Source organism: Adiantum capillus-veneris, chromosome 25 (genome assembly GCF_014529385.1).
Source record: "Adiantum capillus-veneris isolate H3 chromosome 25, ASM1452938v2, whole genome shotgun sequence".
Taxonomy (NCBI): Eukaryota; Viridiplantae; Streptophyta; class Polypodiopsida; order Polypodiales; family Pteridaceae; genus Adiantum; species Adiantum capillus-veneris.
The window spans coordinates 53,064,599-53,136,687 of record NC_140955.1 but is presented as its reverse complement, the minus strand read 5'-3'; the positions used below and the strand labels follow the sequence as shown (position 1 = coordinate 53,136,687).

General features: G+C 45.3%; 1 protein-coding gene across 1 annotated transcript; it reads left to right on the top strand.

Annotated features, from left to right (window-relative positions):
• The first annotated feature begins 22,149 nt into the window (after positions 1-22,149).
• LOC147424890 (uncharacterized) lies at positions 22,150-68,815 on the top strand. The gene is made up of 4 exons (XM_086500573.1): positions 22,150-22,691; positions 65,077-65,422; positions 67,166-67,485; positions 67,660-68,815. Exons 1-4 carry the CDS (start codon positions 22,456-22,458, stop codon positions 68,363-68,365), a joined length of 1,608 nt encoding a protein of 535 aa, XP_086356699.1. The 5' UTR covers positions 22,150-22,455; the 3' UTR covers positions 68,366-68,815.
• The last annotated feature ends 3,274 nt before the right edge of the window (positions 68,816-72,089 follow it).

Below are 72,089 nucleotides of genomic sequence, written 5' to 3'. Positions count from 1 at the left end.
TTGGCATGCACGTTTTGGTCATCTGAATTTTGCCAGTTTGCTGCGTTTGCAGAAATCTGATATGGTTGCTTCTTTGCCGCCTCTTGAAGCACCTATCAAACATGTTTGTGAAGGCTGTATTCTGGGTAAAATGCAGCGTTCTAAGTTTCCAAAGGATGGTTCAGTTAGGGCCACATGCAGGTTGCAGCTTGTGCATAGTGATGTTTGTGGGCCCATGCAAACTCCGTCCTTGGGCAATTACCTGTACTTCGTGACTTTCATTGATGATTACTCCAGGCATGCGTGGGTATTTCCGCTTAAAGCGAAGTCCGAAGTTTTTATGTGCTTCAAACAATTTTTGGCTATGGCTGAAAATGTCTCAAAATGTACTATGGGCACCCTCCGTTCCGATCGAGGGGGGGAGTATATGTCTCATGAATTTAATGCATTTCTGGCTAGTCGTGGGATAAAACACCAATGTACAGTGCCTTATACACCTCAGCAAAATGGTGTTGCTGAGAGGAAAAACAGGTCACTAACGGAAATGGCACGATGTATGGTCAAAAGTCAAGCTTTGCCGCATTCTTTTTGGCTTGAGGCCATCATGTGTGCCACTTATGTACTTAACAGGTGTCCTACGAAAGCTTTGCAGTCTATTACTCCATATGAAGCATGGCATGATAGAAAACCTTCTATTGAGCACATGCGTGTTTTTGGCTGTTTGGCATATGCTTTGGTGCCACAAGTGCAGCGCAGAAAATTGGATGATAAGGCTGTCAAATGTATTTTTGTTGGTTATAGTGCTGAAAGCAAAGGTTACAGGTTGTATCATCCGCAAACAAAACGTATTTTGGTTTCACGGGATGTAGTGTTTGTGGAAGATTCTGTTCAACCCTTGCTGTCATGTACTAGAGACAGTAATGTAAGCTCACAGGACATTTATGACACTTTGTTGCCTCTTTTCAGTGGTGGAAATACGAATGTAAGTTCCAATGAGGCAAATGTACAGCCTATGGGGGTTTCTGAAAATGTTTTAGAACAGCCTATTACTGATGCAGATGTACATGATGTACTTGATGAGGAAAGGGCTGAAAATGAGCAGGCTAGAGGTATGCCAAAATGGCTGGTGCACACTTTGCGTGACAGTAAATTGGATGCACCTTTATCTAGTCGTACTCGTTCAGGCTCTCGCCATGCATCTTATGCATCAGATTGTTATGCTTTGGCTGTGTCTAGTTTACATGATGTTGAGGAGCCTCTGTCTTTTGATGAAGCACAGAATTCAGAAAATTGGATTGCTGCCATGAAATCAGAATATGATGCACTTATAGAGAATGACACATGGACTTTATGTGATTTGCCTCCTGGCAAAAAGGCCATTGGTACGAAGTGGGTTTACAAGTTGAAACGCAAGCCGGATGGTGAGATCGATCGCCATAAGGCTCGACTTGTTGCAAAGGGTTATGCACAACAAAAAGGCATAGATTATGAAGAGACTTTTGCTCCCACTTGTCGTATGACTACTGTGCGTTTTCTATGTGCATTGGCAGCTCATTTTGGTTGGGATGTACATCAATCAGACATTGTTACTGCTTTCTTGAATGGTGACATATTTGAGGAAGTTTATGTAACGCAGCCTCGCGGTTTTGTCATAAAAGGACAAGAGGACAAAGTGTGCAAATGTAAGAAGGCTTTGTATGGGTTGAAGCAATCTCCTCGTGCTTGGTATGAGAAAGCTGACACTCATTTGGTTAAACGAGGCTTTCGTAACAGTCCAACAGAAAGCACATTGTATGTAAAGCGTGAGGATGATGTATTTCTCATTGTGGTTCTTTATGTTGATGATTTGCTGATCACTGGACCAAATGAGAGACATATTGCTGAATTTAAGGCTGATTTGAATGCTACTTTCAAGATGAAAGATTTGGGGCTGTTGCATCATTACTTGGGTATACAGTTTAAGCAGTGTGATGGTGGTATTGCCTTGTGTCAGAAAAGTTACATAGAGACATTGCTATGTAAGTTTGGACTTGAGGATTGCAAACCTATTGCCACTCCCATGGAAACAGGTTTGAAGTTGAGTCTACATGATGCTGGCGATCCTGCTGATGTCACTCTTTACCAAACTGCTGTTGGCTGCCTCATTTATGTATGCAACACGAGGCCAGATATTCAGTTTGCAGTCTCGCAGGTCAGCAGATTTATGCATAGCCCAGGGTCTAAGCATTGGCAGGCTGTCAAGAGGATTTTCCGCTACCTTAGTGGCACTTTACATCTTGGCTTGTTTTATCCCAAGGGGGGATCATTGCCGCCAGACTTACATGCTTTTTCGGACTCAGATTGGGCTGGTTGTTTTGACACGCGAGTGTCCACAAGTGGTTTTTGTTTCATGCTTGGCAGTTCATGTATATCATGGTTGAGCAAGAAGCAACCTACTGTGGCCACTTCGAGTTGTGAGGCTGAGTACAGGGCAGTCTTCACAGCTACGGTTGAGTGTGTATGGCTCAGACGCCTTATGGCTGACTTGGGTGTTGGACAGGACACTGCCAACACTATCTACACTGACAGTCAGAGCGCATTGGCAGTTGCGAGGAACCCAGTTTTTCATGCTCGCACAAAGCACATTGAGGTGCATTACCACTATGTCAGGGAGAGGCTCTCAGCAGGAGAGATCAGCTTGGCTTATGTGCCAACACAGGACAACTTTGCAGATCTTTTCACAAAGGCATTGTCTCGTGAGAAGCTTGAAGCTTTCCGCAAAGCTTTGGGCTTACTCCCCTTTGTGGACTGATCCTGTCCTCAGGGCATGGCACTTCCCTTTACTCATGTGCCAGCTCTCGTTCACCGCATCACTCCAGGGGGGATTTGTTACCATATACATGTGGTAGTGATGTGTGTGAACACACTAGGACCGCCGGGGCATTTTTTCCCTCTTTAGGAGGTTTTTTCCCCCGTGCATTGTATATACGCCCATCACTCTAGGGCTATCTATCTTTCCATTGCACACTAAGGAATACACTCTCTATTGTGTGCCTTGAGCTTCCTTCGTCTTCTCCAAGCTGTGTGTGTTTCTCTGCAACCCTAATTCCAACAGCAACTGCCCTACAGATTTTCTGCTCATCAATGTCATCATCCTCTCGTGCTCATGCCATCCTTTTTTGCATGTTTCTTTGTTCCCTCTTCTTTGCAAACCATTACTCTCGTAGACTCGGCAGAAGATCCCTTGGGATATGCTGTGTAGAATATAATGGAGGAAGGTAAAGGGGGTTTGTACTGCCACTATGAGTATTATGTGATTCCATGTGGAACGTGCAAGGATGCTAATGACGCGACAATGAAGATAGACATAGTACTCACACACACACACACGCACACACACACACACACACACACACACACACACAGAGGGAGGGAGATGGGCACAAGAGTTGAAGGGACCCATTGAGGCAGTGCTGTAGAGAGCCCAGAGGAGGGCGGCGATAGGGAATTTAAATGTGCAGGCAGTTTGCTACTTTAAGTTTTAGTAATCAAGTGAAATAGAATTTCCAGCCCGCCTAAATTCCAACCTCTCAGCCAAAAAATATTTTATCTTTCCTTTATATAATATGAAAATGAATAACCCACCACCCATTTCATCTCCTCCCAAAGGAGTGTCCAAGCCACTCCTTTTTGGTACCATCTAAACATGCTACGGCTCGGCTATGTCTACCACAAAATTTGAGTATGCTGCAATGTCAGAGGCTAGTAAAGAAGCTATATGGCTTGCTCATGTAGTGAGAGATTTTGGGCATTACAAAGATGAATCCCATTTTGCATCGAGATAGTCAGAGTACTATCCAATTGGCTAGTAATCCAATGTTTCATGCAAAGACAAAGAACATTGATGTGAAATTTCACTTCATTCGTGAGGTGCTTGAGGACAAGAGCATTGAGCTTGTCAAGGTGCACATAGATGACAACCCTACACATCTTCTTATGAAGAGTTTACTACCTCTAAGAAATTTGCACATTATCGTGAGTTAATAGGCATTGGGTCCAGACCGACCTCACATGGCACAGTACTAACATTTTTTAGCCCTATGGATGAACTTTCTCTTAAAGGCACATTGCCTTTAAGGGAGAGGTTGTTGGGGAAAAGGCACTACACCTTGTACTCCTCATACATACATGACCGGCCGCCCATCACTTAGCTAATAACATATACTTATACCTTTATTCTTTGATACTAGTACATAGTGAATAACACCCTAGGTACTTATCTTTTGCACCCTCCAGCCCTTGTGTGCTCCTCTCTCTCTCTCTCTCTCATACTATTACATAGTGAATAACACCCTAGGTACTTATCTTTTGCACCCTCCAACCCTTGTGTGCTCGTCTCTCTCTCTCTCTCTCTCTCTCTCTCTCTCTCTCTCTCTCTCTCATGCCCTTGTGGCCCTTCAAAAAGAACATGGATAAAAATTCCAGCATGATTCCAAGAGAGCATTTCATGAAGGATCTTCTATAAGAAGCAACTCTACGAGAGGCAAAGCAGAAGAAGAAGATCAAGGGAGAGGAAGATATCAACACACATAGAGCTTTGCATCCCTCACATGGCCTAAGATGCAATGAATTTCCCTACACCTATTTGCGCTAAGCTCTTTGCCTCCTTCTCTTTGATGCCCATGTCTTCGCTCTTTCTGTGTCTATTCAACTGCATCTAAACGTAATTGAGGTTGCATGAAAAATCATGAATGTGCAAGGCACGGTATGTGGAGATTGGTTCACTTACGTATATGTGGCCGATGGTATAAATAACACATGGCAAATTGCCACATGGCTCTTTAGTCCCACCAACTCTCGGGGGGGGGGGGGGGGGGGGGGGGGTCATGTTAAGTATGGAGCTTGATTTACCCCTTGTAATTTTTTGTGGTAAAAACACACATTTGTAAGGCCCCCATTATGAGGAGAAGCCATTGTGCGTGAAGGAAAATCATTCGTCGGAAACCAAAATTTTCACGGCCAAAATTCAGGGGTGATTTTAGGGGCCTAGGGGACGGAAGCCCCCGATAATTTTTTTTCCCTTCACTAGAATATTCTTTTTCGCCGGAATATTATGGCCGGATGCGGTCGGAAAGTGGTCGGAAAATGACCGATCGGTTGGCCGGTGGCCGGTAGTCAATGGCCAGTGGCTGAATTCAAAAGCGGACTTGTCTTCTCAAGGGCGGCCACACATGGGTGGATTGGAGGGTCTGATTTGGACTTATCTACACAATGGCGACTACACATGGATGCCTCTCATGAGAGAGGGAAGCCCTTTTGGCCTATAAAAGGAGGCCATTTCTACACACATTATATAGTGTGAAGTTGATGCAACAAGGTGGATGTGAGGTGGTGAGAGTGAAGCAAGGCGGGAGCTCTATTAAGGGCATAATCCCTTTGTAAAATACTTCTTGTTCTGAAGTACTAAAGCCATTGAGTGGATGCTTTCCCATGGACGTAGCCCACATTGGGTGAACCATGTATATCATGTGTACTCTCTCTCTCTCTCTCTCTCTCTCTACACTCTATACTCTCTTGTGTGTGAAATCTATCTCTCTCCATTAAGTAATCTACTCAAATATCTATTTAGCTACATCTTATTTCCTAACAACTGGTATCAGAGCAAGGTTTGCTCGTAGCTAAATTATCTCAAGGAATGGATTCCTTGAATTGAGTGGGAGTTATGGTGGAGGAAGGGAAGCTCAAGATTGAGAAGTTCAACGGCAAAAACTACCAACATTCGAAGATGCAGATTGAAGACTATCTCTACCAGAAGGACCTCTATTTGCCACTAGGCGGTCTTACGAAGAAGCCTGCAACAATGGCAGATGAAGCATGAATTGTCCTTGATCGAAAGGCACTGGGAACAATCCGGTTAAGCTTGTCGTCAACGGTGGCCTTCAATGTTTCGGAGATGAAGACCACGAAGGACTTGATGAAGTCACTTGATGACTTATACGAGAAACCATCGGCATCCAATAAGGTATTTCTTATGAAGCGCTTGTTCAATCTAAAGGTGGAAGAGAATGGTTCAGTTGATTGCAGAACACCTAAATGACTTTAACACAAATATAAGTCAACTTCGATCAGTGAAAATCAATTTCAATGATGAAGTGCGAGCTCTCCTTATACTATCATCTCTATCGAATAGTTGGGACAGCCTTGTGATGGCTGTAAGTAATTCTATTTCTAGCACAAATACTCTTAAGTTTGATGATGTTGTGGGTATTCTCCTAAGCGAGGAAATACAAAGGAGAAGCACAGAAGAATCATCAAGTGCTGCACTATCAGTGGAAACAAGAGGAAGGCCTAAGGAGACGTTCAAAAACCAAAAGGGTCGTGATCGCTCAAGATGGAGCAAGTCACGCACAAAGTCAGTTCTTGAATGTTGGAACTGCGGCAAGAAGGGCCACGCGTCAAGAAGGATTGTTAGTCCAAGAAGAAGAAGGAGACCGAGTCTCAAGACAACAAGCCAACATCGGAGGCCAATGTGGCAGGTAAAGTAGAGCAAGATGCTCTAATTCTCTCATTAGACAATGTGTCTAATTCCTGGATAGTAGATTCTGGGGCTTCATTCCATGCGACACCACACAAGCAACATTTCCAAGATTACACCAAAGGTAATTTTGGGTATGTATACTTGGGAGATGATGAAGCTTGTGAGATTGTCGGTAAAGGTACAATTTCTATCAAAACTGCTAACGAAAATGAATGGAAGCTTAAAGATGTTAGGCATGTTCCTTCTCTTTGGAAAAATTTGATCTCTACAGGACCATTGGACGATGAAGGTCACAACATTGCATTCGGAAACAAACGGTGGAAGATCTCAAAGGGATCTTTGGTGGTTGCCAAGGGAGAAAAGGTCGGTACAATTTACTTGTGTACTGTTAGCACGCAACCTTCAGCTTGTGCAGCAACTACAGAAGTTGATAGTGCGGTGTGGCACTACCGGCTTGGGCATATGAGTGCCAAAGGAATGCAAATCCTTCAAACAAAGAAGCTTCTAGTAGGTTTGAAAGAAGTGGACTTAGAGTTCTATGAAAATTGTGTTTATGGTAAACAAAAGAGAGTAAAATTTCAAAAATCAAGAAATGAAAGAAAAAATAAAAAACTTGAGTTGGTTCATTCTGATGTTTAGGTCCTGCAAGTACACCATCACTTGGTGGCTCATTGTACTATGTAACATTCATAGACGATGCGACTAGAAAAACATGGCTTTATATCATGGAGAATAAGTCCGATGTATTTTCCATATTTCAAAGGTGGAAGGCCTTTGTGAAACAGGTACCAAATGGAGGCAATCAAACATGGGAGTTGGTTGAGCTACCTAAAGGTAAGCGGGCACTTCAAAACAAATGGGTGTACAAGCTGAAGGAAGAAGATTGTGGGAAGAAAAGGTACAAGTCTAGGCTTGTGGTAAAAGGGTTTTCTCAAAAGAAAGGTATTGACTTCAATGAAATATTTTCTCCTGTTGTAAAAATGAACTCAATTAGGCTTGTCTTAAGCCTTGTGGCTACTCATGATCTAAATCTCAAGCAAATGGATGTAAATACAGCATTCCCTCACGGTGACTTAGAGGAGGAAATTTACATGCTTCAACTAAAGGGGTATGAAGTAAAAGGTAAGGAGAAAATGGTTTGCAGATTAAAGAAAAGCTTGTATGGTTTATAGCAAGCATAAAGACAATGGTACTTGAAGTTCGATCGATGGATGTTAGATCATGGATTCAGAAGATGCAACTCAGATCATTGTGTCTTCACAAAGAATTTGGGAGATGGGAAGTTCATCATCCTAATGTTGTATGTTGATGACATGCTGATTGCAAGTGCTAACATGCAGGACATCAAAGACCTAAAATAGGAGCTTCTAAATATTTTTCAATGAAATATTTAGGTGCTGCAAAGAGGATACTTGGTATGAAAATATCAAGGGACAGGACGAAGAATGCAATAAAGCTATCTCAAGAGGATTACATCAAGAAGGTACTAAAAAGGTTTGCAATGCAAAATGCAAAACCAGTTTCTACACCTTTGGCTGATCACTTTAAACTAACCAAGGATATGTGTCCAAAGACACAAGAGGAGATAGACTATATGTCTAAAGTTCCATGTGCTACAGCGGTAGGTTCTCTAATGTATGCTATGGTCTAGATAAGGTTAGATATTGCACATACAGTGGGAGTTGTGAGTAGGTTCATGGACAACCCAGGTAAAGAACACTGGCAAGCTGTGAAGTAGATACTTAGGTATCTAAAAGGGACAACAAAAAATGCTTTGTATTTTGGAGGAACTGATATCTTTCTAGAAGGGTATGATGATGCAGATATGGCAGTGATTGACAAAGATACTCGAAGGAGCACTACCAGCTATGTGTTCACGGTTGGAGGCATAACAGTAAGCTGGGCTTCAAAGCTGCAGAAAGTGGTCTCACTTTCTACCACGGAAGCAGAGTATGTAGCAATGACGGAGGCAAGCAAAGAAATTATGTGGCTTCACAGATTCTTAGAAGAGCTTGGATTCAAACAAGATAATTGTGTCTTGTGCAGTGATAGCCAAAGTGCTATCCATCTTGCGAAGAGCTCAACCTTTCATTCAAGGACAAAGCACATTGAGGTGAGATATCACTTCATACGCACTCTTTTGGAAGAGGGACAGCTAAAGCTAGGAAAGGTGCATACAAGTGAAAATCCTGCAGACATGTTTTCAAAGGTGGTCAACAAGGAGAAGTTGAGCTTTTGCTCATCTTCAATCGGCATTCAAGGATAAGAAGCCAGGATGGAAAGCAGTCACAGGTTTGGTTTGGAGATTAGTCTCCAAGTGGGAGATTGTTAAGAATGGACCTTATTTACGCCTTGTAATTTTCTGTGGTAAAAACGCACATTTGTAAGGCCCCCATTATGAGGAGAAGCCATCGTGCGTGAAGGAAATCACTGGCCGGAAACCAAAATTTTCATGGCCAAAATTCAAGGGCAACTTTAGGGGCCTCGGAGATGGAAGCCCCCGATACTTTTTTTCCCTTCGCTGGAATATTCCTTTTCGTCGGAATATTATGGCCGGGCGGCGATTGGAAAGTGGTCGAAAAACGACCGGTCGATTGACCAGTTGGACGGTGACCGAATTCAAAAGCGGACTTGTCTTCTCAAGGGCGGCACACATGGGTGGATTGAAGGGTCCGATTTGGACTTATCTACACAAGGGCGGCTACACATGGCTGCCTCTCACGAGAGAGGGTAGCCCTTTTGGCCTATAAAAGGAGGCCATTTCTACACACATTATATTTTGTGAAGTTGATGCAACAAGGTGGATGTGAGGTGGTGAGAGTGAAGCAAGGCGGGAGCTCTATTAATGGTATAATCCCTTTGTAAAATACTTCTAGAGAGCTTAATTCTTATTGGTTCTTTTATTAAGTGTTTTTAAATGAATTAAACTATATTTACTCTAGCCTAATTGTCATTGGTCCACCTCCATGGTCATCCAATAGGATTTGAGTGTACCTTGTGGGCATCTGGGCTAGGGAGCTGACATGTGTCCCTCATTCCCTTTGTGTAAAGGAAGCTTGTGAGTGTGTGTGTGTGTGTGTGTGTGTGTGTGTGTTTCTCTCTCATCCCTTACTTCTTGGGCTCGCCCCCTCCTATGTAGGAACCTTGGAAGACTTTTTTGCTCTTTGAAGTACTTTGGTGTCCCTACTTTGAAGTAGGAACCTTTGAAGTACTATGCTAAGTTGGCAAAAAAGTACTATGGCCAATCGGAGAGAGGCCTCTTTTGGGAGTCTCACAAGGAGGATTCCTAGGTACTCTCTCGTCATGGTTGTGAGCTTGGAAAATCCCATGAGCACGAAGCTGCCATTGCACTTCACTTTGGAGGGATGGATTGCCCATGGCTTGTTGAAGCCTAGAAACAAGGTAGTTAAGAAGCATAGGGGCATCATTAGTAGCCTCCTCATTAGCAAGATCCAAGCTATCAACATTAATTTCACTCTCTTTACTATTGTCAGCCATTCTAACAACTTTTAGGTGTAAATTTTTTAAAGTGTACTTTGGCACTTCAAGCCCTAGTTGCTACTCCTCTTTACCCCTTTAGAAAATCACTCAAGCGATTGTACCCATGGCTCGAATACCATTAATTGCAAGGAATAGAAGAGAGGGTCTTTCAACACCAAAACAGCATCGGCTCCTGTCAAGCTTCTAATAGCCCAATAGTGGTTAAGCCATAGGGAAGCCCTGTAGGACTCCACTATTAACACCATAGCTCTCGACGGTGATGCCCCGTTATCTACATGAAGGCAAGCACACAGCAAGGCTGAAAAATCCCTATTCTACTTACTCAATTGCAATTAATAGTACCAACCATTAATAGCTAGCTTGAGGACCTTCTTCTTGAGCAAGAAAAGAGAAACCTTGTGCCCTGATACCAATTTAACATTTAATGGCCTAATAACTTGTGTGTAGCAGAAAATAACATGAACATAGTGAGCATTTCATTAGAGTATGTTCCTAATGAGCATAGCAAGAGTGCTTGGGTGGAGAGAGAAAAAAAAAGCATAACACCTAGTTAGATAGCATGAACAATACTTCAAAAGAGAGAGAATTTAAGCTATTGACAACAGTTGAGGACCGGATTTACATAGAGCCGGTCCCCCCTCCAAAAGGCTTTGTATTATAGGTTTCTCCCATCAAGAGAGACAATTTACAATACAATTGTTTGTGTTCCCTCAATACTAGCTAGTGCAATGAAGATGGAAGCTTCAAGCACTAAGCAAAACACTTATAAAACACAACATCAATTCCCTCACGTCTCAGACCCAAGACCTCACACACCTTCAAAGATGGTGAGAGCTAGCAGGGTATGAGAGTAGATTGAGAGGAAGAAGGAGTACTCTTATGAGAAAGATGTACATCTCCTCACATAATCACTCATATTAGCATAGCATAGCTTAGTAATTAGCATGACAGAGGATATGAGCATGCATTGAAGCTTGGCTCTTTGTTAGATTTGCATCACAAAGCCAAGATTTGTTGGTGTAGGACTCCCTTCTCACAAGCTTGGAGTAGGTGATAAGCTTTCCATTAAAGCATGAGAAGGAAGGAGAGAGTCTTCTTGATTCACACATGAGATTGTGTGAGTGTGTGTGTGATAATGACTTGAGAAATTCAACCCCCTCTCTCTCTTGGTTAGCCCCTCTTGCATTTTACTCATGCTGACACCCCATTGGACCTCTCCCAGCATAGCCAATGAAAATTAAGCAACATAAATGATAGCCTTCTGACATGTGTCTTTTCCCTTTTGTGAGAGCTTTAAGTAATTAATTAATGGAACTAAACTCTCATTGGACCCCTTTTTCTCCTGGCCAATAAGAATCGGGCAAGCCGTTGGGGGCTGCTGAACGCTCATTGGACCCCTTGGGAGACTGTCCAATAGTATTCTAGAGAGCTTAATTCTTATTGGTTCCTTTATTAAGTGTTTTTAAATTAATTAAACTAGCTTTACTCTAGCCTAATTCTCATTGGTCCACCTCCATGGCCATCCAATAGGATTTGAGTGTACCTTGTGGGCATCTGGGCTAGGGAGCTGACTTTGTGTAAAGGAAGCTTGTGAGTGTGTGTGTGTGTGTATGTGTGTGTGTGTGTGTGTGTGTGTGTGTGTGTGTGTGTGTGTGTGTGTGAGTTTCTCTCTCATCCCCTACTTCCAAGGCTCACCCCCTCCTATGTAGGAACCTTTGAAGACTTTTTGTACACAAACAAAGCATCCAATTTAACTAAGCTTTGACCATTGGACACAACCTTTGAATTTTAGAACCTTAGCATTTTGGAAGTCTTAATGGGCTGAACCTTAAGTTCTTTAAAAACCATTGTTGCACATTGCTCTTTTGCAGATTGGCCCCCCTTTGGATCCCTATTTTCCCTCCTTTGGATCCCTACTGTGGCCGGTTTGCCAGCTTAACCAATATTCTAGCTTTTTCTCCCCTGGCACTTTCCCATATTAAATGATTAGTTTAACATGAGAAAATCATTTAGGAGAATTAGATATTAGTTATTATGACACCTAAATTAGCAATAACAACAAAAAATATCAACATGAAAATCTTTATAATGAGCGATTTAGGTTGTAATTTAATCAATTTTACATATTTGTCCTTCCATGCTGCTTTGCCTCCTGAGCCATAGTGCGTGGGAGTTTGTCTAGCCCATGCTTCGCATTGTTGTTTGTAGGATGAGCTCGTTGCAATATGATCACTCTTTTCTTGCATTTTCCACTCCCACTCTCCATTTGCCATGTTGCTATCACGATAGCTCCTATCTGGATCTCTAACTTCATTGGCCGTTGCGTGCCATACATTGGACTGCTTGTTTTTCAAAAATGTTTTTATGTAGCCCTCCAACCAGTGTTGTGAAAAACGTTGATCGGGAGCATTTGCAAATCTAGCATGCAACACGTCCTCAATGTAGCATGCATGGTCGAGAAGCTAGTCTCTAAACTTTAGAAAACAATTTTTATGTATCGAATGTATACGAATCCGAAGATGGCATCCAAACGCCCTGTCTTGTGCTATACCGAAGTCCACCTCCCTGCCATAGTCTACCCTATAGTAGCACCCATCCGTGTCTAGCACAGGTGCATCAATATCCTTGTCCTCTACGTCTGGGGAGTCACACTCTGAAATAGGAGACCCTGTCCCCCCACTACCAAAACAAGTAAAGCCACAAGATCCCCTGCCGCTCCGTCTCTCTTGGCGCTCACTGCCCTGAGACGAGCATCGACACGTGCCGCTAGAAGAAGTGCGTCGGGTGAAGCAAGAGTGGAATGGAGTGGTGTGGGATCCTGCAATGGAAGGGAAGTAGGATGGTAAGAGGGGGACGTAGACTGAGGTGTTGTCGGTGTGAGGCTCCCCCATAGGGTGGACTGCAGAAAAAGACCGTAACTCACAAGCTGATGTGGAGTGTACCGACCAAACAATCCCTCCGTCAAACGGAGGTATTGGCCCCATAAAGAGAGCGCATGTTGTAGGTCTGGATCTACCACCAGTGGAGGAACCTAAGTAGAGTAGGTGTGGGATGGCCATGCCTGCAAATAACAAAGATAAACCTATAACACTCATCATCACAAAAACTAGCCACAAATAATCCTAATTTCTTTGCTTGGTCTCACCGCCTCAAGACTTGAGTCCACTGGAGGCAATGTCCACCCCGAGTGGCAGCCCACTTGGGATGTGAACCAACCAAAAGAAGAACCAGATGGCTGTTCCCCACCACATTATAAAGAGCATTATGAGATTCCTTTCTTCCCCTACTCACTATCTATCTATATGTACACACGTATGTATGCACACAAGCACCTAGATACATATACATACTACTATAGACCTAAGTAGGGCCTAGTAGTGCCAAAGGTCAAGTGGCACCTCTTTAGATATCATCACAGTTTCAACCATGGTAAAACCAAAGGTACGTTGCGGTAATCCATGCATGAGTGGATTAATGATCGCAACTCCACGATTAAAAAAAGGACTATACCCAATAGGAAGCGTCTAACCTTTAGGTGCTATGCTCCTGTACGTAGTGTCTACTTATATGCATAAACAAATATATACATGTATACACACCTCCCTATGATTTAAGTATATACAATTATGTACTCTCTACAATTAAGTATAATTTAAGTATATACAACTATGTAAATGTAGCCATAATTTTGAGTAGAGATAAAGAACTATGGTTGTAAATGTAGCCAATATTTTTTGTTGTGTGCAATGCGAGAGTGCTCCTAACTCTGTAGAGTGCTTTAAAGAAGAGCTTCTTTAGTTTACTTCTTGTGCAACATATCTTCATAGCAGCTCCTTGTTTGAGGGATTACTGTGCACATTACATGCCTGACTCCATTGTGAGGTATTGTGCCTCATTCGTAGAGAGAAAGAGAGGGAGAAAAAGAGAGATAGACAGAAAGAGAGAGAGAGAGAGAGAGAGAGAGAGAGAGAGAGAGAGAGAGAGAGGGAGAGGGAGAGAGAGATAAGGTAGAGAGAAGAGCATAGAAATTCATTTTTGAACTCCATCTTGGGGACGTAAAAATGCTTTTTCAAAGCACTCTACCAAAGCCTCTGCACTCTCGCATGGTACACCCCACAAAACACTGGCTTTGCTTATAATCATTGCTTTCCCTCCCTCTCCCTCTATCTCTATCTCAGTCTTTTCCTCTCTCCCTCTCTCTCTTTCCCCCGCCCTCTCTATCTCTCTCTCTTTCCCTCTCCCTCTCTACCTCTATCTCTTTCCTCTCTCTCTCTCTCTCTCTCTCTCTCTCTCTCTCTCTCCCTTTTCCCTCTCTCTCCCTCTATCTCTATCTCCCTCTCTCCCTCTCATTATATCTCCCTTTCCCTCTCTTTCTCTGTTTGTCTCTCTACCACTACTCTCTCTCTCTCTCTCTCTCTCTCTCTCTCTCTCTCTCTCTCTCTCCTTCCTTTTATCCCTTTCTCTCTCTCTCTTTCCCACTATCCATCTCCCTCTATCTCTATCTCTCTCTCCCTCTCTCTTTCTATCTTCCTCTCCCTCTATCTCCCCTTCTCTCTCTCTCTCTCTCTCTCTCTCTCTCTCTCTCTTTTTATAAACTCTATCTCTTTCTTTGCTCCCCCTCTTTCATTTCTCAAGTTTCTTCTTCTTTTATTTACTTGAACAACCTATTTCTTTTTCTATTCTAATCACAATTCATTTGCAAACAAATCTACTTTTACATCTATTTGCAAACAAAGCTACTCGAGTATCCATTTGCAAACAAAGCAAACAAGTTTACAATGAGACAGGCGAGAAGATTTATCTACTTCACTAAGAAACCTACATCAAAAAATCATTAACGATAATCTTTATTGCACCAATCAGTCAAATGAATGAGGTATGTGCACTTCTTAATCTCCTATTGTTTCTATCTTTATGCATTTAAGTATGTGTGTGTGTGTGTGTGTGTGTGGAGTAGAATACAATATGGAAAGAGAGGGAGGTTATGTGATTACCTTAAGTTGTAGAGATGGTTGACCGTTAGGTTGAGGGTCCTATATAGATCGCGGTAAGCCGCCCTTCTAAGGCTCCTTTGTAAACGATCAAAATATTTGTGTGTGTGCGTGTGTGTGTGAGGGAGAAGGAGGGGAGAGATGGACAAGGGAGAAAGAGGTAGAGGGTGTGGGAGGTCGAGTAGGGAGGGTTGGGTAGAGTAGAGCAAGGTGCAAGTGTGATGGGGGAGAAGAAGAGAGCAGAGTATGACGCAAATAAGCGGCATACTCTACTCTTCTTTCTTTTTAGGCGCCAAAGATTACCGCGGATACTACCGCGTACATCATTTCAAAAGGATACAAACGTATCCGAAGTAGCAGAGAAGGGGGGATACAAACCAGCCCCCTCTACCTTTAGATAGACATGATTTCACATAGCCTTTTGTGTTTTGTTTTATTCTTTTCTCTTTTTAAAAAAATTTTATTGATTATTTTGTACTAACATGTACTTAAAACATTAGTTATATGTTTATTGGACAAACTTTTAGGTGGTTTTTAATGAATTTTTTATTCCTTTTGTACCATTTGCGATTAAAAATTAAGCCATTTAGTATAAGTATTGATTGCACTTTATTTAAAAAATTTGTAGCACTCATTGCACTTTATTCAATCTACATTTTTAGTCATTTCTCTATTTTTATTGAAATATGTAATTGATACTATTTCCTTCAATTAATTGCTTATTTTTTAGGACACATATAGCTAAATTTAATGTTTTGAATTATAATCAGGGTTTTGCACGTGTGCAGGACAATTGGGATGATTGTGGCCCTCTGAACGGCCCTAAACGTGATCAGTGGCTCAAGAAAAGCCTCCTTTGTCCTTGCGGCAAGTGCAAAAGGGCAATCCCTTGCTTGAGGCGCATTGCTTTGGAGCATGTGGAGAACGAAGAGCTTCGGCATCCTCAAAAAAGCACTCAGAGAGATGAGAGCACCACTCACTCCTCGCTTGAGGTGGTGCCCCATTGGTCTATGTTCGATGTGGTGTGCAAAGCGGAACGATAGAGACAAGAGCTATTGAATAAATTAGGCGTGGTGCGTGGTGACCCTCCCACTAGCTCTACTTTGACAACTCCTCCTCTGGCGTCTCAGTAGCACTTTGAGGTAGAGGATGAGCACATGTTCAACATGTGTGATGATTTACTGGGCTCATGAACGTGATGTGTGCGAGGATGATTGTCAACACTCGACGGGCAAGGAAAATAGAGGACAAATTGTTGATGAGTGCCTGAACACCTCTTTACGATGGTGCACAGTACCCAGTGCTCCAGGCATGGTTGGAAGTCCTCAACTTGCAAACAAAATTAGGTTGGAGCAATGCAAGTGTCGATGCACTCCTTGGGTAAGTTTATTATATGGCTTTTTATACATCTCTCTTGCTTCATGGTGCCTCCTTGCAATTGTATTAATATGTTTTTTTGTTGTAGTTTGATGGGCAAAATGTTGCCAAAATTAAGATCACCACATGCCTCCGGATTGCCAATGAGCAAGATTGTATGTCACTGCACTTGGCATGGAGTATGAGTGCATTCACGCGTGCATCGCAATGAGCATGCACATGCTACCTCATGTCTCGTGTGTAAGAAAGCACGCTACAAGACTGGAGTGAGTGAGGTGCACCTACCCCGTAAGGTATTGAGACATTTTCCATTTTTCCCTCGCATTCAACATATATTTAAAAGCAGGTCTATTGTGGAGCTTCTCATGTGGCACGCCAACCACCACTCAAATGATGGAATGATGCGTGTCCCTGCCGATTCACTTGCATGGAGGAACATAAAAACTCAATGGCCAGAGTTTGGGTTAGAGCCTCAACACTTGAGGCTTGGGTTAGCAAGTAATGGTGTCAACCCCTTTGGCACTAAGTCTACTTCATGGAGCACTTGGCTTGTGGTGATCGTCAACTACAATATTCCACCATGGGAGACAACCAAGAAGGGCAATATAATTCTTTTCTTGCTTGTGTCAACGAAGTACAAAGTGTAAAATATTGATGTCTACCTCAAGCCCCTCATCGAGGAGTTGGAGGAGATATGGAGAGGCATCCCTGATGTAGATGTATCACTTGCAAAGGGGGGAGAGAAGCCATTGTGAGGGGAATCCTTACATGGACTATGCACGACTATCCTGGGCTTGAAGAGATTTTTGGTATCTCCCTTTTCCTTCTCTCTCTATTTATCTCCCTTTAGTTTGAAGCTTCTCTCTAATGATATGATATGTATGCATGGTTTTCCACATCAGGCCATAATGCATGTCCTACTTGCGGGCCATCATTGACGACAGAGAGGCCGGATGACTTGCATAAGGTAATCTATCCAAACAACCATCATTTCTTACCCCAAGGTCATAGCAAGCAAAAGGATCCAACAAATGGAAAGATGCCTCTAAAGCTCACAATGATAATGACAAATTGGGAAACTATTTGGGAAGAGCACTACAACAATAATCGGGCTCCGAGTACTCCACCAAAAAGTATGTCAAGGTATTCCATATTTTTAAGGCTTCCATATTGGAAGTAAATAAAAATACAACACCTCTTGGATCCCATGCACATATACAAGAATGTAGCCCACACCGTGTGGGACCACATTATTGGAACCCACTGGTAACCTCAGATTTTCAAAATTTCCACTAGATCACCCTATAGACATCCTACGCGTAGGATGTCTACTGCTGATTTTTTGAGACTGAAGTGTCCCTGATGCTTCCTTATGCTCTCAGCAAGTGCAAGTATGCTTCACAATTGCAAAAACATGCAAAAATCACTCAATTAAGCCTTTGCTGAAATTGTACGTTTTCTGACTCCGCCTTTTGGCTTTTGGTCAACAAAAATAGGGAAAAACACCCAAGTCAATATGTTACTAGGGTAAAACCTACCCTCTGAACCCACTGGTGCAATCAGAATTTTCAAATTTGGTCTCCAGAACCCCCTTGAGACATCCTACGTGTAGGATGTCTATGTTTACAGAATTGCAAGTTTTCTTCACAGAACCCTTGCAAATGCTCTTTTATATGCACAACATCAGTCAGTCATACAAAAATATCCACAAAAGCTTGTTTAATGCATTTTTACCCTCAAAAGCACACTTTTCCGTGATTTCAAATGGAATCAAGCACTTTAGCAAATAATTCAGTGCTGAATAGCTCTAGATTAGAATCGGATCACTTACCTAAAGCTACTCCTACAAATCATATGGGGTTTTGCATCTATGAGTAGAAAAATGCTTCACTGCCACACACAGGCTAGTAAATGCTTTTATCACCTCACAAATCACTCGACCACCACCAACTACTCTAATCCACAAATCCTAGCTAAACCTATCTAGTCGCAGACCCTCGGCAAGACACACGCTTCCTGGCTATCCACTTGATCGCGGAATATCCTCTTCCGGATCCACTTAAGAAAAACGCTTTCTTTAGCCGAAACTAAATCAAGCAACCATCACACGAGTGTTAGTAGGAAACCTACTTAGGTCCTTGTGTCCCCGGCAGTGGCGCCAATGTTGGACGGGAGCGACTCACACACCTATGAAGTGCATGCAAACACTACCTAGATCAACATAATGTCAATCGAGGACACAGATGACTCGATAGGCACACGGAGGAAATCTCTTTAGCTTGTCACGCTGAGATCATCCTACACATACAACACTTAGGAAGGCCAACTAAATCACAATCAAGAACCTCACTGCTCTCAACTACACCACCTAGCCACATACACACATACGGAAGGTAACTCACCTAATCATGTCAGATTCGTACGAAACTTAAGGAACACCATCCCCTCACTAGGATACACCTGTCCCTAAGCTTCTACACTCAAAACCCTCACTCTAAACCCATCTGCGGAAAACGCGTAGGATGACAGAACAGAATTTTGAAAGTGCCCGAAACTGAAATTTATGATTACCTATGCGTAGCTTATGTCGCCACGATTCTATAGACTACTAGCACGCTGAAAACAGACATTGTTTGATACACTTATGGCCACAAATAGCTCGTAGATGCGTCAGCGTGTGCGCTTCGTCTCCCGTGGAATGCTTGGCGTTGTCGCGTAGCTCTCCTCGAGCCTACAGCAATGGTGCATTCGGATCTCCAATGTGTTGAGCGAGTCGGGCGTAGCTAGAGGATAAAGCTCACGCTCTCTCTCTTTCTCTCTCACACACAGTAGACGGCAGCGCTAAAGTTTTGATTATGATTAAAGTCTCCTTTACAAAATGACCTAGGTACCTTATATACTAAGGCTACCTTAGGTTTAACCAAAAATGGGGTTGAAAGGGTCAAATGGCTTTGTATTTACAATCTGGAAGTGCCATTGCACCCCGGCTTCTGAAACTAGAATAACTACTCATTACAAATGACGTTTATAGCCATAATCCGCAGCATTTCATAACTCGCAAATGATAAGACTTTGGTACGAAACTTGAGTTATGTTGTGTTGTTGACCCGACAGTCAACAGCTAATGAAGAAAACAATAACAGATTATTCCATAATATGGCCTAGTGGGTGAGGACCGCGTTCCGCCCCCCGTCCCCCCAGGACTAAAGAACACGGGGTCTTCAATGAAGTCCCCAACATGGGATCATGACGACCAGCTATGCGTGCAAAACACGAGGCAGGCTTAGCCGTCCGATTTTAAACGGACGTGTCTGAGTTTACTTTTTTTTGTCTTAGTTAACTTTTCCACGTAGAAGTTTAGGTGTAATGGAATTGGCCTAATAACTTGTAGAATAGTGGAATTAAGAGAATTAGAGTGAGCAACTTTGTGAGATTACTTTGAGAGCATAGAGGGTGAACTTAATTAGTAGTAGCAACTTAATCATAACGCTTGATTAAATAGGCATGAAAAATACTTTTGGAAGAGAGAGAGTTTAGAGAACATGACAACAGTTGAGGACCGGATTTATGTGGAGCCGGTCTCCCCTCCAATAGGCATTTGTATTATAGATTCTCCCATTAAGGGAGACTTGGTACAATACAATTTTTGTGTTCCTTGAGACCTCTTTGGCGGTATGAAGAAGGAAGCTACGTACACCAAGCTTTTGCTTAAGAGCAACAATCAATCTTAGCTTGAAAACCATCAAGAACTTGTGAACATCATTAATCCTTGTGTTCCCTAAATCATTTGAATGCATGAAGATGTAAACTTTTATGCTTCAACTTGTGCCCAAAGCAACACTTAATCTACTTTGCAATATCAATTAATCTACTTGCATTAAGTAATTAATCTACTTGCAATAATCCATTAGCCTTCTTGCAATAAGCATAACATAAACTTTGTAGAAAGCATTAACTATCCCAAAACCTCAAACACCTTCGAAGGTGGAGAGAGCTAGCAGGGAATGAGGGTAGGGAAGAGGAAAAAGAAGTATTCCATAGGATAAAGAAATAGTTCTTACATAATGTATGGCAGACAAGGAACCGCCGTGTGTTTGAAGGAGGTATTGAGGTGGTAAGCTTCGCAGAAATTATACAAGAAAGCAAAGTGCTAATATGGACACTCGGACGCAAGCAACACTCGGAGAATTGGTCTAGGACTTGTGCCTTGTTGTCAGCAGAGGGCAAGCCTAGGACGGGGGAGGTCTTCATTGAAGACCCCCTAAGCAATGGAGGTCTTCAATGAAGCTAACCCTAAGGTCTTATGCTCCATTGGTTAGCCTTGCTCTTTGATAGACCATCTCTCATTTGGGCCCCTTTACCATTGGTCCCGTGTTGAGATAGACATATAAGCACATGTCTATATCTTAACCCTTGTTCCCATTTATTCTCCCACATTAAGTGATCAATTTAATATGAGAAAATCATTTGGATTGGTTAGATATTAGATTTTATGACATTAGGTTATGTAGTTTATTTCTTGCCTTGGTGACAACAAAATGCACGCGTATGTGTGGTTAGCTCACCAAGCTGCCACAACCGAGGTTGTGGGTTCGAACAGCAGGGAGGGCGTTGACCTGTGCTTTTTGTTGGACGTCGATCTTCCTCAAGATTCCCGCATGCCACGCCCACCGTTGATCCCATGACGGGGCCTTCATTGAATACCCCGTGTCCTTTAGTTATGTGCCCCCTCCCCCCAAAGGGTCGGACAGGGGTTTATCCCTTGCCCAAGGACCAGGCTTCGCCTTGGCCTAAGGGAATGATCAATGTCTCTGCATTGCCCACCAAGGACAGGGTATGCCCTTCACGCAAGGGCTAGCGCATAGCTACCGCACGATCATGCACGAAGGTAGTAAGGTTGGGTTGGCCACATAGCACAGAGAGAGAGAGAGAGAGAGAGAGAGAGAGAGAGAGAGAGAGAAGGGTGTGTGAGAGAGAAGGGTGTGTGTGGTCTGCGTCAGCCATCTTGGGGAGGCAATAAACCAAGAGGAGGGGGGGGGGGGGGGGATCTTATAAATTCACTATGCCCCCACCATAGAATGAATAATTAATCCCATTTATTAGTTCAAAAAAAAAGTAGAAGTGGGGAAGTAAAAGGTTGAAAGGAAGGGGGGGGGAGGGGGGGGCTCGTGACTAAGTGACACGAGCATGGGAGGGTGGGATCTACGGCCGGGGGATTGTGGGCCATAGATCTGGGCGGCAACACCGAAAGTAATCTAGGGTACCCTAGATTACTTTCGGTGCTCGTCATTTTGTATACGTGTTTTAAGTAAATTAGGGTCCCCCACGCTTCAGAACACGTGCATGGTGAAGTGGTTAGGGCATGCGTCTCTCATGGGTGAGGTCACGGGTTCAAACCCCACGCCGAGAAAATGGGACACCTTAGATTACTTTTGAAACACGCGTACCCTAAGTTACAAAAGTAAACTAAGGTACCCGCAATCCAGATCTACGGCCCACAATCCCTCGACCATAGATCCCACCCTCCCCTGTCCTCGACCATAGATCCCACCCTCCCCGTCCACGTCACTTAGTCCGAAGGGGGTGGCCTTGGGCTATCTTTTCATGTCCATGTCCAATGTCCAAGATTCGTCTTCTAGCCTTTGCGAAGGTTTGACATTCTACATTTCTTTTCGGATAATCAAAATGATTACATTTACATTCCATATCGCTAAATAAACGATTTTTTGAGATAATCGACCCTACCTAATGTTCGTAACATTCGTAACTGCCAATCTTCTCGTCTTCTTCTCTCATCCCATGCTCAATTCTTCATGCACCACCCTCAGCAGGCTCATAACCCGCACGCACACACACCTCACTCACTCACTCTCTGCTCTCTCTCTCTCTCTCTCTCTCTCTCTCTCTCACACACACACACACACACACACACACATTCTCTCTCACATCACACACACACACACACACACCACTATTCTCTCCTTGCAAGAAAATCCCCTCTTGCCACTGTCTCTTCACGTAGTAGCCATTGCTGCACGCACCCACGCACACCTACTCACACTCAGATCAGAGGACGCATAGAGTATTGAGATGGGCACTTCAAGTGCAGCAGCTCAACAAGTGCAGATGATGAAGGGCGGGGAGCCACAGGATCAAATTCTGCGAAAGGGCCCATGGATGCCCGAGGAGGACGAGATACTCGTCGAATACGTGAACCAATACGGCCCCCGCGACTGGAGCTCTATCCGCTCCAAAGGGCTTCTCCCTCGCACCGGAAAATCCTGCCGCCTCCGCTGGGTTAACAAGCTCAAGCCAGACCTCAAGAGGTACCTCTCCCCTCCATCCCCTCCAATTGCACCTACTTTACCTTCACTTTTTTGCTAAATGGCAATGAATGTAGATGCCATATCTATGTCAGTCAGTACATCCTCATGGGATTGGGATTGAGAGAGAGAGAGAGAGAGAGAGAGAGAGAGAGAGAGAGTATGGCATAGATATAAGAACCAATCATGTGAAATGTCCCCAGTACATGGGCTGAAAATTGATTAGCATACACCCTCCCTTTCTGCAAAAGGCAATGCCAATAAGCCTACATGAAAGTGAGACCATCTTATATGAAACCATAGTGAGTGACTTTGCCATGCAAATTTTCTAGAAATGATAACACAGGACTTAAAAGACTATCATTGTGAACAGGTTGCTGCATGTGCCACTATTGAGACTAAGTGTTTTGATGTGGTGCATACTATAGAGAGCTCTTTAAATATGAGGCCCCAAAGTAGTCTGATGTCGTATCTTCATCGTGGAACATAAGAACCTCTGTGGGTTCACTATATGGAAACCTCGAATGCATTAAAGGCCTTATTTAAAAATCCCATATATGTGGATTTTTTAAGGAATATAACACACCCTTCTCCAGTTCAATCTGTGTATGTCTCCTTTCCATTTCTTGTGGCAAATTGGTTAATGCTGCCATTAGTAGAGCACAGTCATGAATTGAATGGAAACCACAGCCTTGAGCGTTGTTTCAGTGCTCTAGAACAATAGCCTCCTCACAACAAATTAAACAGTTCCTGTTTGCTATGCAATAGCACAGTAGAGTAACGGTGACCTTTTTTACTGAGGCGCTCTGTTCACAAGGTCAGGGAACTGACAACGGATTTCCCTGCATTTTGCACTTCACAATCATAAAGGTCTCATTTGCTGTAATTTTTGGCAGCCTGGATCTAACATATCACAAATTACAATTATACTAAAAAGTGACCTTGGGGGATGCTTCTTAAGCACTTTTGTTCTGTGGCACTTGTGGTGTGAAAAACCTGCCTTCAAATTTCAATGCACTTTCACCATGTGAGGGCATGTGAGTTTCCAGCTTCAAATGTGTTACTTGTCAAGAATCAAGACACATATGAGACCGGAGGCCTCTGTCCGGCATTTTTTCTCTTGTCGCTGTTACTGTAAGGTTTGCTCTTGATTGCCCAGCCTGATAGACTAAGCACATTTTATAGCATAAAGTGGTAACTTAATTGAATGAATTATTGTTGCTCTCTAACGAGCCATGAACAGACCAAGTTGAGAATGGACTCCAAAATATCGACTCACAGTGTTGGTGTTATGCCACATTGCTATGTCCTTTGCCATTCTTTAACGAGCAAACTGTGTGCCCTTCATCATCGTCGTTTTGTACAAGGTACTTTTAGGTGTGGGTCGCTCACAGAAGGTATTGTATGATCCAATACGGTGGTTTGTAGCTTTGCAAGCATGTTTGACGTCACATTTTGGAAAAGAGAATGCCACAAATGCACAAAACAGAAAAAAAATGGCACAATGCATCCAGACGCGGTAGAGCTCTATCACATAAGGGTGAATCAGACAAGTGCTCAAAAGCCTTCAGATACATGCTGTAATTCACCTTCAAAACACACAAAAAAACAGTTAACTTATACATCAAGCTTCTTTAGGCTCATCAGATTGGGTCAGTTACAACCATTGCCATGCACGCGGAGGAGGTTAAGGGTTTGATTCTGTCTTAGGGCATAGGTGTCACTACAATTGTATGCATGTGAGTAGGTACATTGTCACAGTGAAAGAGAAAACATGGAAAACTGCAAAATAAATGAATGCAATATTATACTTAATGAGAGTTTTCAACAAATTATCGCTACCACGCCAAATGGGGGATACAAAACTTGATCTCTTGCCTAATATTTCAGCAGGGACAAGGTCAGGCTATTACACAATAATGCTTGTGCAAGCTTCCATTGAAACAAAGTACTTTATAAAGCCATACTGATAACATATGAGTAGGCGATAGGACTGCATATTGTTGGACATTGCACGATTATATTACGTAAAAAGGAGTTCCTTAGGGGTCCTTTTGGCAGTCCATTTTATTTTGAAGCTTGTTTCTTTCAAATATGCACATATAGGTTCTTTTCATTTGCGTATGCATGACCACCACCATGTCTATGTCACAAGTGAGCTGATGTGGCATGTCCCTAGTGGACCTAAAGGGCTGGACAAAACTCTAAAGCCAGGCACAACATAAAGAGAGTGCCAAAAGCAGATTTCAGGCCAACGGAAATCGCAAGTACAACGTGCTGATGACGTGGCAGTTCATACGGTCTGGAAGCTGGCAGTTTTTGCATGGATATTTTGGAAGTGCTTTTGAGCTTAGCTTTTGGGGATGAAAAGCAGAGCTTTTAGCTTGAGTAGCTTTTGGGGGCCCCCTGTTTCTAGGGGCCCTTTGTACCTTCAAATAAGAGCCTAGGGCTCTCTCTCCAGCAGATGAGCTTGGGAGCCTTGTAGAGAGGAGAGACCTGCAGCAAAGTTGTACTTTGTGATTCCAGCAATCAAGAAAGAAATATCGAAAGGGGCAGGAACGAGTCTTTGGGGCCAGTGCATCTGGAAACGGAATTCCCCCATTTCGTGTCGACTCTCATCTTCTCTCTCTGTCTCTCTATTCAAATTCAGTTGTTGCAGTTTCTATCCGTGGGTTGCTATTGATTTCTCGCTTGGGCGTCCAAGCCTGTGACACTCTATTCATGATGGCCATAGAAGCAACAACTTTATATGGGCAGTTATAAAAGCCCATGGGCTATGACTAAAGTTAGTTGGAGCAATTGTAAGCTTGGCTTCTCTCTCTCTCTCTCTCTCTCTCTCTCTCTCTCTCTCTCTCTCTCTCTGTATCAGATACACCGCATTGTAACTTTCTGGTCTCATAGGTCACTTTGGCCTTTTGAAGACGTTAATTCAACATTTCATTTCATTTCATTTCTCTGTGATGATGATGATGATGCTGATGATGTGGCACTTTATTAGAGCCAGTCAACCCTAAATTGGAGCGCCCCTTGTTTCTAGAGTTCTAGGTCTCTTATTCCAATGTATAAGTGACCCCCTACCCCCTCATTCTCAATATCCAATTGTACACCAGATGGTGCTCTTGCCATCATTTGGGCACCTATCACAAGGTTGATGCCACGACAACTTATGGTTGTGTGAATCCACATAGTACTGCTGATGCGAGATTGATGCGGCTGATGCATCTTTGAGGTGGCTCGGCCCATGTAATGCCGATCTCTTGATGCAAGAGTTGTGGGTCCTACAGATTGCTATGTTGTGTTTATGCTATTGAGCTTTGCTTTTATGTATGCTGATTGAAACCATTTTGGGCTGATTTGATGCTCATGTTTGAGTCATCTTGGCAATGTTTTGCTCTCATGATGCCTCTCATGCATAATTAAGGTGGATTTCGGTTCAGGTGGGAGCTAACTTTCTCTACTTGGCTCATGTTTTGTGCATCTGCTAAAGTTCACAATGTTTCGGTTCATATGTCTCACGTTTATGTACGGAGTTTTGGGATATTCTTTGTACGCACGTGTAGTGCCGCTTTGGCTTTTTTTTTCCGAGAAAAAGATCCTTCCATTAGTTAATAAAATTGCCCATAGGGCTACAAACCACCTCTACTAGAGAGGGCTACATCAAAAGCATGAGGAGACTCTCCCAGTGAGTAAGCAAAATATGTACAATGAGGCTAAATCACAAAATGGGAGGAGGAAAAAGCCACACAAGTGGCTGGTAGTGCCATCTGGGCACACCATGGACCATGGTGAAGAAAGGCCTCGGGCGCCAGAGTCGCAGGAAAGCCTCTTTGCACTCTTGCATGCGGTCGGAGCTGCCTTGAAGTCTCTCGAATTGACCCCCGAGAGTATGAATCAACTCCAGCCAAAAGTCACGAACAGTCTCCGCTGGTGGGACAGGGCGAGCCTCGAAGATGCGGAAGCAATGGGCCCGTCAAATGGACCAGAGTGCCAGGCCATAGACAAGCTCCCAACACACCTCTCTCTCATTGCACCACTGCTGGGGGGTTAAGCTCTCTGGCAGGCTGGAGTGTAAGTCAACCCCCTTGGATCACTATCATCCTGCTGGTGGAGGATAGCTCAAATTGGAGCACAGTCCCATGAGGGTGGACCAGGCAGCAACACCCCAAGTGTACTGCCACGTTGTGGAAAGAGCTGAATTCAGTCGAAGAACCTGCAGCCAAACCTGCTGTGCCATGGGGGCAGTCCCACAGACAGTGACGCTGACTCTCCAAAGGATGGTCACAAGCGGCACAGGCTGCCGAAAAGCCACTATGTACCAACCAGCTCCCCACTGTTGTAGCTCTGTGTGCAACTAGCCACTAGAACAAAGTGAATCACCTCGGCTGTCTAGAGTCCCACAACCGCTCCCAAAAGCCTAACAAGAACTCAGCTGTGAGACCCTCCTCTTGCCAATGAAGTACTGAAGCAGGATGAACCTCTCTCCGTGCGGTCAGTATGTGTCGCCCTAGTTGAACAGTGTACTGAAAGAAAGGGATCCCAGGGTGGTCGACTGAAGAGAAGGGGTCTCTCCAAAACCACTCTCCAAGGTCCCTCTGCACTCGGTGCAGAGGGAAACTCTCCCAAGCCCAAAGCCTCCAGTGGCCTGTCTCAAGATCTACTGGGTCAGGATCTGTGACACATGTCCTTCCATAGATGCCCACTACTCGTATCCATTGAAAACAACACTTTGCAACATGTGGAGCCTCTACTGAGACTATGTAGGCAACCCTCGCCCTGTATCTCAAAGAACATGGGGGGTACGGACTTCGAGCAAGCACGAATTGCGATTAGGACCTCCAATTGCGTGAAGGCCCCCATCCATCTGGGAGCTGTTGTCTCTAGAGGGGTGAGCCACTCAGCTGGTAAAGCCTCTATAATATCTTGGCACATGCTTGCACCCCTCTCATGCCTCATAGCTGGATGCTATGTGCCTCCTCTGACAAACCCGAAAACTGAAGCCAGTCGTCGAGAGTGTGGGTTGGGCCCTCTGCCATGGGACCCCAAGAAACATGAGGCCTACTACCAACGAGGTGGCTTCTCTGAGTACAAACCATGGGGTTCCAAACAAGGGGCTGTCTCAAACGCTCCTCCGTGCAGGTGGGTTGGTGCTGCTCCAGGCTACTCCTCAGTTGCTCCCAAGACCGAAGCAAGCTCTCAGCAAACCGATCCTCCAACCTCCTGTTTAGACCAACTCTGCGCATCTCTGTGAAGATCCACATGATGGAAGGGCTCTAAGGGCCTCTTGCATGAGGCATTCGAGCTCAAAGTCGGTGAAGAAACAGCTCCTTCCAGGGCTCCTCCCCTAGAAGAAGTCCTTTGACAACAAACTTCCCAAGAAGGGCTCTGCTTTGTTGTGCTAGGTCAATGCTTCCCAGTCCCCCCTGAGAACATGGTAGAGTGACAGGCTACTTTGGCCCGAGCTAACATAGTCACGCCTTGACCAAAGAAAGTTCCCAATCAGCCTCTCTAGCTGGCTGATACAGGAGCTCGAGAAAATCCAACAAGACGTGATGTACCACATAGTAGCCAACAACACCTGGTTGGCCACTACAACTCTGCCTGTCAAAGAGAGCCATGCCAAACACCAGAAGAACAGAGCCACTGTGCAGATCACCGGCCGAGGGGCCTAAACCCTAAGAAGCAAAAGCAGTAGAAGAAGATGATGTGGCAAACTATACGGAACTCCGGATTCCGGGCTGGCTTGTTGATGTGGTAGACTGTACGGAATCCCGTGCTTCACGCTGACTATTGACGTGGCAGAGTGTACTGAATCCCGCGTTTCACGCTTCAAAGCCTCTGTGAAACCGGCCTGTAGCCTTACTTAAGGGCGGTAAACTTTGGCTTCACCTAATTTATATGCTGTTTAACTTTACCTGTACATTATGACACAAATTAACTTCACGAGTAAACGTGTAATTGGAATTCACCACTTTAAACAATTCACGACTTAGTAGCTAGAGTGCTCCCAGTAGACAGCGACACCCTATAGGCCCCATAGACTGGCGCCCCTTTCGGTATGTGTTATCTCAATTAAACTTGGAGAAAACCTATAAACTTCTACGAGCTGTCCCAGTTCTATTGGGCTGAAAATTGACTACCTTAGCCCAATTTCGGCAGCATAACAACAGTAGAAGGCTTCACAGACAAAATCCCCCTGTAATAGGTGACTTTCCATGTGCATTAGAGCACTTTTACAAACCTGGCGAGAAAATACAGCACGTTGAACTCTCTGTTTTTCGTCTTTAGAACACCTGTTTAGCAGTTCCTTAGCTTCCCCGAAGCTCCTGGGACCTTTAGCCATCAAAAAGGGTCTAAACCCTAAACTTACAGAAAATTACAGCAAGCTGTAATTCTCTATATTGGGCTCTGTTTTGTGTGTTGAACGCATCTATAGATAGTCCTCGAGTTCCCGCATGTGTAGGGCTACTTGCCCTTTGATTTAGACGAGATTTCTTGCGAGAAATCTCTCTAAATCAACCTGTACCTACTTGGGATTAGCAATTAGCTAATCTTGTACTTGTGCAAGAGGCTCTTGCCTTGGCAATCGTGTATAAATGTCACAAACTGATGACGTGGTAGTGCCCGGACACACACACACACACACACACACACACACACACACACACACACACACACACACACACACACACAGTCCAGGCTAACGTGGCAGCAGGAGCCGGAAAACGCGTCGCAAATCCCGCTGGGAAACGCGATGACAGGCTGATGTGGCAGGCAGTACGGACCTCCGCAGTTTCCGTTGATATGCTGATGTGGCAATGTACGGACGCCCGTAATTTACGTTGGCTGCTTTTGGCTAGCAGATTTTGGAGCAAAGCTTTTGGAGACAATTGCTTTTGAGTTAATAAGCTTTTGAGTTTATACTTTTGGGGCAACCCTTGCAACAATAAATAGCTCTTTTGGGCCTCATTACTCAAAGAATCTGGACGTAGAGTCTGAGTGTGAGTTCCTAGGGACTCTCTTGTACTTTGCACACAGATTAATATAAAAAGAAATACCGAAGGGGCGCCGGTCTTTGGGGCCAATACCTCTTGGCCCGGAACTACGCCGGGCCGTGTCGACTTTTGTGATTTGTTTTAAAGGGAATCTCTGCTGTATCGCGGTGGAATCCAGACTTGGGGTGTCCAAGTTTCTTACAGTGGTATTAGAGCACATAAAGATTCTTCTTCTACGGAGGATCCGATCCTTTTTGCAGTACACACAAACTTTTGTGAAAGAATCTTCGTGTCCCAACCCCGGACTTATTAGCCACTCACCCTTCATACATCGTGCATCGGGCGCGCTCCCGTCTTCATCGCTCTGTCTTACAGGACATAAAGCCATAAAGAATCCCAGATTACACATGGGTTCTCGTGAAGAATTTGACAGAGATGACACCTCTCAGTGGAAAGGCAAAGAAAAGTTGAAAATCCGGCACGGGAACTGTAGAAAAGAATGAAGATTTGGGCAAAAACAAAAATTGGAAAAGTTTGTCAGAATGAAGTACAAACGTCAAGTGCAAATTGGCATATGTGTGAACAGATTAATTAAGTACTCCAGGGACCCGAGATTGGCGAGACACCTGAAGAATTACCCGATTGATAAGATTTACTCGAGATGGCATGTAGCCATTGCTTCTCCTTTGAGATAGGGAGGAAAGCCGAAAGGATAGACGAGTGCAGAAAAGCGAAACCTGTACACGGAGAAAGAGATGGACCAAAACTTAAAGGACCACCAGAAGATAAACTTGAGAGTTACATGGCAGCAGCCGAGTGCGGAAGAAAAGGAAAGATGAAAGCAGAACTTGTACCACATTGAGTGGGGCCCGAATCAAATCAGATGAACGAAAGTACAAAACTTTGCTGCCCTTGGGGCAAACTGAAAGATCAGGAAGCCCTCAATTTTATTTGATGGAGGAGCCAAGGCCAATTTCTTGAATTGGTGGCTCGACTTGGAATTACGCCCGACAGGCTGAGGCCACAGGTGGAGGCAGTTCTAGCGGCACCCGGAGAGGATGTTGCCATTACACCAATCATTGAAAAACTTCGTTTGCAATGTCAAGGATATTTAGGGCAGGAGGCCCTTAGGAAGGTTGTGACATGCTCTTCGAAATCCCTTGGTACCACAAGAACAACGCCGTGGTTGACTATTGGGCTGAGAAAGCGACTTTGACGAATGAAGGGCAAAGAGATTGTACTTGATGAAATAAAGTTTCTTCACTCAGAACTGAATGATGATTGAAGGTCGAATATGTTTGACCTCAAAAAAGAACGACGAGTTTTTCTACAATATGGGCTGATTGTTTCTCTGAAGGCGTACAAAGCGAGTTGCCTCCTTCACGTCGTGAAGGTCACATGATTGATTCTTGGTAGTACACCACCGAACGGGCCACCTTACAGAGTTAGCCGAGGCCAAGATAAAGAAACAATGAACCAGAATAGATTTCCACATTACGGGGATCGATGATATACTCAACAGACTTTAGAATTCTACTTGTCGAATTGATATGAAGAGTGATTACCATCAGATTTGTATTGCTCTTGGAGACGCCTACAAGACAGCTTTCAGGACGACTTTTTGTATTTTCACAGAATACCAATTATTTGTGGGTTTTCCAGACATTGAGGAAGCATAAATTGCTTATAACTGTGAAAAAAAAGAGGGAGTTTTTCTTGCCTGAGATACATTTCTTGAGACACATCGTCTCAGTAGAAAGGGTACAGATAGACCGGTCATATACAGTTTGACGTCGCCTTCTCTGGAGAGTGGCTCTCAAAACATTCTAGGGAGCGACATGCGGCATATTACTTCAAAGGAACAGTGCAGATGAATGTCATCACGACTTGGCATCACTTGAAAATGACTGAGAAAGATACATTGGATGACTATTGCCAGAGATTTTGGGATACTTGTTTGCCAGTGTCTTCGTTTTGGAAGATTACTTTGAAAGACCAGATTGAACAGTCTTGTTGTGGTTTGCTAAAGAGATTCAAGACTATGCTTTAAACCAGAAGTCTGACTCCATTCAGAGACTTATGGGACATGGCTAAGCAACGATTTGGAGTGCATGCCGGCTCATTGACTTATGCGAAGGGCAGGATAGTATCCACCTCAAAAAGGCAAGGGTCTGCTAGTGAAGAGAATGAATCAAGGACATGATAGCTCATCACAGGATTCTGGAGAATCAGAGGGTTCCGACGAACTAAGGGAACCAGATGCAAGTTCATCAAAGGATTCCAGAGAAAGCAGAATCAAATGATAGTGCGTCTTAGGGTTCCGATGATTGACTCTGACGTGCCAATGGACAAGGGAAGCGAAAGACGCTACCCGCAGGTCCCAAGGCACAAGGAAAGAAAGGATAAAGGGAATCATTTGGTAGATTATAACATTCCCCAGACACAGGGTAAGATTGAGACTATTCCCGATTGGCCAGATTTGAAGAACGTTCATGAAGTTAGAAGCTTCTTGGGCTTGTGCTCTTACTATCGGCGGTTCATTCAAAAGTTTGCAGTGATAGCTTCCCCTTTGCACATTCTGACACAGAAAGGAGTCCCTTTCTCGTGGGGACCCACATAGGTGAATGCCTTTCAGACACTGAAAGAGAAATTGACTACTGAACCAGTATTGACTTTGTCGGATTTGCAAAAGTCACAATATTGTGATGCTTGTGGTCGTAGTCTGGGAGCGGTCTTAATGCTATGTGATTGACTATGAAAGCCGATTGTTTTAAGGCCAGAATTGACAACACAGATCTATGAGAAAGTGCTTTTGGCAGTGATCCACGCTCTTACTCAGTGGCGACATTACTTACTCGAAGACGATTTTACTGTCTACACTGATCATTAGAGTTTACGTTGCTACTTGTCACAGAAGCAGCTTTTGGAAAAGCAGATGCGGTGGGCTAACATCTTGTAACAGTTGTATTGTTTGTGTTCAGGGACAGAAGAATTTGGTGGCAGACGCTTTGTCTCGGAAGCCGCTAGTCTTGGCTATTTCCGCGATTCATCATAGAAGCTTCAAGAACATGGTTGATCAGTACGCCACAAATCCAGATTTTTTAGATGTATTCACTCGAATACAGAATGGGGAGGTAATAGCGGGATATTCCATTCGGGGTGGCTACTTGATGAAGAAAATGATGTTGTGCGTTACACAACGGTTGAGGGAAAAGGTTCTGATTGAATGCCATTGTCCACCTTTTACAAGTCACCGCGGCATCGACACTACCTTGAAAGGTGTGGAGCGTTACTTCTTTTGGCCGAGACTCAAGAAGGATGTGGACGACTTTGTATGCAATTGCTTGATATGCCAAAAGGTCAAGTTTGACAGGCATAAAGCACAAGGATTGTTACAGCCTTTACCCATTCCCAGTTTCCCCTGGAAAAGTATTGCTATGGATTTCATTTTTTATCTCCCAAAGACACAGAGTGGGCATGATGGCAGTTGGACTGTCATTGAAATATTTAGCAAGCAAGCTCACTCCATTCCAGTGAAGAAAACAATCAAAGCCGGATCATTTAGCGAGACTATTCATTGCATAGATTTTAAGATTACATGGCATGCCTGAGACAATTGTCTCTGACAGAGATCCCCGATTCATGAGTTTGTTTTGGAAGGCTATTTGGGAGAACATTGGCACACGGTTGCAGTTCTTGTCATCATTCCACCCGCAAACGGATGGGCAATCTGAGATTCAATCGTATTATATTTCTTGAAGTCTTACATTTCTGATCAAAAGACTCGATGGAAAGTTTTCTTGCCCTTGGTGGAATTTGCCTACAAGAAAATGATCCACTCTTCGACGGGGAAGGCGCCATTTGAGATCATTGAAGGAGCTCCGAAGGTTCCACCCTTACTTAGCACGAAAGATAAGATTTTTGAAGCGGACCAGTACACGAGGGACTTGGACATTGCATTTGCCAAGTCCGGGAGGCTTTAGCGAAATCTCAGGAACGACGCAAGAAGGCAGCAGATCGACACTGTCGCGATTTGAAATTAAAGGAAGACGATTGGGTGCTCTTACATTTTGAGAAGGCACGCCTAAGAAAGATAAAGGGAAAGGAGCGACTTTTTCCAAAGCTTAGTGTAACAGTTGGACACTCCAAGTTGAGAATCTACCTTGACACCACAAATAATCACTTCAAAACAGTTCACAGTTCACAATTGATTCGACACGGGCCCGGTGGAGTTCCGTGCCTAGAGATATTGGCCCCAAAGATTGGCGCCCCTTTCGGTATTTCTTCTTGTATTAATCTGTGTTCAAAGTACAAGAGTGTAGGCAGGCGCTCACACTCAGACTCTGTGTCCAGATGCTCTGAGTTGTGAGGCCCTGCCCACATTTTTGAGAATTACAAGGGATGCTAAAAGCAGAGCCCAAAAGCTGAAAATCAAAAGCTTGGGTATATTTTAAAAGCCCTCATAAAATAAAGCAAAGGCTCTTTCTCTCTCTTTCTCTTATGCTTTAATAAAATAAAGCAAGAGCTTCTCTCTCTCTTTCATCTCTTGCGTAGAATAAAAGCAAAGCCAAAAGCTGTCCAAAAGCTGTCCAAAAGCTGTCGAAATTTGCGCCGCGATTTGCAGGAGTCCGTACAGCTGCCACGTGTCAGCCGTGCCGCATTTTTCGGGCAGAACCTGCCACGTCAGCAGTTCAGGTCTCTCACGGCTGTCCATACGAGAGGTGTGTGTGAACCGGGCAGCCACGTCACCAGTTTGTGACATACCCCCCTCTTGAAAACATTGTAATTGTCCTCAATTACGCCTGCAAAACAGACAAAAGCCATAAACTGTCTTAACAGACACTCACTGGTAGTACCGACGCACTAGGATGTGACGCCCCAGCTTCTGGGCGCGTCGGGGAGGGACCGTTTTCCTTTGCTCTGATACCAAGTGTGACGCCCCAGCTTCTGGGCGCGTCGGGGAGGGACCGTTTTCCTTTGCTCTGATACCAAGTGTGACGCCCCAGCTTCTGGGCGCGTCGGGGAGGGACCGTTTTCCTTTGCTCTGATACCAAGTGTGACGCCCCAGCTTCTGGGCGCGTCGGGGAGGGGGCCCGGCGGGGATTCTTACCCGCACGCAGCCGAGGGACCAAGGTGTTGCTTCAAGGGGTCCTGGCACGGACGGCACCGGCTCAGGAGGGCCCGGCTCGGACGTGGCCGGCTCGGGTCGACGGCCGTTTGTGTTTCGCGGGTCTTCGCGGGTCTCGCGTCTCGGGTCCCTAGCCCCACGTAGCCTCAGGCTCCGCCGCACCGCCGACGGGTCATAGCGTGCCCCGGGGAACCTTGCGTGGAGTCCCCACGGTGCGCGAGTGCGTGGAGTGAGGCTAACGTGCCTAGGTGGGGGGTCCCCTCCCGTGGCCGGTCTTCGGGAGGCTCATACCCCTTATATACACCCCCGTTTGAAGAGAGTTCGACGACCGCGTCGAACGTGGAAAAAGAGTGCTCGGCTATGCATGAGGCCGTGGGGACAAAGGGGTGCATATAAGTGCAAAGTGATCAAAAACTGTTCCCAAATGCAAGTAAGTAGGCATGCTTTGTTTTTGTCATTTTTAGAAGATGAGTGAGTGAGTATTTTTGGGGTTTTGGCAGAAGGCTGAAAAAGTATGCTTTGAACACCCAAGTAGAATTCCCCGTACTTGAGCGTTCCCCGAATAGGTAACCCGATGTGCGCGGAGCCACCTGCTGCGTTGGTCCGCGCGGAGGCTTCTTGAAAGCCGAATCTGAAAGAGCGTTCCGTCGCAATGCAGCACTTGCGAGTTGGTCCCTGTTTGGACGTCGTTTGGATCTTTAGCTCAGCATGGGCCACAAAACGTGGCCGGGGCGCGACGAACACCGTTGGCTTGGTTCGTCGCGTTTTTGGTCTTTCTCTGTTTTTGTCATAAAGAGCCCTGTCTGGCTCGCATCTGCCTTTTCTTCATGTGAAGAGCCCTGTCTGGCTCACATCTTTGCTTTTTGTCATGTGGAGGTGCCCGGCTCGGATCGGGGCCGGCGCGGGTCACGGGTGACGGCCCGTTGTTGGGACGCGTCACGAAGAGCCCTGTCTGGCTCGCATCGTTCCTTTTCCTCATTGAGGTGCCCGGCTCGGATCGGGGCCGGCGCGGGTCACGGGTGACGGCCCGTTGTTGGGACGCGTCACGAAGAGCCCTGTCTGGCTCGCATCGTTCCTTTTCTTCATGGAGGTGCCCGGCTCGGATCGGGGCCGGCGCGGGTCACAAGTGACGGCCCGCGTGTTCAGGACGCGTCACGGTGCGGAGGGCGTGTGGTTGCTTTCTGGAGCTCTCTTCACCAGGATTTTGACGACCCGGGCCATTGCGGTTGGAGTCGTCGTGAGTATCGTGCGCGTCGGGCACGTTAGTCTTCGGCTCGTCTTCCAGGAGCTCGCTCTGATACCAAGTGTGACGCCCCAGCTTCTGGGCGCGTCGGGGAGGGACCGTTTTCCTTTGCTCTGATACCAAGTGTGACGCCCCAGCTTCTGGGCGCGTCGGGGAGGGACCGTTTTCCTTTGCTCTGATACCAAGTGTGACGCCCCAGCTTCTGGGCGCGTCGGGGAGGGACCGTTTTCCTTTGCTCTGATACCAAGTGTGACGCCCCAGCTTCTGGGCGCGTCGAGGAGGGGGCCCGGCGGGGATTCTTACCCGCACGCAGCCGAGGGACCAAGGTGTTGCTTCAAGGGGTCCTGGCACGGACGGCACCGGCTCAGGAGGGCCCGGCTCGGACGTGGCCGGCTCGGGTCGACGGCCGTTTGTGTTTCGCGGGTCTTCGCGGGTCTCGCGTCTCGGGTCCCTAGCCCCACGTAGCCTCAGGCTCCGCCGCACCGCCGACGGGTCATAGCGTGCCCCGGGGAACCTTGCGTGGAGTCCCCACGGTGCGCGAGTGCGTGGAGTGAGGCTAACGTGCCTAGGTGGGGGGTCCCCTCCCGTGGCCGGTCTTCGGGAGGCTCATACCCCTTATATAGGAACACACATCTAGCACATGTACCAATCAACAGTCACATCACACGACATCATAGGACAGTACTAGACATCACAGGACATCACATGACAAATCACATTCAACATTCATTCGGATCTTAGACCATGATTTATCGACAATGCAGTTAGCAATCGCATCTAGATCCACTCAGGACGTCATAGATGCTCGATTGACTAACTCCTATTGCAACCATGTCAATCCGAGATCACTGCTTGGAACAAAAGTTAGCTTCCATTCAGGAGTTGATGAGTCATGCGAAACGGGGTTTTTCCATTCACTCTGGCAGTTTGACCTACCCCACATATGAGATCATGACGCAAAGAGCCGAACAGACTTCGACAAATCAAAGTAGAAAGAGGAAGAGAAATCCGGAAAAGAAAGAGAAGGATGCACGACCCAAACTCACTGCTTAGGAGAGAGCTCGCTACATCAAGGAGGGGAAGTGCTTTGGATGGAGGGAAACTGGGCATATCTCCACGAAGTGCCCTAAAAAGGCACAGAAAGAACAGAACGACAAGGACGACGAAAGGCCTGAGAGTTCGAGAGCAGCTTAGGAACGTGGAAGAAAAGGCAAGATGAAAACAGGACTGGTTCCAAATTGCGTGGGTACCGATCCCAACACGATGGACGAGAGTACAGAACTTTGCCGAGCTTGGGGCAAAGTGAAAGACCTAGAAGCCCTGATCTTCTTTGATGGAGGAGCCAAGGCCAGCTTCATCTCATCGGAATTGGCGGCGCGGCTCGAGATCACTCCCGATCGGATGGGACCACTTGCAGAGGCATTCTAGCGGCACCCGGCAGGGACGTAGCCATCACACCTGTCATTGGCAAACTTCGGTTGCATTGTCAAGGGTATTTGGGGCATGAGGACTATTACATAATGCCTTTGGACGGTTGTGATGTTCTCTCAGGAATTCCCTGGTATCACAAGAACAACGCCGTGGTCGACTATCGGGCAAGGAAAGCAACATTGACCACAGAGAAGGGTAGAACCATTGTACTCGATGTAAAACTTAAGGGCGAGTCTGTCCCTATTGTATCGGCTTCGGCCATTTCAAAATTAATGAAATCCAGTCTGTTTGTTTACTCTATCTTTATGAAAGAGTTGAATGATGAGGATAGGACAAATATGTCTGAACTTGATAAAGAACGCCAAGATTTTCTCCACTCTCATGCCAACTACTTCTCAGAGGGCCTGCCAAGCGAGTTACCACCCGCTCGTCCTGAAGATCATACCATTGATCTGATACTTGGAAGCACACCAACGAACCGGCCACCTTACGGTGTGAGCCGAGCCCAGAACGAAGAAATTATGAACCAAGTGAAAGACCTCTTGGAAAAGGGTCTTGTCCAGCCTAGTACTTCACCGTATTGCCCTCCAATGTTGTTGGTTTTGAAGAAAGACGGATTCTGGAGAATGTGCATCAATTATAGAGCTCTCAACAAAATCACCATCAAGAACAGATTTCCGATTCCTAGAATCGATGATATACTTGATCGACTTTAGGGATCCTCGTGCTTTAGCAGGATCAACTTGAAAAGTGGATATCATCAGATCCGAATCACGCCGGGAGACGTCTACAGATAGCCTTTCGGACGACTTTTGGGTTCTTTGAGTTTTTGGTGATGCCTTTTGGCTTAACCAATGCTCCTGCGACATTTAACCGAATGATGGATAGGATTTTTCGAGAGTATAGGCTATCTATTGGCACTTTCTTTGACGACATCATTGTTTTCTCCAAGGATGAGGCAGAACATAGAGACCATCTGCTTCAAGTCTTTCACACATTACGAGATCACAAGTTAGTGATTAACGCAAAGAAAAGTGGATTTTTTCTATCAGAGATACACTTTTTGGGACACATTGTGTCAGCAGCAGGAGTGCAAATGGATCCGGCCAAAATAGAGACTATCCGTGATTGGCCCAATTTGAAGAATGTCCATGAAGTTAGAAGCTTCTTGGGATTGTGTTCGTACTATAGGCGGTTCATTCAAATGTTTGCAGAGGTTGCTTCCCCTTTGCATGTCTTGACACAGAAAGGAGTCCCTTTCTCGTGGGGACCCACAGAGGTGACTACCTTTCACACATTGACAAAGAAATTGACTACAGGACCAGTTTTGACTTTGCCGGACTTGCAGAAGTATATTGTGATGCTTGTGGTCGTAGTCTGGGTGCGGTCTTAATGCAAGAAGGTCCGCGAGGCTTTGCAGAAATCTCAGGAAAGACAGAAAAAGGCAGCGGATCCCCATCGTCGCGATTTGAAATTGAAGGAGAATGATTGGGTGCTCTTACGTTTTGAGAAAGAAGAAGGGAAAGGAGAGGCTTTTTCCAAAGCTTAGTATGCAATACTACGGACCTTTCTAGATCTCCGAAAAGATCAATGATGTCTCCTTCCGACTGAAACTGCTGGACACTTGGAGGATTCACAATGCATTTCATGTGATTCTCTTGAAACCTTTTAAAGGTGATGTGCCCGAAGATGGGGAGCTTGATGAGTGATACCACTGTAACACACTTGGACACTCCAAGCTGAAAATCTACCGTGACACCACAAATAATCACTTCAAAACAGTTCACAGTTCACAATTGATTCGACACTGGCCCGACGGAGTTCTGTGCCTAGAGATATTGGCCCCAAAGACTAGCGCCCCTTTCGGTATTTCTTTTAGTATTAATTTGTGTTCAAAGTACAAGAGTGTAGGCAGGCGCTCACACTCAGACTCTTCGTCCAGATGCTATGAGTTGTGAGACCTTGCCCACATATTTAAGGATTACAAGGGATGCTAAAAGCAGAGCCCAAAAGCTGAAAATCAAAAGCTTGGGTATATTTTAAAAGCCCTCATAAAATAAAGCAAAGGCTTTTTCTCTCTCTTTCTCTTATGCTTTAATAAAATAAAGCAAGGGCTTCTCTCTCTCTCATCTCTTGCGTAGAATAAAAGCTGTTCAAAAGCTGCCGGAATTTGTGCCGCAATTTGCGGGCGTCCGTACAGCTGCCACGTGTTAGCCCTGCCGAATTTTTCAGGCCTGCCATACAGAACGTGCCACGTCAGCAGTTGAGGTCTCTCGTGGGCTGTCCATACGGGAGGTGTGTGTGAACCGGTCAGCCACGTCACCAGTTTGTGACACTTAGCATGAGGTACTATGGCCCTTTCCAGATAAAAGAAAAGATAAATGATGTCTCCTTTAGACTAAAGCTGCACGATACTTGGAAGATTCACAATGCTTTTCATGTGAGTCTATTGAAGCCTTTTAAAGGCGATGTGCCCGATGATGGGGAGCCTGATGAGCAATCCGAAGTGGAGGAAAGCGAGGAGATACTCGTTTCAGAACAGATATTGGCACACAAGGACAGAAAGATTAGAGGTAAAGTGATTAGGCGGTTCTTGGTTAAATTCAAGAACTATCCTGCATTGGATGCGAAGTGGATGGAGGAGGAGGACCTAGTAGAGACTCCTCAGCTTTACCTTGAAGCATTCGGTTTAGCATAGTCTACTCCAATAGAACCCCGATTTCAGCATGGGTGAATCTAGTGCAGCAGGTTTGCACAAGAGGGGAGTCACTCTACTCCTTTGTCAACAGATTACCCCGATTTTGAATAGAGTCACTGTCCCTTTTGGGTTTCAGGGATACTGATGGGCTCACAATATTCTGCTGTATGACTTTATGAACTAAAATTCCCGAAAATGAAAATGATTGATTTGTACTTGACTTGTTTGAGTGCAGAAACTGAAGAATGAAATGATTGCACCATTTTGGTCTCATAAATCTCTATAGACATGATTGCAATAAGGATTAGATAATCTGACATCCGTGAGGTCCCGAATGGATCTAGATGCGATTACTAAATACATTGCCAATTAGTCATGGTCTAAGATTTGGAATGAATTTGTATGTGATTTGTCAAGTGATGTCCGGTGATGTGACTGTCGATTTGTACAAGTGCTAGATGTGTCGTGTCTAGTGCGTCGATACTAACAGTCAGTATCTACTAAGATAGTTTATGGCCTCTGTCTGTTTTGCAGGCGTAATCGAGGGCGATTACAATTCTTTCAAGAGGGGGGGATGTCACAAACTAATGACGTTGCAGTGCCCGGATACACACACACACACACAGAGTCCAGGCTGACGTGGCAGCAACAGCCGGAAAACGCGCTGCAAATCCCGTCGGAAAACGCGCTAACAGGCTGACGTGGCGGGCAGTACGGACCTCTGCAGTTTCCGCTGACATCCTGACGTGGCAGTGTACGGATGCCCTTAATTTACGCTGGCTGCTCTTGGCTGGCAGATTTTGGAGAAAAGCTTTTGGGGACAATTGCTTTTGAGTTAATAAGCTTTGAGTTTATATTTTTGGGGCTCTGCTTTTGGGGCAACCCTTGTAACAATAAATAGGTCTTTTGGGCCTCATTACTCAGAGCATCTTGGTAATGAGTCTGAGTGTGAGTTCCTAGGGACTCTCTTGTACTTTGCACAGAGATTAATATAAAAGAAATACCAAAAGGGGCGCTTGTCTTTGGGGCCAATACCTCTTGGCACGTAACTACGCCGGCGAGCCGTGTCGACTTTTGTGGACTGTTTTAAAGGGAATCTCTGTGTCGGGGTGGAATCTAGACTTGGGGTGTCCAAGTTTGTTACAATAAACCTACATAACTGTACCTACAAATGAATAGCCCTTGAGCTGGGCATCACGATTCTGTATTCAAAAGGGGAGAGAGGTGCACAAGAGCCGAATCATCGTGCTACATAAGACAAAAGAGAAGGCAAGCTGTCCATTAAAACTGTAAACCTGCACCCACTACTCACACACACACACACTGTAGCTTCACAACGAAGTGAAAAGCAGCCCCAAATAACCCCAAATCGATTTGGTGTCCCCTTGCAGCTAAGGTGTTGCAGATTTCCTCTGGAGCTGCCAAGTGTCCATTTTTCCCATTTGGTTTAAATTCCTAGTACCCACCAAGTTCTGAAGTCTAGGGGTGTAAATGAATTTAATTGAGCCTAGCCACCCTTTTACTACTCGTGTCGATTTGCCCAACCATCTTGTGGTGGCGTGGCCTTCACTGCTGCGGGTGAAATTCTTGGCCATCGGCCGTTTCAATTGGCCATACAATGTCTGTCCATTTGTGACTTGAAAAAGAGGGTCCCAAAAATTAAATAAACATCAAGGGAAGGAAACCAACAAATAAAATTAGTGATTGTCATAGCCTCATGACATACCCCCCTCTCGAAATCGCAAACCTCCTCGATTGCATGCCAGATATACATGCCACGGATGATTTAGTGTAATTAGCATTCTTTTATCATCACATGTGTTCACAAAAAAGGGTCATGAAACAGGCTCACACCGAGTTATACATGCTAGATATACATGCCATGGATGATTTAGTGTGATTAGCATTCTTTTATCATCACATGTGTTCACAAAAAAGGGTCATGAAACAGGCTTACACCGAGTTGTAGTAGAGGCCCCACAGGTGGCAGAGTGTTGTTTTCAGACGATCCGAGTGGTGGGCATCTGTGGGAGGACTTGTGTCCTAGATCCCGACCCAGCAGCTTTTGAGACTGGCCACTGGAGACTGTGGGCTTGGGAGAGCTGTCCACTGGCACGAGTACAGTGGGATCTTGGAGAGTGGCTTTGGAGGAATCCTTTCTCCTCAGAAAACCATCCAGGTGTCCCTTTCTTTCGGTACACTGTTCGACTGGGATGTCACATACTAGCAGTGCAGAGAGAGGCTCGTCCTGCTGCAGCACCTCATTGGCAAGAGGAGGGTCTCACAGCTGAGTTCTTGGCAGCTTTTTGGGAGAGGTTGTGGGACTCCAAACAGCCGAGGCGTGTCACTTTGTTCCAGTGGCTGGTTGCACACCGAGCTGCAGCAGTTGGGAGTTGGCTTGTACATAGTGGTCTCTCAGCCGCATGTGCAGCTTGTGACCATCTTGTGGAGAGTCAGTGTCACTGTCTTTGGGACTGTCCTTTTGCACAGCAGGTGTGGCTTCGTGTTCTTCGGCTCATGCGAGCTCTTTCCATAGCTCGGCAGTACACTTGGGGGGCAGCTGCTTGGTCCACTCTCATGGGCCCGAGACTTCAGTTTGAGCTATCCTCCACCAGCAGGATGATAGTGATGCAGGGTAGTCGACCTACACTCCAGCCTGCTACAGAGCTTACTCCACAAGAGTGGTGCAGTGAGAGAGAGGAGTGTTGGGAGCTCATCAGCGGCCTGACACTCTGGTTCATCTGGCGGGCCCGCCGCTTCCGCATCTTTGAGGCTCGCCCTGTACCACCAGCAGAGACTGTTCGGGATCTCTGGCTAGAGCTGATCCATACTCTTAGAGGACAGTTCGAGAGACTCCAGGGCAGCTCCGACCGCATGCGGGAGCGTAGAGAGGCTTTCCTTCGACTCTAGCGTCTTGGGCCTTTTTTCACCATGGTCCAAGGTGTGCTCAGATGGCACTACCGTCCACTTGTGTGGCTTTTCCTCCTCCATTTCTTGATTTAGCCTCATTGTACATATGCTGTTTTTTCATTGGGAGAATCTCCCCATCATGCTTGTTGTAGCCCTCTCTTGTAGAGGTGGTTGTAGCCCTATGGGCTGTTTCATTAACTAATAGAAGGATCTTTTTCTCCGAAAAAAAAAAAAGGTCATGAAACATAGATACAAATGATTCATTGAAACCTTCATACTTCTGTCATTTCTTTCAATCATAGAAGTGAGCATTATACCTTTAACACTTATTAAGCAATGTACACTTCTATTGCACTGGACCCGTGTGTACATATGATGTGCTAGCCCCAGTGAAACCGGCCTGTAGGGCGGTAGACTTTGGCTCTCACCCGAAACTTTACTTCAGACTTTAGGACACAGAGAAACTTTGCAAATAAAAACCGCAACGGGAATTGACACTTCAAACACACATGGCTTGGAAGCTAGAGCGCTACCAAGCAATCGCCAACACCCGTTGGCCCGAAAGGTTGGCGCCCCTTTCGGTATTTCTTTATTGTATTCAAAGAGGGAATAAAACCTGCGATTTCCTACGAGCTGTCCGACATAATCCAGGCTTAAAATGATCCGTTCTGGCCCGATTTCGTCAGCATAACTGTACTAGGACGCTTCACAGACAGTATCCCCAGGCAATAAGTGACTTTCCTTGCGCATACGGACACTATACAAAACCTGGTGACAATCTACAACACGCTGAATTCTCTGTTTTTTGCCCTGAAAATGCGCCAGATCACCGCACAACAGTCCCCTCGCATCCGTGGACCTCCTGGGTATTAGGGACTGTTTAGGGCCAAAACCCTAAACCTGTAAAAATACATAGCAGGCTGTATTTCCCTGTTTTGGGCTTTGATTCGCGAGCCGGTCGCATCTGTAGCAAGTCCTTGAGCTCCTCTACCTGTATGGCTACTTGCCCTTTGAATTGGACGAGATTTTTGCTTTCTAGACTTTTTCAAGGATTTGCTTCTTTCTTTTTCTCTGCTTATTCCGCTTTTTCTCATCCTCGATGGAACTAGAGTACGACGAACCATCGGAACTCTTTGAAGACGAAGAAAAATTTGGGTTGTCCTCGAAACGAACACACTTCTTGGATCTACTTACCACCTCCAAAGTCGATTTCTTGCCCAAATAAGCTTCTTCAGAGAGTTCTTTAAGCTTTTCATTAACTAGTTTCTTTTCTTTTCAAGAGCTTTGTCAAACTCTTTCTACGAGTACAGTTTTTGCTTTTCGACACACGACTTTTCTTTTTGCTTCATTATCGACTTGAGAGGAGGAGAATCGACCGCCTCTTGCCATCTAGAGTGAATCTCGTCAAGCGGGTAGTTCTTCAGGTGATTCACATATTTTGGGTCCTTGGAGTGCTTGATTAATCTTTTGATACATGTGTCAACGCGGTTGACGTTTGTACGGCTTTGTCAAGATTCCCTGCCAGAAAGTTGCCAAAATCTCCTTGGGTTTCTTCTATTTCCATGTTGAAATTTAGCTTTTCCACAGACCAACAGTCAGAGGGGTGTCGTCTCTATTTTATTCTCCGCAAGAATCCATGTGTGCCATAGAAAGGATCAGATCCTCCGTATAAGAAGAATTGTTAAGAGCTTTGATACAAGTTTGGACACTCCAAGCAAGAAATCAATAGCAACACACAAATGAAATCTGCAAATAACTAAACTTGAATAGAGAGAGAGAGAGAGAGAGAGAGAGAGAGAGAGAGAGAGAGAGAGAGAGAGAGAGAGAAATGAAATGTAATTTTAACGTCTTCAAAAGGCCAAAATGACCTATGAGACCAAAAGGTTACATGTGGTGAATCTAATACGAGGTCTGGGTACAAAAAGTACAAAGAACTGAAAAGAAAATAGTGGGTAGGGGTGGGGTGAAAGCTGATACAAAGGGTGAGCCGATACAATGGAGCACTCTGACAGTCGAGGCATCATATACATATACATCAGTATCCAGGACGGCTCCTATGTCGCGCCAGTATGGTATGGATCCTCTGTCGCAATCTACCTCGATATCGAGAGGGCCCTCTCATCCGTGGGTGACGGGACCGTCCCAACTCTATCGCCCGATCAAGCAGTATGCCTCTGGTGCCTCTGGTGTTGTTATGTTGTGGGGGCTGCTCGAACTCCTCTGTCTGTGACTGAAAGAAATCTGTAATCTTCCGCTGTCGTTGGATCTCTCTCATTGTGCCCCTCTTCAAGAGGTCCTCTCTGTGTTTGCAAATCTCCAGTAAGTATAATCCGAGGCATCTCTCATCCTGGTATCTCATGACTCTAGAAAGTGGCCCAAAACCCTCTTTGAAGGGATAGTGAAAGCGGCCTCGTATCTCATAGTATACTGGGCAGTGGCATATTTAATGTAGCTCTATCTGTGGCTAGAGAGAGAGAGAGAGAGAGAGAGAGAGAGAGAGAGAGAGAGAGAGAGAGAGAGAGAGAGAGAGAGAGAGAGAGAGAGGAGGAGGAGGAGAAGAGAATTTTAATGTCGTAGGAAACTATCCCAAGAAATGAAATGTTATATTAACGTCTTCAAAAGGCCGAAGTGACCTATGAGACCAAACTGATACAAAAGTGGTGAATCTGGTACAATGTCTGAAAAGTGTGAGAGTGTGAAAATAAATGCGAAAAACTAAATACAAAGTATTAGATAAACTTCCTAGGAGCATTCTGGGTGTCTGGCTAGAATGCTTCTAATCCTTTGTTGTAGTCTCCTCCGGTGAAGTGTGCTTCTGCATCTCGGTCGTGGTTGTCTCGATTTCCTAAGCTTAGTCACCCTGTCAATGAGGGTGCCTTTGGTATGAATGTGGGTACTCCTTTGTGCTCGCTGCTGGCCTCTTGTTTCTCCTTCCATTCGTGCTTCTCTCGATCCGAAGAAATCTGTGATCTGCCTCTGAGGTTGTAGTGCTCTTTGTCTTCTCATTAGATTATCCCTGTGCCGATGTAGTTCCAGTAGGTACAGGCCTAAGCACCTTTGATCTTGGTATTGCATGACTCTATCTAGAGGTCCAAAGCCTTCTTTAAATAGGCAATGGAAACGCCCATGTATCTCATAGTATACGGTGCAATGGCATATGTAGTGTAATTCTGTCTCCGGCTCCATTCCGCATAACTTGCAAATTCTGCTCTCAGGTTTCCCCTAAATCTACCAAATTCAATTTCCAGTTGGTGTGAGGATGTACGAATCTGACCAATAGCACATCTCAAACCATGAGACAGGTGGGTATCCATGTAGTTCGGGCGAATCACAAAACCATCTTCAGATAGCTGTAGGAAGTTTCCTTTGTAGTCGGCCATCTTCGTGCCTAATTCTTGTGTGGGGTCTACCCATGTCCTCTTAGTGTCCAACTGTATAAGATCCTGGCGGATGATTTTATTAATCTCCGTTCGTGTGATTGCCAGTGATGGAGCCTCAAGAGAGTATTGGTAGGTGGGTAATCTTTCCATACTGAACCCGTGTCTCTGAAACCACGAAGACAGTTGCACATACCAGCATGATGTATCTCCTTTCATTGCTAACTGTCGAGAGGATTCGAGGGCCAATCTAGTATATCGGCAATTATTTGTATCCCACAAACCATCTATAAAGGACACTGATCTGGTAAGAGCTTCAATTTTTATCGGAGGGGCAGCTAGTTCCGCTCGGATAATCGCATGTGGTACGGAGGCCTTGGCTCTAATCATTCGGGAAATCATAGATACCAACGGTCTCTCCATTGGCTTCCAATTATCCTGATCCACAGATGGTCCCCAAATCTGGACCCCATAAAGCATAGCCGAAGCCACCACAATATCAAAGAGCCAAAGTTTTGTTCGTAGTTTCTGAAACTGCACTTGTGAACACATCCTCTCCAACCCTCCCAAGGCCGTAGAGGCTCTGGACAATCTAGCTCTGCTGCTTTCTTAAGAGTAAACTTCGGTCCTGTAAATACCACACCAAGGTATTTGTATGCATCTGTGTACTCTACTGTATCCTGGCCATATGCAAATGTAGGTGCCGATCTCTTAACCCACTGTGGTGTGGTGTTAAACACCATAACTTTGGTTTTACCCAAATTCACCGACAGTCCGCTGTCCTCCGCGAATTTATGTAATGCATCTAACTGCCTCTGCATTCCATTTGGTGATTCTGCTATCAATACAATATCATCTGCATACAACAACAAAGGGATCCATGACCCTGCAAGTTGAGCACCTCTGTCACCCTCTCTATCAATGTAATCTGATACCTCATCTATATACATACCAAATAAAGTAGGGGACAGTGGGCATCCCTGCTTTACTCCAACGGTGGAATGAACAATGTCGGAATCCCCTTCTGGAGTACGTACATAAACAGTTACTGACCCATATAAGGCCATGATCCCCAAGATAATCTCTTTGGGGACCCCTAACTCTTGCATTCTGCGCATCAATCTGGCCCTTGGTACCGTATCAAAAGCTTTCCGAAAATCCACAAAGCAACAATACATCCTTCTCCCGCTTGCTCTTCCTTCCTCAATAATGGCTCTGAGCGTAAGAATATGATCTAGAGTGGAATAACCCCTCGTGAATCCAGCTTGTCCTGTTGCCCTTATGCCTTCCTTCTCTGCCCATCTACTCAATTTTTGTTCCAGAATGGATGCGTACAGTCGGGTCAATGTGTGACCCACCATAATGGTACGGTAGTTCCCGGGTATCATAGGATCCCCTGACTTGAAAATAGGTACGATAGTAGATAATTTCCAAGATTCAGGTAATCCTTCACACATGACCCGATTAAACAGACGAGCAAGGACTTCTGAAAGTAGATCCCTTGCATGGATCAGATGTTCTGCTACTAGACCCTCATGATCATATGCTCTTCTTGTCTTCATCTTATCAATGGCTTTTTCCACCATTTCCGTAGTAAAGAAAGTACTAGTAGCAGGGCATGGCCCTAGCGGATCTGGTAATGGAGGCTGTTCAGATACCATATATAATGATGTTACATATTGACCCCAAATCTCAGGAGAAGTAATTGTCGGAGGCGATGAGTGCTCGTGAAATAAACGCCAGGCCTCATGTGAGTCCTGACTCAAGAAGAGCTGATATAAATCCTTCTCCAGTTTGGCTAAAAATGCCCTTTTCTTGCAATGTACTATACGCCGAAGAGCAATCCGAGACTGCTTATATGTGATGGTCCCAAGTGTAAGCTCTTTCTGGACCTGGGTTCTCGTCTCTCTGCATTCCTCGTCGTACCAACTGTTTTGAGGCATGTTCCCAGATCCTCTCTTCTGATCAGGCTGAGTATGTGGGTATGCCTCTTGTGCTGCTCCATGTAGTATCTCTCTTAGCTGAGAAGTAATCTCCTCTACAGTATATACTGGCTCGGCTGCCCACATCCTATTATAGATCTGTTTCACATAGACTGAATCAGTCTCTGGTGTGAAAGTATATCTTGTGTGCGTCTTCTTCCTTTGTACTTGAGAGGCATTCTATTGGAAGGAGATTGATAAGGTCAAGAGAGCATGATCCACTGCAATCCCAACCGGTCTGGGTCCCACCTTAAAGTCCTCGATACTAGAAATAAAGCTTGGTGAAGTCATGACATAATCCACTGTGCTGGCCCCATGCCTGTGCGGGAAGCATGTGAATCCCCCAAATAAAGGGAAATTCTCTAGACCATTAAGTATGGCCAAACCATGTGTAGTTGCCGTCTCCATGAGATGTCTCCCATATTCAGTGTGTTCTTTATCCTGTGAGTTTCTGGTAAGCCCCTCCTGTGATAAATCCACTTCTCTGAGAATTTCCTCAGAAGTATCATAGAATACTGCTTGAGAGTTGGCCGTTCTGGCATTAAAGTCTCCTAAGAGAACGATGTCGCCATCTCTAGAGAACTCCCATATGTCATTATTCAATATGGAGAAAGGGGACTGTCCTTTAGGTGAGGAGTAGACTGATGTACTTGGAGGGAAGTAGCATATAGCGATATATAGAAATCTACCTGTCTCGGCTCTCATTCTCATCCACATATACCTTGCTTGTTCATCTTTCCTGATAATCTGTAGTAGTGGTTTCAGCTCCTCTTTAAATAAGACTGCTACTCCTCCTGAACCCCGGCTACCTCGTAGAGATCTCTTGTCTGGTCGACCAGCTGTTTCCCATAAATACCCCTTCACATGTGGCATAAGCTGTCCCGGTATCTGGTGTGTCTCTGAGTAGAAAACTATGTCTCTGTCCCTAAAGCTGTCTTCAAAGGCACCTACATCTAGCCTATATGATCCATTACAATTCCACGCCTCTATCCGGAGCGTCGCCCCATAGGTCTCGCACCGTCATGATGAGCGCTTTTCGAGAACCACTACTTTCCCTCCTCTATAAAAGGCGATTTTCCCCTTTTCTCTTGATGCCCTGATCTCTGGCATCAACTCTTGCATGTGTGCCACTTGTGCCAATGTAAGGTCATCTCCCAGGAAAATACCGGTTTTCTTAAGAGTTGGCCTCTTCTTTAGAAATTCTTTCCTTATTTCTATATTCGGGAAGCGGAGAATAAGTGCCCTATCCTTTACGTTTCCCTTCTCATCGACTCCTTTCTTGCCCACTCTCCATGCACTTGTGTGAGTAGGCTCTATGATGCCCATGCATTGTAGCAGTTCCCTCACCTCTTCATCTACATTCTCTTTGTCCTTGACTCCTGTGACCCGCACATGCAGAGCCCGAGTCTTCCTTTTCTGCTCTTCCTCAATGGTCATATTAATAATGGTGGAAGTAGGTGTGGTCTCAGGCATTTGGGCCTTCCCTTTCTTCGCATCCTCAATCCATTTCTCTGCTTCATCAACCTTTTCTTGTGTTTTAACAAGACGTTCCGCCCATGAAGATGCTGTTTTCGATTTCTGTTCATCTCCTTCCCGTAGAGCTTTCATCTGATCCTTCATGTCCTCGAGCTCCTTCAGCACCGAAGGTTGGTCGTCTCCCTTCTCCTTAGTTGCAGATTTGCAAGCCACAAGTTCTCCTTTTAGCTCCTCGATTATTGCATCTTTTTCCTCCATGTGCTTTTCCATATTTGTTCTCCATGCTTCAAAACTTGCTACTGCCTCATCGAGTTTCTTTTGCATAACGCATTCTGTTACATTTACTTCGGCCTTGATTAGGTTTCGTAATTCCGTTTTCACGATCTGAATTTCCTCATTCTGTATCCCTCAGATCTCTCTCCTTAGTTCTCTCATCATGTCTCCATACATGGAGTTCTTGTAGCTCTCAGCGTTCGCGTGCATTTCCTTCCTGATGTCATCCCTCATATAGTTTAGCTCTGATTTGAGCATCACCTGGACCTTCTCCATCAGTAGCTCATCATGTATCCTGGAGGTTTTCCCAACGCGTAAGGATCCTGGTGATAGTACAGTATCTTTGTTTCTCGGTTTGAAAGTAGCCGTTGCTTTTTTTGGGGTGGTGTAGCTATCTACACCCGGCCCTTCCCCTTCGGTAGGCGGGTCCATCGAACGCGAGCCCCAAATCTGGGATAGGGTACTAGGGTACTAGGGTGAGGGACTGAGAGTATGGCAAACTTAACCAGTTTACCTTAAGGCCTTAAATCGCTTTAAATTGGACGCAAAGAGAAGGCTTAAAATCTCTTTAGACTTAAAATTTACCTTAGGGCTTAAAATTGAAATAAACTTAAACATAGGGGATCTTGACTTCCTACGCGTAGAACAGCTAGGGCGACTCTTGGCCTTGCTACGCGTAGAACAGCTTGACGTGCTACGCGTAGGACTGCGCGGGACAGACGTGCAGCACGAGCCTCAGGGCAATGTGAGCGCGAGCCTCAGGCAGTGTGAGCGTGAGCGTCAGGGCGGTATCAGCAGCCCGCCATGGTCTCCTTCTCGCGCGCAAAGAGCAGGGGCATCAGCAGCCCGCCATGGTGTCCATCATGCGCGCAAAGAGCAGGGGCAGCAGTAGTCCTTCACGCGCGCAAAGAGCAACCCGCCCTCAACAGTCCTTCACGCCCTCAGAGAGAGAGAGAGAGAGAGAGAGAGAGAGAGTTGACAAGGCAAGCCGGAGTTCCGAGCCAAGAGACACTGGCCTCAATGATTGGTGCCCCTTCCGGTATTGCTTCTCAAAGATGCAACTCCCCAAGGGTCAAGCTCTCTCCAAGACTCTACGTCTAGATGCTTTCTGAAGACTGGCCCTAGGGCACTTATAAACAGTACAACGGATGCCCAAGAGCAGAGCACCAAAAGCATCAATTCTACAAGCTCTTGACACTAAAATCATCTGCACTAAAAAGCATGCGAAAACTTGTCTTGCCTTACAGCCAACGCAAAACACGGAAATCTGTACAACAGTGCCACGTTGCAGCCAACGCATTTTACGAAAATCTGCCTCAGCCTTTGTGCTCTGACTTTTTACGGTTTTAGGCCCCTCGCCGGTGTCACGTGCACATGGCTCTGTGTGCTACGTGGACATGCTTCATCAACTTTCAAAGCCAATTTTGCACCTATCTCTAGATAGGAGTGTCGAGAATCCTAGGAGGATCAATATTGGCAATTATGTGACCCTATTTGCAGGACCTGCATGTTCGGACGAGTTCATTAGATTAGGTTTTTCAATTTTGGAACCCTTTTGCATAAATGGTTTGTACAAGCGTTTTGACAGATGTTGTTACATTACAGTGTGCTTCGGGCATGACATGCATGTAGTTTTAGGTTAGAGGAATCCAATGAGCATTTCCCGCATCAATCAGATTCCCGTGTGGGCAGATGTGCAATAGTTTCACCCAGAAACTTAGTCCTAGTCAAACTTAATAATAAATCATTTTAATGATTTATTTTATAAAATTTTTACAGAGATTTTGTCCCACCTAAGCCTTAAGGAGTTTATAACTGGAAAAACTCACCTATGAAGGGAGCAGCTTGAGCCATCGATTTGCATCAGTTGCAGCTAGCACCAACGGCAGACCTGTCCTAGAGTTTTTTCTCCAGATTAGCCCCAACGCTTTGGAGGCAAATCGGCCAGTGTTTTTACCAGATCGACCCTAGTGCTATCAAATCACAGTAGATGAGCCAGCTCTAGCACTCAGTCCCAGTGTTTTTGCAAATCAGCTGTCTGGCATTTTGGCTCACCCTCACGAGCACATCCTCGCCAGATCAGCAATTCAGCCCAGTGTTTTCAGTTTTCAGCCCGTTTCCTCACCTAAGACGTCGTGGATCTACTAACGCTAGCCTCCCTACTGCAGCCCGGTATTTCGGCAGCCCATTGAGCCTCTTCTTGGCCATTCCCTTGCTGCATCGAGTGCTCCCATTGCTTCCCATCTTTTGCTCCATCATCATCTACGTTTTCTGCCTTGCTTTACGTGACAAATCGGCTGCGTTTTTGCAGCCAGCTTTCAGCCCTTTGTTTCCAGTCACATCGGGAGTGCAAATCAGCCCCAGATTTACCCCTTGGTGGCCATCAGCAACCCCTCATACAGACGGATCCACAGGTGCATCAAATCAGTCCGGGAGGAGCTTCATCTTGAAGAGTTACCGCTGCGACATTCCCCATCGAGTGAGCAGAGTCTGCATTGAGGTATTGCATGTGTGTACATTCCATTTATGCAATCAAAAGCAAATACCACATCGGCAGCGGTGTGGGAGGCCCTTGAAAGGGTTGGTTGGGACACGACAGTCAAGAGACCGATCACAGATTTCTTTGGATCGGGAAAGCCAGGAGAGCAGCCACCAGCGCAGAGTTGTGCCCGCGTGCATACCAGAGGCACCCTCATTGACAGGGCGATTGAGCTTGGGAGATCGAGGCGACCATGACGGAGACACAGGAGCACACTCCATAGACGGAGACTTCAGCAGAGGATCAGGGACATCCTAGCACGACATCCGGAGTGTCATTGAGAACTTACTCTACACTTCATTTTCACTGTCACTACTCACTTCTCATTTTTATTTTTTGCATTCAGTACATTTGTACTTTTGTATTCAGACATTGTACTAGTTTCACCACTTTGTATCAGCTGGTCTCATAGGTCATTTGAGCCTTTTGAAGACGTTAATATATCATATCATATCATATCATCTCTCTCTCTCTCTCTCTCTCTCTCTCTCTCTCTCTCTACATGTCTACCCCTCTCTCATTATCTCTCTAAAAGGAACCATCATTTGTGCTAAGTAACACACATTGAAGCAAGAAAAAAAGTGAAGATTTGTGGAAGTGTAAAGTCTAGATCTTGTCACTATTTCAATTCTGTTGCATTTGACAATTGGTGCTCCATAAGTTGGTTGCGTTATGTTTTTAAAACCCTAACCCCTTTAGGCCTCTCGTCCATATCTGCAAGTTCTTTCTTTAAAAAACTCTAATCCCTTGCCCTCTCGGCCATTTCCCCAACTTGCCAGCGCGCCATGTCACCAACTTGTGACAAACTTCTCGACAATGCACACATCATTCTTCTTTGCACTAACTATGTGCAGGACCTAATTTCTTTTCTCGGTGAGTCAGTTGTCCTTGGAATACGGCCGCAGTGTCTTGCCAATTTGTCATTGCACAAAGGTGGCAAAGAAAGATGGCCCTCATCATAGCTGCTATACATTGTGAGAAAAGCAACATCTAATGAACACATCACAAACCAATATTCCTCTGCCAGTGGTGCTGCGAAAACTCCATGGCTGCTATTGAGTCACCCCATGATAGGGAGGCTTTCCAAGAATTCCAAACACAGCACAGCTTGCCCTGGAGCTGTTGCAGGGGCATTCATACCAGTAGATGTTGGACGATAAGGTGGAGAGGAAAACCACTATGCCCAGCACCACCATTCGACTCTTTTGATCATCCCGTCTTCCTCCACAGAGCACCCATCATGTGTCTCTTGAAGACCCGCCTTCAATCTCTTCCTGATCCGAGGGTTGTGTCCTTGGGACTTATCGTTAACTGCAGATCTTCCCATGCGACCTAGAATGGCACAGCCTTTTACAATTATGCATATGGCTATACCCCTCACTCTTCCCTTTTGATCCTATCTTTTTCCTCCTCTAATGTCTCTTGAGGTTATCTCATCTCCCATCGTGTTCCGAACTTGATTGCTGCCCCAACACGCTGCTTTATAAACACAGCACAGCTGGCCCTAGAGCTATCGTAGGGGCAGCCATACTAATATATGTTGGATGATGAGGTGGAAAGGCAAACCACTTTGCCCAGCACCGTTGTTCGACTTTTCTGATCCCATCTTCCTCCATTGAGCAACCATCATATGTCTCTTGCGTACCCACCTCCAATCTCCTCTTAATCCGAGGGTTGTGTCCTTGGGATTAATCATTAACTGCAGGTCTTTCCTATGCAGCCCAGAATGGCGCTGCCTTTTACTCTTATGCGTATGGCTACGCTCCTCACTCTTCCCCTTTGATCCCAGATTTCTCCTCCTCTAATGTCTCTTGAGGTTAGCTGACCTCCCATCGCATTCTAAACTTGACGGCGGCCCAGCATGCTGCCGTTGCACCTGTCTGCTTTCTCTCCACTACACCATCGCTCAAAAACCAACTTTTCCAATATCACACCTTCCCAACATGACACTTGTACAGTTTAGGATCAGCGCTCCTGCTTGGTTGTTGCTCTACTTCTTCCTGCGCTACTGCTTGAATGTGCATCCCTACAATTTCACAATCTAACACTCCTGCTTGGTTGCTCTGCTTCCTCCTGCGTTGCTGCTCCGATGAACGCTTGTACAAATACAGAATCAATGCTCCTGTTTTGCATTCACTGCTCCTCTTGCAAACCTGCTCTTGGCCAGCTGCTCTTCGTGGCCCTCCTCTTGCTGGCTCTGACTCATTGATCATGTTGCTACAGGCTCTCTAGTTGCTGCTTCTGTTACTACAGGCTCTATAGTCTCTGCTTCTGTTACTTTATTTGGATCCTGCCTCAAAAAGTCATCGTGACTGTGCTTTCCCATGCTGATTGCTTCAATCATAGACCCATGCCTTGAAATCTCATTATGAATTTGCTCCCCTTTTTCTGGGTCTCCAGCTCTAGATCACAGCTTTTAATTCTTTACCTTGGTGCCCCTTGTGATATTCTTTTATCTTTGATCTTCAGAAGGTACAACTTTCAAGAGGAGGACTCTTTGCAAACTACGAATGCAAGGATGCCAGAAGCCTCGTCCCTCGGCCTGAAAAGCATCATATACAAAAAGCTGGCACCCAAAAGCAACTTGCCCTTGTGCAAGCTTTGCCACGTCAGTACTTGCGAGCTTTGTCACATCATCACTTGCGAGCTTTTTTTATGGTCCTCTCTTCAGTGAGTCACCACGTTCTCACTTTTGTGACATGCCCTCTCGTAAAGAAAGAGTAATGGAGACGATTACACCTGCAAAATTCAATCTGATTCTTTAGGAGACGCTGCCTTCATGCATACATGCCAATGACCACAGCACATTCTCTTGCATGCATTATACCATACAGTTCCACAATTAAATTTCTATCCAGCCATCATATCCTCATGAGAACTCTTCATATACCAGCTTAGCAAGAGGTTGGTCTCTCATGCATGTCTGTATGCACTCATACCAGATACCCAGTCTATCTCATCCAAATTGTAATGGTTATACACCAGAATCAAATGCTTCACAAGACGAGATGGAAATGACATAGATGCACATATGCAATCACAGAACATAAAGACATCCAAATAGAACTTAACGATCCCCAGACCGCAACTTGCATCGTTTAGAGAGTCTTATTTATAACTAAACGATTCCTTAATTGTAGTGTCCTGTCTAGAGGTTCCAAGTACAACTAAACGATCCCCAGACCACAATCTACGCTGTTCAGAGGCCTCCATTTACAACTAAATGATCCCAAACCGTAGTCTGCACCGCTTGGAGGTTCATCGAGCAGCATTGAAAACAACATTGCAACCAGAATCAAACAAGTTTAATCAGCACCAAAATAAGCTCATAGCAAATATAATCTATTTGAAACAATTCCCACACAGTATTCTCAGACAGGGATCAAAAAGTGTCTATATACAATAGCAAAAGCAAGTAGGGTTAGTTTCCGTAAGTCGAAGGACAATTGCCTTGCTATTCGGGTTCGAAGTAATGGTTCTATTGCAGATATGAATAGTCGCATCATTTCGATGATGCCAAGGCATTCCCAAGTGTTCATCACAGTGTGCTAACTTCATGATGTGAAAGTCCGCCTTGCCGTGGTACTGATACCACTATAACCAAATGGTACCACGTGCCAACTAAAAAGATCAGAATTGGAACAGACTCTAACACTTCAACACAATTGAAACTGAGAGAGAGAGAAATGAAATGAAATGAAATGTTATATTAACATCTTCAAAAGGCCAAAATGACCTATGAGACCAAACTGTTACAAAATTGTGAATCTGATACCATGTCTGGGTACAAAAAGACTAGAACAAAAATACCACTACTACTAGAATCCATCCTCATCTGCACTGTGGATGTCGAGAGAGTATGGCTCGAATCCTCTGTTGTAGTCTTCGTCGATGTTGTGTAGCCCCTCTCCTCAATCGCGGCTGTCTGGATCTCCGTAGCTCTAGTGCTCGGTCGATGAGAGTGCCGGTAGTGGTCGAATGAGTGTGGGCCGAGCTCTACAATGATGGCTGCTCCTCTGGCTGTCCCATATCTAGTGAAAAGAAATCTGTAATCCATCTCCGGGACTGTCTCTCTCTAGCTCTCCCCAGTAAAGTGTCTCTATATCTGTGTAACTCAAGTAGATATAGCCCAAGACATCTCTGATCCTCATAACTCATGACCCTAGAGAGAGAGAGAGAGAGAGAGAGAGAGAGAGAGAGAGAGAGAGAGAGAGAGAGAGAAATGATATGTTATATTAACGTCTTCAAAAGGCCAAAGCGACCTATGAGACCAGAAAGTTACAATGTGGTGGATCTGATACAAAGTCAGAGTAACAAAAATAACAACAATAACAACATAACAAAACAAAATAAAAATACTATGGAGAGAGAGAGAGAGAGAGAGAGAGAGAGAGAGAGAGAGAGAGAGAGAGAGAGAGAGAGAGAGAGAGAGATTCCACACAATAGACATGAACTAGCGGAGTTCCACTCCCAGATGCTCTGGTGCCCAAACCCTTGCTCCCTGTTTGGTATTTCTTTTATATTGATCTTCGGAAGGTACAACTGCCAAAAAGAGGGTTCTCTATATCTACAATTGCAAGAATGCTAGAAAACCCCCCTAGCCCTCTGATTAAGAAAGCACACAAAGGAGGCGTCCCCGCATCTGGCTATTTCTGCACAGTCCCCCACTTACCCCTCCCCCCCAACCCCACCAGCCTGCCCGCCCACCGAAAAGCAAGGCACCCCCACTTACCCTATTCCTGCTAGCCTCCCGTGGCTATAAAAACCAACCCTGGCACCCCACTCTCAGCAAATTCAGCCGAGAAGGTAGATCTAGTGCACTTGGATGTGTGGGTGGTGCTGCATACTTTATCCGATTGGGAGGTAGAGGTAAAGGACCGGATATGCTAGCTCTCTGTGAGAGAGCTAGAGAAAGAGGAGCATTTCATTTGCAGATGTTCGATGTAGTGGTGGAACCTGCAGTTTGAGGATCAAAGATCTTTGGGGTTCTTTCCCTTTGAACTTCAGAGACACTAGACAGCCATTCTACGGGAGAGGAGACCTCACCTGCCAGGCCATCCACGTATAGCACGACTACTGACTTTTTCATCCCACAGGACCAAGTGTGAGTACTGCTGTTGAGACCACTCGAGCTTCATCAACATCAGCAGGTGTCACAAGATGGGCACCACGTGCCAATAGAAAAGAACAGACTGAACAGACTTTTGGCACTTCAATAACAATTGAACTGAAAGAGAGAGACGACACGTGACACGGAGTGGCAGAATTCCACCCCAGAGAGTATTGGCCCCAAACCTTGGCGCCCCTTTCGGTATTTCTTTTTTTTTTTCCAAGAAAAAGATTCTTCTATTAGTTAATGAAACTGCCCATAGGGCTACAACCACCTCTTCTAGAGAGGGCTACAGCAACCATGATGGGGAGACTCTCCCAATGAAAAACCAGCATATGTACAATGAGGCTAAATCAAGAAATGGGGGGAGGGAAAAGCCACACAGGTGGTCGGTAGTGCCATCGGAGTACACCCTGGACCATGGTGTAGAAAGGCCCAGGACGCCATAGTCGAAGGAAAGCCTCTCTGCGCTCCCGCATGCGGTCGGAACCGCCCTGTAGTCTCTCGAGCTGTCCTCTGAGAGTGTGGATCAGCTCTAGCCAAAGATCGCGAACAGTCTCTGCTGGTGGCACAGGGCGAGTCTCAAAGATGCGGAAGCAACGGGCCCACCAAATGAACCAGAGTGTCAGGCCACTGATGAGCTCCCAACACTCCTCTCTCTCACTGCATCACTCCTGTGGAGTAAGCTCTGTGGCAGGCTGGAGTGTAGGTCGCCCCTCCTGCATCACTATCATCCAGCTGGTGGAAGATAGCTCAAACTGAAGTGCCGGGCCCGTGAGGGTGGACCAAGCCACTGCTCCCCAAGTGTACTGTCGAGCCATGGAAAGAGCAGGCATCAGCCGAAGAACTCGAAGCCACACCTGTTGTGCCAAAGGACAGTCCCAAAGACAGTGACTCTGACTCTCCACAAGATGGTCACAAGCTGCACATGCGGCCGAGAGACCACTATGCACTAGCCAGCTCCCAACTGTTGTAGCTCTGTGTGCGACCAACCACTGAAACAAGGTGACTCGCCTCGGCTGTCTGGAGTTCCACAACCTCTCCCAGAAGGCTGCCAAGAACTCAGCTGTGAGACCCTCCTCCTGCCAATGAGGTGTTGCAGCGGGGCGGGCCTCTCTCTGTGCTACTAGTATGTGACGTCCCAGTCGAACAGTGTACTGAAAGAACGGGACACCTGGGTGGTCTGCAGAAGAGAAAGGGTCCCTCCAAAGCCACTCTCTAGGATCCCATTGTACTCGTGCCAGTGGACAGCACTCCCAAGCCCACAGTCTCTAGTGTCCAGTCTCAACAGCTGCTGGGTTAGGATCGATGACACAAGTCCTTCCACAGATGCCCACCACTCGGATCCTCTGAAAACAGCACTCTGCCACCTGCGGGGCCTCTACTGCAACTCGTTGTAAGCGTCCCTCACCCTGTAGCTCGAAGAAGAAGGATGGAACAGTCTCTGAGCAGGCTCGGACTGAGATGAGAACCTCCAATCGTGTGAAGGCTCCCATCCACCTGGGTGCTACTGGCTCGAGAGCTGTGAGCCACTCAGCTGGAACTGCCTCTGAGATGTCCTCGCACATGCTCTGCACCCCTCTCTTGCCCTGTAGCTCGAAACCCTGCACCTCCTCTGACAAGCCTGAAAACTCTACCAATCACCTAAAGAGCGCGCTGGACCCGTTGCCATGGGACCCCAAGAAACATGAGGCCGACTACCAACCAAGTGGCCTCTCTGAGTTCTAACCATGGGGTTCCAAACAAGGGGCTGTCGTAGGCGCTCCTCCGTACAAGTAGGCTGTCGCTGCTCCAGGCCTCGCCGCAAGTGCTCCCAAGATCGAAGCAAACTCACAGCGAAGCGGTCCTCCAGTCTCCTGCTCAAACCAACTTTGTGCATCTCTGTGAAGATCCATCTGGTCGAAGGGGGCCTCCAGCCTGAGGCACCCTAGCACGAAGCCGCTGTAGCAAGAACTCCTTCCAGGGCTCCTCACCTGGAAGAAGTCCTCTGACGATGAACTTCCCAAGAAGGGCTCTGCTCTGCTATGCTGGGTCAATGATCCCAGGCCCTCCCTGTGAACAAGGAAGAGAGATGACCTGCCAAGCCACTTTGGCTCGGGCTATCTCAGTGTCATGTCCTGACCAAAGGAAGTTCCCGATCAGCCTCTCTACCTTGCTGATACAAGAACTTGAGAAGATCCAGCAAGAAGTGATGTACCACATAGTCGCCAACAACACCTGGTTGGCCACTACTACTCTGCCAGCCAAAGAATGTCGTGCTGAACTCCAGTGTAACAACTTCCTCCTGATAGACAGGAGGAGAGGAGCAATCTGCTGCTCGGGAGACAAGTCCAAACCAACCTGACAGCCCAAGTACCGAACTGCAGTCCCTGGGGGAATCCACCTAAAACCCTCTCTTTGCATCTAATCGGGCACAGGAGCACTACCAACCGAGAAAGCCACTGTCTTTCTCCAGTTGATCAGTGCACCAGATGCACAACAGAAGGTCTCCAGAGCCTGCTCACACCTGTGAAGTTTGGCCTCCTGGCCATCTAAGTACAAGACTGAGTCGTCGGCAAACTCAGCGTCCAGTAGCTCGTCTCCCCGAATAGAGAGTGCTAAGCCCCGTAGACCAACATGCTGCGACACCAAAAACCTACTCATCGCCTCCGCATAGAACAGAAAGAGGAAGGGGGCAAGAGAATAGCCATGTCTGATTGAACGTGTGAGCATGAAGCGATCACCTCTACCTCCTGCCAAAAGTACCTGACTGTGAGTCTGTCTGTACAAAGCTGACACCCCTCTGATCCAAGCATCTGAGAAGCCCATCCTGCGTAGAGTACCCTCTAGAAAGTCCCAGTCCACTCTGTCCTATGCCTTCTCAAAATCGAGAAGAAGAATCACCAGGTCCTCACCATGGAGTCGCGCTAGGGTAGAAGCCTCCCAAAAAGTAAAGATGTTGTCAAGGATACTGCGTTCCTTGACAAAACCTGTCTGAGTCCCATGTATAAGGCTCTCTAGAAGTGGCTGGATCCTCAACTCAGAGCCTTGGCAAGAATTTTGTAGGCTGAGTTGAGGACGGTGATGGGGCGTCACTGTCGAATCTCATCCAAGGAGCCACCCTCCTTGGGAATGAGGTAGATCAAGCCCTCACTCATGCTGTTAGGCATCACTCCTGTGTACAAGATGTACTGAAAAGCACTACAAAGATCTGGGCCAAGCAAGTCCCAGTACTCCAAGAAAAAACTGGGAGTCAACCCATCCTCACCTGGACAGCTACCATGGGGGAGGGCACTAAGAGCCGTGTGCACCTCCTCAAGCTGAAGTGGCAGCTCAAGCCTCTGACGCATCTCCTCAATCATAAGGCAAGGCATCTGTGCCCACACCTTCTCCCTGCATGCATCTTGACGCTCTGACTGAGGCTCTGTAGACAATAACTCACGGTAAAAGTCAGTAGCAACTGCACACATATCCTCGGGCTCAAAAGCAGCTGACCCGTCGGGCCTCCTCAACTGACTGACCTTGGCATGCGAATACCGAGGTCCCGCTGCCTCGAAGAAAGCACCAGTCACTCTGTCGCCCACCTATGTCCACTGAGATGCCTGTCGATGGAAAGCAAACTCATGTCGCCGCTCCTCTGTGCTAACAAGCTCCTGGCGAGCCTACTGTAGCTGCTCCTCCAACCAAGGACTGTCTGGATGCTGCTCCTGCATCCTCTGCAACGAAGCAATGCCCCATCTGAGACGCTGCTCCTCCTCTCTCGCTGCAGCCCGACGAGCCAAAGACTCTTGGAGAAAGAAACGACTAATCTGAGCTAGTCCTGAGGCCACTCTGTCAGCAGTAGAATCCTGCGTGTCCAAGCTCTCTGTCTAGAGAGCCTCTACTCGCTCTCTGAGTGCAGAGTCCAGCAAGACCCTCTCTGGGATGCGAAGCATCGTGCTCCCTCTCCTCTGCCTGTTTGCCACTGTGAGGAGCATTGGTGCATGGTCCGAGAAGGAAGTCCCTTCCTGTATTTCTTTATATTGCATCAACACAGTACAAGCCGATACTGCAGACTCTGCACCTTCTCCAGGAAGCATGCCAGAGAATGAGTCCTAACCTCATATTTAAAGGCCCTAGGCCCCAAAAGCAGTTTACAGTAAAAAGCCTTCAAACTCAAAAGCTTCTGGTCCAAAAGCAAAGCCAAAAAGCTGCCAGCATAATTTACGGAAATCCGTACAGCTGCCACGTCTTCAGCCAGCGCAAAACGCGGAAATCCGTTCAGCCTGCCACGTCATCATGCCAGTGCAATTTTTGGAAATCTGTCACGTCATCAGTTTTTCCTCTGTGTGTGGATCCTGCTTTATTTTAATTCTTTATGACACTTGGGGCCCCATCAGACGAGGTCCCTGTAAGTTGGTAGGACTTCTTCTTCTGTTACTTGTTCTTCTTAGGGTTTAGGCCCCTCGGCCGGCATCTGCAAGTTGACTCCCTTCTTTAGGGCTTTGACACGTCATCAGTTTGTGACATCTCCCCTTCTTGAAAGAGAGTAATCGTTCGCGATTACAGCATATCTGCAAAACAACTCGAGTTAGCTCAAAAAAAATTCCGAGGGACATTCTGAGGGACAATCAGTTTGCTCTTTTTGTTAAGGAGTTAGCTTCTCCTTTCGTCTCTTTTGATCAAGGAGTTAGCTTCTCCTTTCGACTGTTTTGATTAAGGAGTTAGCTTCTCCTTTCGTCCAGATCGGAACTCTTGATATTCTGGCGTAGTAAAATTAGCCGTCACACCCAAACCGTACTGATCTTCCACGGGTGTCTTGATACACTAAAATTACATACCCAGGCAATCTCATCCAATTAGGAATATTAAGTAGCTGGCACATCACATTGCAACACAAATGCTTACATATGCATGTTACAAGACATAGAAACATAAAGTCGCCGATGAACACTCCCTCCGCAAATAACCATCCAGGTCCGGGCCATGAGCTGTTCAACGACTCCCTCATCACTCCTCCTGCAAATAACCTAAAAAGGTCCGGGCCATGATATATAGAGGCCTTTTACAACCAAACGCCCCCCAGACCGCAGCCTGCGTCGTTTGGAGGTGCTGAGAGTAATCACTACTCAGACTTCTTAATATTCCCCACGTAAATAACCATGCAGGTCTGGGCCATGAGTAACAACAACAATACTCTCCCCGTAAATAACCATGTAGGTTCGGGCCATGAGTAACAACAACCAGCATTTTTCAATCATTCAATACTCCCCCCGCAAATAACCACAAGGGTCCGGGCCATGAGTATGAACAAGCATTCTCAAACATCATTTCTCACTACTCCACCCGGGAGTAAAATCACCAATCATTGAAACCAGTATTAAAACCAGAGTCAAACAATTCAAATCGGCACCAAGACAGGTTCAAAACAGATACCATCCGTTTCAAACAAATTCCAAACAGGATCACCAAACAAGTTCTCAAACAGATTTCAAACTTAAAAAGCAATCTCGACATCAATCGAGCTCGAAAAGTCGACTGACTTTCCATCTTGAAACCTGCACCAAAAATTAGGGTTAGATTCCTTCCATAAGGTCGTAGCCGAGCATAGCATGGTCCATCAGCTCTTGGACATACAATGTTCCCCTGGCGGTGACGGTAGTCCCAAGATAGTAATCGCACCGAACCTCCGAGGTAGTCTGCTCGTGAAGAGACATCTACTGAGAGATGTCGAGAAATTTCAAGTTATAATCTGCTAGGGTTTCCATGGCAAGCATTTCAAGATACCCCACTCTGCCAGAAGCTGCACTCTGAAGAAAGATGTCAGAAATCATATAACTTCGGGCAAAAAAATTTTCTTGAAAGCTTGCCAAGTCCTTGGAGTATGCTGCTTGGTGGCTATCCACATCTGTATGGCACTGCCTCTGAGAAAAAACAGCAGCTCGAAACAAATCTTGGATCCTTCTCTTGTAAGTGATCTTAATGGCTTATGCCCTGTAAGACATGATCGGTGAAGACGGGAGCGCGCCCGATGCGCGTTGAAGTAAGGGTGGGAGTGGCTAATGAGTCCGGATTGGAGGGCAAAGATAGGCGAAGATACCTCGAATAAATTTCAGAAGTCTCTGCTTTGCTCTGTCTGCTCTTTTGTGGGACAGGTATGCTTTCAGAAAAGCACATGCCCGATGCTCTGATACCACTGTCACAAGATGGGCACCATGTGCCAATAGAAAAGAACAGACTGAACAGACTTTTGGCACTTCAATAACAACTGAACTGAAAGAGAGACGACACGCGACACGGAGTGGCAGAATTCCACCCCAGAGAGTATTGGCCCCAAACCTTGGCACCCCTTTCGGTATTTCTTTATATTGCATCAACACAGTACAAGCCGGTACTCTAGACTCTGCACCTTCTCCAGGAAGCATGCTAGAGAATGAGCCCTAACCTCATATTTAAAGGCCTAGGCCCCAAAAGCAGTTTACAGTAAAAAGCCTTCAAACTCAAAAGCTTTTGGTCCAAATGCCAGCGTAATTTACGAAAACCCGTACAGCTGCCACGTCATCATCCCAGCGCAGTTTTCGGAAATCTGCCATGTCATCAGTTTTTCCTGTGTGTGGATCCTGCTTTATTTTAATTCTTTATGTCACTTGGGGCCCCATCGAACGGGGTCCTTGTAAGTTGGTAGGACTTCTTCTTCTGTTACTTGTTCTTCTTAGGGTTTAGGCCCCTCGGCCGGCATCTGCAAGTTGACTCCCTTCTTCAGGGCTTTGACACGTCAGCAGTTTGTGACAGTAGGGACACAACATCAAGAGGCTGCATCTTCTAGAGGTGTCATGCTTGATAGATTAGTGGCACTCAGCCACCTACGAGAAGACCCAGACACCCGCATCATAGACCTGATCAGAGGTATTATTGAGCTCAAGAAGAGGAAGATGCCAATGCATCACAATCATGCAGATATGCATCTTACCATGCCCTGAGAGACATTCTCAATGATATCATGTATATTTTGGACAATGATATATTTATAGATAAGCAACTTTCTCGTCCTTTTTAACTTTAGGCTAGTTTTTCTTCTCTCCTTAGATGAGAGATTCATTTTCATTGTATGTAATGTTCTGGTCTCATAGGCCACATTGGCCTCTTTGAGATATCATTCTTTGTTTCTTTCCCGTGCACACCCCCACACACACAAACACACACAGTGTTATAAAAGTGGAATAATTGAAACTTGGTTTAACCGAGGAAGAGAGTGTGTGTTTTGGTGGCAGAAGTGGGTGCAAGTTCTCTCCGGAGGAAGAGAGGCTAGTGGTGGAGATGCAGGCAAAACTGGGGAACAAATGGGCCAAGATTGCCTCATATCTACCAGGGCGAACCGACAATGACGTGAAGAATTTCTGGAGCACAAGGCAGAAGAGGCTGTTGCGAGCACTGCAGCGGCCTGGAGCAGCAGCAGGTGCCAGTGCATCAGGGTCACCATCATCATCGTCATCTTGTAAACCAAATGAAGGACCCCATTTTGCCCATTTCCTCTCCCATACGGACCCCCTCCTCCATGACAGCATCCTTGACCCTCTTGGCAAAACGCACTGCTTCAACGAATTCGCTGCGTTCCAGGTATGTTTTTCTTTTCCATTTTCTGGTCATCATTGGCAAGGTGGATGGGTGCACAAAAATATGTATTGGAGTATTTCCATAGACAATTCTCTCTGTGTGAATATCAATGTATATACTTTTAGTGTTTCTTCAATTTTGTGAGATTGTGATAGAAAATACGTATCTATTTCATTGAAGTTTTTTAGTAGGGTGATTTACGTAGGCTAGACTGAAGATCCCCTGAACTACAAATTGTGAGGGTTGATTAGCTTTGATCCCTTAACTACAAATTGTGAGGGTTGGTGCTATTAACAAGATTTAACACCAAATCAACGGCTTATTAGATGCAAGTAAGGCAATCTTGTACCTTGAAGCAAGTGGGTATCATGACATGCTTGTTTTGTATCCCTTCTAAAGAGCAAAAGGTTATTCTTTCATTTGTGTGCTTTCACTTGGAAGCATAGACCTCTCTTCTTTATGTGAAACGCCAAAAAGCCTGCAAGTATAAATGAATTTCCAGCTCTCTATCAGTTCTACTTGGCCAGCAAGGGGATTTATTGCCATCTTCAAGAAAACACAGATGGCATGGCACAACAGAGAAGACCTACCTTCAGATAGGGTTTGGTGAGAGTGTCCAAACTTCAAGGTGTAGAAAATCTTTGTTCTGGTATGGCAAAGCGTGACACTTGCGATTTTATGGGAATAATCGACAGAAAGCGTATTAATCTTTTAATGCAGAGGCTTTGGATGATTTGTATGACATTATATGGACAGGTAAGGGAAATTTACAGTTATGCGTTTGGCAAGTTACATAGAGATGTTGGATATGTGGAAATCGGGAAATGTAAATCAAAGCTATATGCAAAAATGCAGATTACATATCTTTTTCAGAAAATGGATAAACTTTGCTAGATGCATCTTTATGCTCTTCTGTTATGCAAAAACTGATGACCTGTCATGCGGGTGTTTGTAGTGTGCACATGGTCGCGGTATGTGACATCTCTGTAATGTCTCTCAAACTCAAAACACCTTTATTTTGTCAAACTGGCTAGAATACACTCTCATGTCATTAGTGGCAGATGGGACCTCATATGTAAGTGAAATGGAGTAAGCGTAAGAAGCCAGGCTATGCTTGTACATAGATTCAGCAGACAGTACTGCGATTGTTTATATGTATGTAAGTAGAATGTGGTCAGGCAGACACTTGAGTTTATGCTTCGTTGGAAATGAACCTGGGGGTGTGGAGTGTACTTGTGGTGATCAGATGCAGCTGATCATATAGCAGCACAAAGAGGCACATGCTTAGTTGTCATAGAGCTTTTGGTGTGAAGGTTTTGTTGATCCATACAATCATGCCTCCAATGACTACAACACAATCTCAGAAAGACTATGGAGTCTTGTTTTGGATTGTGAGTGACTTGTGAGAGCAGTCACTTCATGAAGAATATTAGTGCTTTGAAATCTGGATCATGCTGTGAAGAGTAACATCATGGAGTATTCAGGGGCCTGTGCAAATGCCTGTGGCTATGTGATGAGAAATAGTACATCAGTTGCTGGCACTGTAGCGTTTTTTCTTCGCTTCAGATTTGCAAATTCCCTAGTTAGGGACACTTTTTTTGTTTTGATCACTCCACGTGAAGCAGAGCAGAGATGCATGTTGCATGCAGTGTCCCATAAGGTTTTTGTGAGTATATACCATGATGAAATTTTCTATGCACATCCGTCAATATATAGGGCTTGAAGAACGAAAGCTGTTTTTTGCAGATGCAAAGTCCTACTCGGTCTGGGGGTAATGCAATGCACTCAGGTGGTGGGTTCATGCAAGCATTAGATGAAGTTGAAGGTGAAGGTGGGCTGTTTATAAGAGGGCAGCCAGTGGGTGATTTGAGGAGGTTGAGGCATCCTGGAGGTGGGTACAACATGGTGTGTAAACCACCATCCCTTAATGCAGCTGAGGATGTATTTATGGTGAAGCTACAGGATCTTGTACCAAATGAGTCAGTTGCCGCCTTCATGGACTCCTCTGACAATTCAAGTGCAAAAATTCAAGAATCCAATGCTCTTCCTGCCTCCAAGAATGCTAGGTTAGTGCTCAAAAGAATGCAGTGTGTTTTTGATCCAACACATTGATGCCTTTTACATGCAAGTCAGAGACAGATAAAGATTAGAAGTTGGCTTATGTGCATTGTACTGAAAATGGGGTTGTTCACCATTTCAATGCACGTTTTATACCCTGATTCATTTCTGATTTCATGCAGATCTGTTGCAAAAAACAGAAGGCCACGATCTCGGAGAGAGTCTTTCCGAACTGGGTTTGATAGTATCGTTGCAGAGAACCGTGACATGCATATGCTTCTAACCGGGTCCGCAGAGGATAGCTGTATGCATGACATGATGGCTTCCTCTAATGTTCTTACTCAACCACACTCTATGCTCATGCAGAGCTGCAATGTGACAATGGTACAAGATCCCCATTTGTTGACAGCAGGTAGCCTGGATCATAATCATAACAATAACAATGCAGGTGAAGGTCCAGATGATTTCAAGCCTCCACATGAGCTATATGGCTTGAATGTGAATGTGCCCCCTACACATCCTGATGAGCACTTGGATGTTTTCCTTAACATGCAGCTGCACTACGATAGCTCGGCGTGCTCCACTGCACCCACTACGGCGTCGACCATCTCGGCTGGTGGGCGGCCGGACAGCCCTGGCTTGGGCGGTCTCTGCGACTTGCCTCCATTTGCCATTAGCCAATGGGACAAGCTTCCTTTGCTCTACCCAGATGAGCCCAGCCTGCCGGTTCAGCCCGATTGCTGCAACATCATCAACATCAAAGAAGAGGTCACAGACTCCAGTTCTTGCTCACCAGACAGCGTTCTTGTCAGCTTCCCTAGCGATGTTTTCGACTCTTTGGAACCCCTCTCTGGCCCCTCATCCTCATCTAACTGGTGGAAAAGCTAAACAAATCAATGGAGAGGTGCAACAAAATCTGGACACCATTTCTCAACTTCACCTGTAGCTATATCTCATTGATAAGCCACATTTTCCTTCTTAACCACAATTTTGCAAACAACCCCAATTTTTGATGCAATGCAATTCATTGCCATACAACACACACACACACACTGACAAAAGGAGCAAACAGAAAGAATGTTTAACCTTATTACTAGCAAGCATCTTCAATATTTGGACCAGACCCTAGGTACACACCTCCTTCATGATCTTTGGCTTTCAAAACTAGTCAAGTTTCATGGGAATATTGGCATTGTCACAGTTGAGCTTATGTCTTAAATCTCATAACTTGGCTTGAGGTGCATTTGGCTTTGGGAGAAATGTGCCCAAGAGCAGGCACCAAAAGAGGATATTCATAGACATTCAAATACAAGATTGTAAACAATGTCTCACTTTAACAAAAATTTTTAAAACATTATCTTGTAACGTGGAAGGATAATTAAACTTAAATAAAGTTAAAGCAATTAGCATCAGATGTCATGCTTGCACATTTAAAAGGCCAAAGCTTAACTGTTCTTGGAGATAAATAACTTTCAAGTTTGAGTATGCAATTTATTATAGCCTTGAAAACAAAGCTTGTTTATACTTTGCATTCAAGTTCAAAAGCAATTTGGATGCCAAAAACTATCAAGGGTACTCCTTTTTGAAATTAAAGCATCTCATACACTTCATAGCCATGCTCTAGTGGGTATGAGCCTTTTTTCTACCTTATCCTTCCTTACAAGGCTTTATTGATAAGTGTTAACCAAAGCACACTACTTACTGTCCACAACGGAGCATAGTTAGCTACAACCAAACCTAAAGTACTTGCTTGACTATGACCTCCTCTTATAAAACTCCTTGGAAGTTCACTAATCCTCATTGGTGAAGCTCTCCTTGTGCCTTCATGTACCATCATCATGTCTTTTTTTTTTTTTGGCTTTGAAACAAACTTTGTCTTTGAAAACTGACATCCAAAAATGTTTCTTGAGAAAGTGACTTCCTCCAAAGTGTGTCTCTCTTTCCCATCTTCTACTCCTTTAAAGGAATTCCTCCATGTTATTAAAAAAGGGACACCTTTGGTTTCTGCTTAAGTAAAACATGGAGGAATTTAAGCTTACTCAAGTGAAACGGTTGATTAGACGCTCCATGTTTTACTTAAGCATCTACTTGAGTAAACCCTAAACCCTGCCTAGTCTTCTAGCAAAAGAAAACAAAGTAGTCATGCAATGGTTAGCTAAGCTTAAATTAGCCAAAAATACCAAGAAAGATATTACAAGGTAAGGGTAAAAGAAGAAGACCCAAAAACAGCCTTCAAAGTCTAGGTACGGCCATTACAAGATGACTATAGTGTCCTTTGGGTTGACAAATACCTTTGATACCTTCACCCCATTAATGCAAAATATCTTCAACAAGTAGCTGGCAAATATACAAAACATTGATGGTCTTCTCATCTAGTGTAAGGGTGAAGTAGCATGAACAACATGCTAGAGTTGTCTTGGAACTTTAAAAGCTCTAGATCTTCCATGCAAGTACCAAGTTGTGCTCTAACTAGCCCTACCATTTTGGTCATGTGTCTTCGATTGGACATGAAATCACTAAGTATGGTAGTAGTGTTCTAGAGAACACTTATATTGTGTTTCTTTGAAATTGTTACACACTGGTTTTTTGAGCAATCTTACACTATAAAGCAGCAAACTTGGTACTTACTATTCAAAGTTGAGACCCTAAGTACTAAAAGTGGGTATTGTATACAAATGGCAAAAAGCAAGTGCAAACACTGAGATATAGAAACAAATGCTATTCTTTGATTAGGAGAAATACAAATTTACCCACTTGCACCTTTGGCAAAAGGGTGCAGGGGTAACAGTAGCATCACCATATGGAATGCTATTGTATACGTTCTCGCACACCTCGGTAGTTAACCTATATTGGCTTTGCAGTCCAAGGATAGGCTCCGTAGGGAAACATATGGTTCTTACAAGGTGGGATTAAATCATGACATGAGGTGTAAGATCATGAAGACAATATCACATTTTCCCTCAACTTGGCAATAGTAAAAGCCTTCACCCACTAACCCACCCCTGAAAATTGTGTTATGCCACTTATTTTGTTGGGCTTTCTCCACCTAGTACTCTTTTGGTGATTTGAGAAGGTATAAGTTCTTGTTGGCCTCGGCTTCCTTCACTGCAAAGTTATCCTTGATGTACAACATTCCATGTCATAATAGCTAATATATAATTCTCCTAAATGATTTTCTCATGTTAATCTGATCATTTAATATGGGGAAGTACCAGGGGAGAAAAAGCTAGAATATTGGTTAGGCTGGCAGACCGGTCTCAGTAGGGATCCAAAGGAGCGAAAATAGGGATCCAAAGGGGGACAGCCTGCAAAAGAGCAATGTGCATGAATGGTGCTATAAAGACCCTAAGGTTCAATCCATTAATTCCATTGGCAAATTTTGGGAAATTTGGATGCTTGTGGGAAGACTCAAAAGTCTTCCCACATCCCTATCAAGGAGGGGGCAAGCCCTAAAGGTAAGGGAAGAGAGAGAAGAAGTGAGAGAAACACACGCACACTCTCCTAAGCCTCCTTTACACAAAGGGCATACTGGACACATGTCAGGTTCCTAGCCCAGTTGCCCCCAATTCCCATTCGAATTCTATTGGATGGCCATAGAGGTGGACCAATGAGAATTAGGCTAGAGTAAATTTAATCTAATTAATTTAGAAACACTTGCTAAAAGAACCAATGAAAATTATATCCGTAGAAGACTATTGGACAACACTCTGCCAAGGGGTCCAAATGAGAATTAAGCAGCCCAATGGCTTGCTTAATTCCTATTGGCCAGAAGACTAAAAGGTCCAATGGGAATTTAAATGAATTAATTACATTACTTAATCTCTTACTAAAGGGGAAAGAGGAACACTTGTCACAAGGCTCTCCATTTGACCTCTTTATTCCTATTGGCTAAGCTTGGCATGAGCCAATGAGGGGCCAGTAAGAGGAAATAGCAAGAGGGGTCGACCAAGAGAGAGAGGGGGGGCTGATTTTGCAAAGGCATTATCACACACACAGTCACACAAACTCATGTGTGAAGTAAAGAAGATTGTCTCCTTCTCAAGCTTTAATGGAAAGCTCATCACCTACTCCAAGCTTGTGAGAATGGAGGCCTACACCAGCAACTCTTGGCTTTCTGATGCAAATCCAACTAAGATCCAAGCTCCAATGCATGCTCATCTCCTCTACCATGATAATTACTAAGCTATGCTAAGCTATTTAAGAGTGATTATGTAAGGAGAAATACTTCTTTCTCGTAAGAATACTTCTTCTTCCTCTAGATCTACTCTCATACCCCGCTAGCTCTCACCATCTTCGAAGGTGTGTGAGGTCTTGGGTCTGAGACCGTGAGGGAATTGATGTTGTGTTTTTCAAGTGTAAGCTTGGTGCTTGAAGCTTCCATCTTCATTGCACCAGCAAGTTATTGAAGGAACACAAAGTATTGTATTGTAAAATCTCTCCCTTGATGGGGGCAACCTATAATACAAAGCCTGTTGGAGGGGGGACTGGCTCCATGTACATTCGGTCCTCAATTGTTCTCAATAGCTTAATTTCTCTCTCTTTTTGAAGTATTGTTCATGCCTAATTCTAACGAGGTGTTATGATTTTGTTGCTCTCTCTCCAACCAAGCACT

Excerpts from the sequence above, each read along its gene's own strand:
- LOC147424890 (XM_086500573.1), top strand. The coding sequence starts at position 22,456 with ATGGGCACTTCAAGTGCAGCAGCTCAACAAGTGCAGATGATGAAGGGC. Across the intron at positions 22,692-65,076 it reads CTCAAGCCAGACCTCAAGAG|AAGTGGGTGCAAGTTCTCTC; the intron begins GTACCTCTCCCC and ends TTTTGGTGGCAG. Across the intron at positions 65,423-67,165 it reads ACGAATTCGCTGCGTTCCAG|ATGCAAAGTCCTACTCGGTC; the intron begins GTATGTTTTTCT and ends TGTTTTTTGCAG.